Raw genomic sequence first — 72,089 nt, 5'->3', positions numbered from 1 at the left:
GATTTTACATAGCGCAAAGAAAAATAGGTATAAAAAAATACTACATACTAAATATTTTAATTCTTTTGAATGAACAGAATAAGAAAAAATTAGTGTAACTTTTAATTTTGAATTAGATTTTCGTATTTGTTACTTGCAACTCAACATTATTATTCGAGTGAACCTTTTTTTTTTAGATCACATACCTTACACGCTTGAACAGTTTTGGTAAATAAACAGTTACACGTGGTAAGAATCGTTGATTAATAATTCAGGAATTTGTTCATTTATTTCGTTACAGGTAAGTTAATTTATTTATTATCAATGTCTACAAATAGAAATAATACTTTACATATATCTTGTTTGTCTTTATATTGTGTATTTGCGTACAACTAAATGTCAATAAGATGATAATAATATGTTATTTCAGAACTAATTCAGAAAAGAAACAATGGTAACAGTCGTTCTAGTTTTCACATTTGTTACAAGTTATTCAGTCTTAAGATCTTCAACATCTTGAAAGGATTTTATTAAGATTTTGTCCGAGCCGGAATTCTTCTTTGTGAATACTCTACCATCAAAGGTCCAAAACGAGTGAATCTTTTTGGTTTTTTTAAGTTGATTTAGCCTTTTGATGAGTTCCTGTCTGTCTCTAGTTAGATCTTCTGTGATAAATATTTGAGCCGAATTGTTCTTGAGTTTCTTTTTGGACATATAGATGGAGTTTTTAATTTTCCAATTTCGGAACCTACAAATGAGTTGCGCTTTCCCACCTTCAATTTTACCAATGATGTGAGACCTGTTAATGTCATTGACACAGAGAGGTGGTGAAATGCCCAGTTTTAGGTTGGCAATATTAACTATAATATCATCTGTATTTTGAAGGTCTTCTTTACTCAAAGGAACGTTATGAAATCTGAGCGATGTTCTGCGACCGTATTGTTCAAGTTCTTCAATATCGGCATTTAGAGTAGCCACTTCCTCCTTTAGACCCTTGTTTTAAGCCATACTGTTAAAAATTGCAGTGCCCAAATTTCTAAATTTCTCATATCTTTCACTAGCATCGGAAAGTGCTTTGTCAACATGTTCTTTTAGTTGAGTATTTTCAGTTTCTAAGGATGTAATTTTTTGTTGTTGTTGATTAATAATGGCATTTAGTGGTTTGATAGCGTCTTGGATGGCTTCAGTAATAGCTGATTTTAAAGATGTTTTTAATTCTGAAATAAGTTCTGTTTTTATTTCACTGACAATAGATTGAAATACATCAGGTTTCAATAAGGTTGTTTGAACAAGTTTTGCCATATTAAAGCTTTCACCATGAGTTTTGAAGGTAACTGGACTCGATGGGGGACCACTCGACTGTACTTTAGATTGACGTTGAACAGATAAAGATCTTTGACGGGTTGGTGGGGGTTTCATTTGGTCTTCTGATGTTGAAGATAATTGACGTTTTCTCGAGGAACTTCTACCTCTGTTACTACCACCAAGAAGGCTTGAAGACTCAGGAGTTTGACATTTTGATTCACTTGTGGCGGACATTTTGTTTGTTTATAACTAGGGTTGAATCAACAAATCATATATTTTTCCAGTAATTAACGCATATAGTGACATACCAATGAAAGTCTGAATAGTACCATATATTAGGAATACATTCTAGTAAATTTCGTTACCAAAGCACACATAAAAATATCACATTTCGTACAAAATGTGTGTTAGTACTTTTCACGTCCTACTAGTTGCCGCCATTATCTCCAGTTAATTCAAATTTAAATCTATTGTTTTGATGTCCCTTTGCGTAGATATACGATTTGTATTTGCAAATACATATATAGTATTTATATATGAAATTAAGAGCAATTGAATAGTGTGGTAAACACCATTAGTTTCCATATTATATAATATACTTGCACAATGTATGTGTAATAAACACCATTAGTTTCCATATTATATAATATACTTGTACAATGTATGTGTAATAAACACCGTAAGTTTCCATGTCTATTATATAATATACTCGCATTGAGATAAAAGTTCAACTTGAACTTTTGTTTTATCTTCCTGGTGCAACTATTAAAGGTAAATTCATAGTGACGTTTAGAAAGTCATTATAGAAAAGTTTGTCATTTGACTCTTGCCAAAATAAATTTCTTCTGAATTTCAGAAACTGACAATTCTAGGAAAACTGGCATAAAGACAACTTAACATTGTGTGATGGTGAATTGTAAAATATAATGTTTTACCTAACCCTATTTTAAAAATAATAACGTTTATAAATCACCTGATTTTGACAACAGGTTTCAATAATAAAACAACACAATAGTCTGTACGCATGCCATTATTATATCCATGCAGAAGTAAGAAAGTACAAATCAGGGTATATTTTTGTATTTTTGTATTTGGAATCAAGATACATACTTCTGTGACAGGACTCGCGTGTTCCCTACACAGCTACTTTAGTACAAGCAATCGGGTTGTACAGTTCTAAAGATGCATACCAAATGTACAGTTCTAAAGATGCATACCAAATGTACATTTATAAAGCTGTATATAAACTGTACATATGTAAAGCTGTATATAAACTGTACATCTGTAAAGCTGTATATAAACTGTACATCTGTAAAGCTGTATATAAACTGTACATCTGTAAAACTGTATATAAACTGTATATCTGTAAAGCTGTATATAAACTGTACATCTGTAAAACTGTATATAAACTGTACATCTGTGAAACTGTATAAATTGTACATCTGTAAAGCTGTATATAAACTGTACATCTGTAAAGCTTTATATAAACTGTACATCTGTAAAGCTGTATAAACTGTACATCTGTAAAGCTTTATATAAACTGTACATCTGTAAAGCTGTATATAAACTGTACATCTGTAAAGCTGTATAAATTGTACATCTGTAAAGCTTTATATAAACTGTACATCTGTAAAGCTGTATATAAACTGTACATCTGTAAAGCTGTATAAACTGTGCTTTTGTAAAGCTTTATATAAACTGTACATCTGTAAAACTGTGTATAAAATGTACATTTGTAAAGCTGTATAAACTGTACATCTGTAAAGCTTTATATAAACTGTACATCTGTAAAGCTGTATATAAACTGTACATCTGTAAAGCTGTATATAAACTGAACATGTGTAAAACAGTTGATATATAGCTTTACAGAATGATGTACATTTGATATGCATCTTAAGAACTGTACATCAATATTACCTTTACTAAAGGAGCCGTGTAGGGATGTGATTGGCGGGCGTCAACCCTAAATCTCTTTTGACTCATGTCATTTCGTTTCAAGAAGGTGTTAATGGAGACAAGGTAAAAGTGCATTTAACACACTGAATCAACATTGTGGCAGTCTTCCTGGTTTAACAAAGTTTTAATTCGAAAAAGTCGAGGTTAAACAAATCAATTGTGGTATAAATTTATAAACAATTAAAATGTCAATCCGTATATTAAACATGAATTTATTTCATCGGGTGCATATTGCAAAGTGATCATTTTTCTGTGCTTTGCACAAGTTTAAATGTAACTTTGTGTTTTACTGAACTTTATTCACTATTGGCATTAAATTATAACTTAAATAAACATTGATATCATGTCTATGGTAAGTTGTACAGTTGTACATTTGATGCACATTACGTTCTACCAACATTGACCTTCCGTAAACATGTGATTTAATTGCGATTCTGTAACAATGTTCATCAGGTACGATCCTAATCAAAAGTTTGACAAATAAAATTAATTAAAAATGTTTGATTCATCCAAAGCCCCAGAGAAACTTTAACAGAACGGAAAATAGACGTCTAATAATTTGTTTTGTATACTTGTGTTAAATACTTTCAAAAGCTACAACTCGAAAGTAGAGTGTGATGTATTCATCATTTCACCCTACCATTACACATTTGCTTAGTCGGAAGACAGTATGTTGGCATCTTCCTTTGGTTTCTTTTTATGTTGTTTAGTTGCTTTCTAAGTGACGCATTTTAACCTCCTTCAAAATATCTCTTTTATCATTCTGAAAAAAAGTAGAAGGCATCTATGTATCTGTTTTGTTATTTTGTCGTTCTATTGATTTCACTGCAGCATGTAAACCGCCCCGACTAATCTTTATTGTGTTTTTATTTTGAAAAACCAGAGGCGGATTTAGGGGGGGGGGACAGGGGGCCCGGGCCCCCCTTTTTTTGGGGAAAAATGTGGTTGCTTATATAGGGAATCACTGAAGCGTGACTGGAGCGGCCCCCTCTTCGGTCAGTCAGTGGGCCCCCACTTATGAAAAGTTCTGGATCCGCCACTGAAAACAGTATCATATTTTTATTTGTGCTGCCCAGTCTTAAGTTTTCTTTGTTTTGTGTATTGCTGCTCGAGATTGCTGTTTATGTTTATGTTACTCGACAGGCATACAGCTATCGTATCAAGTACCACTCGCCTTGACGAAAGTGATTCAGTACAGCATAAGTAAAAGGCGAAAGATATCAATGGTATATTCAGACTCACTAGTCGAAAACAGGCTACAAATGCATTTTAAAATAAACAACCAAGAAGTTAAAGAAAAAAAGTCAAAATACACGTATTGTACTTGGCAGGCGTTGATCATGGAATTTATATTAAGTTGACAGAGCACAGACAACAACATTTTTTATGGAGTTGTTTTTATCAATGATACAAAAGTATATAAGAAGGAATACCCCGCTACGTCTCAAGTTAAATTTTTTTTAGATATAAGCATTAGTCATTACGTGCTAATGTTTTCATTTTACATAATTTCTGGGAATATTTGTATTTTTTATAACGGGAGTGATTAAAGGGACCTACTACAGGAATGATAATTTCTGCTATTTTGCCAATTAATACGTTAAATTACAGTATAATTATACATCCTCGTCTATTACTACAACGCACTCGGTGACTGTCTGATAACATTATGCACTAGCAAGGTCAAGGTTTATTTGTCTGATTCTCGCCCACTCCCGATATATTTCGATATTTAAGTAGCTCTATAATTAATTCGAGAACATGGAATTTGACATAATAAATTGGTACAAATCCTGAAGGAACCTAGTTATTCGGCCGTCGATATATAAAGGACCCTTTCTAACATGTATATCTGGTGAAAGGGTGGTAACTGAAATACATTAATGCACGAAAACTGTAAGCAATAACAATACACGATCCTTTTGTGAATGACTTTAATAACAACTTGCATTAAAATTATATTTATAAATGAATAGTACTTTTGTTTTTGTTTTATGACGTATAAATCCAAGGATTTTAAGGTACATCTACACATCAAGACTTCAATGTTATGTTGTAACATTTATTTCTAAGAATAATCATATAGAATATATAAAATGTTATTTTATTTTATTTTCCAAGGACTAGGTCGTAAATAAATTTTGTGATGAAATTGATGTTAAAACCACAATTTTTCATAGAAAAATAAATTTCCATCGGAAGGGCATGATGCCTTTTGTAAATTAACAGTTCGTACGAATGTAATAATCTGTCCAGTAAGCAGTGTCCGGCAGGATTTGAACTAAGTTGTCAAATGTAAATCTAGTTTAGATTTATAAAATAATGTAATTCAATTTTAAGTTAGATTTATAAATAGTGCAATAAAATTAACGGTACCAATTTTCTTGCACCAGATGCGCATTTCGACAATACATGTCTCTTCAGTGATGCTCGTGGCCAAAATATTTGAAATCCAAAGCTTATATAAAAGATGAAGAGCTATAATCCAAAAGGTCCAAAAAGTATAGCCAAATCCGTGAAAGAAATCAGAGCTTTGCATGAGGGAGATACATTCCTTAATTTATAATGATTTCTATCATTTTGTAACAGTAAATTTTTATAACACAAAAAAATCCGTTTTTTCATGTCAGGCTACTGGGGTGGTGATACCCTCGGGGACAAATAGTCCACCAGCAGAGGCATCGACCCAGTGGTAGTAATAAAATTAACGGTACCAGTTTTCTTGCACCAGATGCAATTTGATTTTAAAGTAAGATTTATAAATTATTATAGTGCAATTTCGTTTTAAGTTAGATTTATAAATAGTGACAGTAACTCAAAAAAGTTTTTTTTACAGCAGAAATATAAAATACAAGGAAAGCTTCATAAAAAAAGTTTTACAAAACAAGCATAGAGTCGACTTTGTTTATTAAAGGTAGATTCAGGACACATTTTCTCTATAAAACTAGAAACGTTTATCAACCACATGGCTTATAAACCCTTCATACTAGCAGAAAACTGAAGCGGTTAGAAGAGAAGGGAAATTTAGCTTTCTGTAGAGGAACCTTTTATTTTCGAAATCTACAAAATTCCAGTTTATTTACGTACAATGGAGCAAGGTATTAAATAAATACATATGCATCCACAAACATACTCTCCATAATTATAAAAAGTTTTAACACAGTAAACGTGGATCTCACGAGATGAAATAAGGAAAGATAAGCTATAGAGCATGATAGATAGATGCTGCTCACAAGGAAGCTATTAAACTAAAAGTTCCAAATGGTGAAGTTTAAATCATCCCTTTGTAAATTTTACGGACGTCATCACGAGTTGGTTGACCGTTATGGAATAAACGTTTCACAAATGATATCGGATATATGTTCCTTACGTCGTAACTACAAACCCCTTCCCTTTCATGAATGCGACCTACCGAATTATACTATTTACCGGATGTGTTAACACATAAGCAACACGACGGGTGCCACATGTGGAGCAGGATCTGTTTACCCTTCTTGAGCACCTGATATCGCCCCTAGTTTTTGGTGGGGTTCGTGTTGTTTATTCTTTAGTTTTCTATATTGTGTCATGTGTTCTATCGTTTGTCTGTTTGTCTTTTTCATTTTTAGCCATAGTGTTGTCCGTTTATTTTCGATTAATGAGTTTGACTGTTCCTGACATCTTTCGTCCCTCTTCTATAAACGTAGAATTATTTTCACATGAATCAAAATTAACGAGGATAGTGTCTCATTTAGTATGAAACTGTAATACGGCACGTCATATACACCATATCGCACTTTAGCAAAGGGACACGTGTGACCATCTCACTTCAACGAAGGGACACGTGTGACCATCTCACTTCAACGAAGGGACACGTGTGACCATCTCAATTCAGCGAAGGGACACGTGTGACCATCTCACTTCAGCGAAGGGACACGTGTGACCATCTCACTTCAGCGAAGGGACACGTGTGACCATCTCACTCCAACGAAGGGACACGTGTGACCATCTCACTTCAGCGAAGGGACACGTGTGACCATCTCACTTCAACGAAGGGACACGTGTGACCATCTCACTTCAACGAAGGGACATGTGTGACCATCTCACTTCAGCGAAGGGACACGTGTGACCATCTCACTTGAGCGAAGGGACACGTGTGACCATCTCACTTCAACGAAGGGACACGTGTGACCGTCTCACTTCAACGAAGGGACACGTGTGACCATCTCACTTCAGCGAAGGGACACGTGTGACCATCTCACTTTAACGTCAATTCGCATTCCCGAGTCCTACACATATACATCCGGTGCGGGAATTTCTCGCTACATTGAAGACCTGTTGGTGACCTTCTGCTGTTGGTTTTTCTATGGTCGGGTTGTTGTCTTTTTGATACATTCCCCATTTCCATTCTCAATTTTTTGTATTATAACTGCGTTATGAACACTTCAAATATAAACACACACAGACTGATTCGTGATTTACCACCAGACAGAGTCTACGTTAGTACATGTATACACAAAATAATCTTAATATTTTTACATTAGATTATTGAGTCATGAAAGAACGAAAAAAGATGAAGACAAAAAAGGACAAAATATTTGAATAATTGTGTATGTTTTCCAATCAACACAAATTGAACGATATACATGTACGATATGACAAGATATATAGCTTCCCTTTCTTCATCTTATAGGAAATAAATATATATACAACAAACAAACAACGAAAACATGCACTGGCTTCCATAAAAAGTAAGAAATGTAATGGTACTGGACAACAAAAATCACAGGTCGAGGAAAGAATGAGAAAATCTGGACCAAAAATAAAAATAAAACAAAACAAACCGAGGTGAACAGGAACTCTTCGTCTATATATATATACATGACATCTATTCTATAGACCATTGACTTATCACATGAACATTTATCATTTCATAAAATAAAACTTCTACTGGTCTATTAATACATGTAGAACAAATATATCCGTTTATAGTAACATCATATAACACTATTATTATGCCGTTATCTTGTGGAGATAATGTCTTTATAAATTATTTTAAATCAGAAATTAATCTCTTTAATTTTGAACTCAATCTATCGCCAAACTGTAATAAATAAAGTCGACAAGTTCAGAGATTATAGGGGAAAATACCCAACTGAATTGGAAGTGTCACAGTAAAGACGTCGAACTATTTGCATATTGAACCACATTTTGGTACAAAACATTCGATAGTATGATTCAGTGTGTTCAAAAGTGAAATGTGTTTAAAACAAAAATCTACAAAAGTATTTTCATTTCAACAAGGAATAACAGATTAAATGTTTCAGATCTGATCTGCAATGAGATACATCTTTAAACATTTCTGAAACTTTTCAGCACAGAACATTACTTTAAAAACTTAAAAGAACCTTTAAACAACAGTTATGCAATCAAAGAAAACTAGATGCATGTTTTTTTCATTAGTTGTTAGAGTGGGGGCCCATGTTTGCCACATTAAACAGTTGTTTTATAAGCCCAGTTAATATTCAGTAGTAAAACACTTGCAAACATGTGAGGAAAACCGGTGCTTTGCTTTTGCGCCAATTGGCATTTCATTTGCGCCAAAAAAATCCTTCATTTGCGCCACAAACAATATTTCATGTGCGCCAAAATAAAACCTTTCAATTGCGCCAATATTACAGGTAAATACAGGTAAATAGTATAAAACATATATTTGAAAAAAGACTTTTGATACTAAAGTTTGTGTTTGAAAAATTAAATATATTCCTCAGTAATCAGTCGACATTAAACCACACAAGTAATGTTAAAACCTTAACGAAACACAGTTCTGTTATAAATAAGCGTGATCATAACACATGGCGCAAATAATTTGTGTTTGTAATATGTATATTTATATGTATCCATCTGATGAGTGAAGTTTTTTTTCAAACTTTTTTAAAAATTACGTTGCTTTTTTGTCTTTCAGGAAAAAGTTGTAAAACAGAAATATAAAATATAGGGAAAGATTAGAAACAAAAGGGATCTACTAAACAAGCGTGAGGTCAAATTTGTTTATTGAAAGTCGACAATATTACACTACAAAATCCGAAACATCGATCATCCACGGAATTTGAAATATGCATAAGATTAATCGCGCCAATTCCAACCCAAAGGCATTTAAATGAATTTCTGATACATCTTGTTTTAATCGTAATCCATGCCGTATTACAAACACCAGTACCAATTCGTATAGTTTTACGATTTACTTACGATCACAGGTAAAGCAGGTAAACAAGCTAAATGATGCGTTTGTTACATGTACTTGTGTGTCGTTAAGTTATTGTTCATTAACGTTAACCCCATGCACCCTCTTCTTTTATTCATTGACAAATTAGAAATACAAGCAAAACAAACAAAAATGCCAAACACATCATTCAAATAAACGACATTTAATCAGTAGAAGAACGACAACTCGACAACTCTAAAAATGTTGGTTTAATTTAAATATACATATATATACTATATAACTGTAAGAAGATGCGGTATGATTGCCAATGAGACAACTCTACACCAGAAACCAAATGACGTAGTGGTTAACAACTATATGGCACGATACGGCATTTTAAAATAATTGACACAAGTGTAAAAGGGGGGCGAAAGATACCAGAGGGGCAGTCAAACTCATAAATCGAAAATAACTGACAATGCCTGGCTAAAAATGAAAAAGACAAACAGACAAACAAATGAACACATGACACAACATAGAAAACTAAAAAATAAGCAACACGAACCCCACCAAAAACTAGGGGTGATCTAAAGTGCTCCGGAAGGGTAAGCAGATCCTGATCCACATGTGGCACTCGTCGTGTAAACTTTCCACGTTCTAATATTAACCAAGTAGCCTTCTATAACCTCTGGATGTTACTCATATTTAAAGGTCAATAGGTGATTTTTAGTTTTTATTTGTATTTGTTTTGCTGGATTGCTGTCCCATTTGTAAATTTACAACAACTTTATCTTCATACAAAACTTATTGACGTCAGATAAGAGCCTTGTTTCCAACATAATAAAATATACTGTATAGCTATTTTATAATTACAAATACCTCTATTTAGTAAGTTTGAAAAACACATTTGTATTCTAATGTCAAGACATCGAATTCCACAACAAAATATATTTACAAGTGAAAAGAGTATTAAAAAAAGAATATTATATTTATTCATATTTCCTGTTGTTCCACTATTCAATTGACAAAACGTTTAGTTAATTAAGTCGGTAAATGACATGGGTTTGTTTCCGATAAGTATAATTTTTACGTTTCTTGTTTATTATATTGATAAAATATATACATATAAACATTTCGTAGTGAAGAAATATCGTTAAATGTAAGTTTTATTTATCATACCAACTTTCAATGCAACACAAAAAAAAAAAAAACTCTATGTCAACACGAAATATCTCTTTGGCAAAACAACACATTTTTATGGAAAAACTTAACATCTTAATGGTCAAAGAGAACACTCTATGGCAAAAGAAAACACTCTATGGCATAACAAAACACTCTAGAGCAAAACGAAAACAGTCTAGAACAAAACAAAATACTCTAGGGCAAAAAAAATATCTCTATGGCAAAACAACACATCTTTATGGAAAGACAAAAAATCTTAATGGCATAGGAAATCACTCTATGGCAAAACAAAATACTCTAGGGCAGAAGAAAACACTCTAGGCCAAAATGAAATACTCTAGAGCAAAACAAAGTATCTTTATGGAAAAACTAAACATTTTAATGACAAAAGAGAACACTCTAGGGCAAAAGAAAACACTCTAAGGCATAAGAAATCACCCTAGAGCAAACGAAAACACTATAGGACATAAGAAAACACTCTAGGGCAAAACAAAATATCTCTATGGAAAAACAATATATCTCTATGGCAAAACAACACATCTATATGGAAAAACAAAAAATCTTAATGGCATAGGAAATCACTCTTGGGCAAAACAAAATACTCTAGGGCAAAATAAAACACTCTAGGACAAAACAAAACACTCTAGGGCAAAAGAAAACACTCTAGGGAAAAACAAAACACTCTAGGGCAAAATAAAACACTCTAGGACAAAACAAAATACTCTAGGGCAAACGAAAACACTCAAGGGCAAAAGAAAAAACTTTTAATTTAGGGCAAACTCGGTGACTGATAACATTCTGTACTAGCTAGGTCAAGGTTTACTTGTCCGATTCTCGCCCACTCCTGGGAATAAGTACACTACTATTTCGATAGTACAGTAGCCCTATAATTAATCCGAGAACATGGAATTTGAATTTGACATAATTAATAGGTGCAAAACCTATAGAGATCTCGCTATTCGGCCGTCAATATATAAATATAGGATATTTTCTAACAATCATATCTGGTGAAAGGGGGGTAACTGAAAAACATTTACGAAACACAAATGTACAGAGAAAATATAAGTCATCTGTTTTTAGGCGTATTTCTTATTGTTCGCTGGTTGATACACCTTACTGTTCGCTAGCATGAGTCTGGTAAGAAAAAATAACTGTGTTTAATGTAAGCAATAAAAATACACGACCTCTTCGTTAACAACTTAAAAAAAACAAACTTGTATTTGGTTCAAACTAATAACATGAGTACTATTGAATAATATGCATATGATTCGTTTTATTAATTGTTTTATAATGGTCTTTTTTTGTTTGAAGACTTCATAAATCCGAGGATTTTAAGGTACAAGTAAACATTTAAATGTTATTTTGTAACATATATTTCTAAGAATAATCTAATAGAATTATATAATACATTACTTTTCAAACATTTTTCCTGGATGAGGTCGTAAATAAATTTTGTGATGTAATATGTTAATATTCTGTGATAAAATTAAATCATATGTTAAATCCGAGGATTTTAAGGTACAAGTAAACATTTCAATGTTTTTATTTTGTAACATATATTTCTTAGAATAATCTAATAGAATTATATAATACATTACTTTTCAAACATTTTTCCTGGATAAGGTCGTAAATAAATTTTGTGATGTAATATGTTGATATTCTGTGATAAAATTAAATCCTATGTTAAAAACAAAATTTTTCATAGAATAATAAATTTCCATCAGAAGGATACACCTGCTTGTGAATTATCAGTCCGCAAGAACCGGCCCAGTAAGTCGTGTTCGGTACCGGCATGATTTAAACTAGAATTTTTAAAGTAACTTTAATTTAGATTTATTAATAGTGTAATATTATAAAACCAATATTTAAAAATTCTGCCGCCCATAAACTCATCACAGATACCAGGATTAAAATTGTGTAGGCAAGACGTGCGTCTTGTGTACAAAATACTCAGTGATACTCGAATAAAAAAAGTTGAAAAGGTCAAATAATAAAGTATACTATAACCCTCCACAGGTTGGGTAGAATTGAGCGCTCACAAACATGTTAAGCCCCGCCACATTCTTTATGTGCCTGTCCCAAGTCAGGAGCCTGTAGTTCAGTGGTTGTCGTTGATTCATGTCTGGCATATTTGTTTTTCGTAAATTATTTTGTTAGTTTTCTCAATTGAATTGTTTCAATTTTTCATGTCGTGGTCTTTTATAGCCGACTATACGGTATGGGGAACTTTGGTGGATAGTTGTCTCATTGGCAATCATACCACACCTCCTCGTTTTTATACAAAGTTGAAGATCATTGAGGACATAAAATTCCCAGAGGTTTTGCCAAATACAGCCAAGGTAATCTATTCCTGGGCAGAATTGCCTTAGGGGAGGGACTACCATTTGATATTCTGGTGGGGGAGGAGGATTTTGAAAATAAATAGCTCAGCCTTGGTAAACACAAAAATCACAAAAATAAATGGTTTGTTCTGTGGTAGTTTGAAAATAAATTACCTGACTTGCAATGTATTGAAAATAAATAACTCAGCAGGTCTAATCGAAAGTATGAGATGGCACCAGATTCTTCATAAATTCATCTTTTTTCTAAAAAAAAAATAGGGAATCATTTCCCAAATCTTTTAATAATAAAAGTATAACTATTATTTAAATATACTTGAAATGTCTGCAAATTGGTTTCATTTAACTTTTTTCGGGATCAATGTTTCTTATTTATTTGTCTTTTGTTCATTGATTGCCCTTCAGTATTCTGTTAGTGTTGCTTTTGTAATTTAGTAATTTTGTTATTAACTTGATTATGAGTTTAAAAAAAAACAACAGAAGCCACAGACTTAACTATGTGAATTACATTTTTGCTTTATCATGCATATTGGTCTTTTGATGTTGTTCCTAGAAACTTAAATCTTAATCTGAATCTAATTTGTAACACTGATATAATTTTATATTTCGATTTTATTAATGAATTTGGACTTTACCAATTTTGTTTATGTTTATTGTATTGAACTGCCGACTTGTGTGTGAATAAAGAGCTAGTACCCCGCAAATTGTGAATCGTTCCCAAAGACGGAATCCCACTCGAAGCCGTTCTGGCAATATTTATCTGGAAAGATACAAAATCTTTCTTCATATATATTGGGAATATAGAAGATTCATTTCTGCAAAGGATGATGATTAATTCTGATTAAATGGTACATAATGACTTGACTATACATGTATTATTTATAATAAACAAATAATTTAAAAATTGTATGTTTTCGAACATTATAAATATAGTTGTGAAAATAAATAATCAGTCCCTTGCATGAATAAAAATGAAAAATCTTGCTTCAGTAGTGCTGAAAATAGATAACCTGTCCTCCTAGTTTACAAAAATAATAACCGATCCACAACAAATCCTCCTGCCCCCCCCCCCCCCCCCCCCCCGAGAATATGAAATGGTCATCCCCTTAGTATTTCGTAAAAATTCTAAGTTATCAAGTTGACCTTAGACGTGTTTGTCTGCTCTGTTTAGATTCTTTTGATGTTTTTGCTCTTAAAGATGCCTCTCGGGGAAAAAAAATGTTGTAAGGTTTTTATTTTTACAGATAGAGATTCTGGCATACTCTACCACATGTAATTTATTCAATATCCTTTATCAGAGCGAATGTGACTTCGATTGTCATTTATACATACCACACAGTCAACGCCCTATCTCTGTTCCCGTTGGTTTTGGTTAAAGTAGGTGTAAGGACTTAATACTAGATATGAGCTATATCTGACGCAATTTTCTGGGATTTATTGTGTATCAGAATGTGAAGTACATGTATCTGAGTTACCATGCACCCCTTAAAGTAATAACCTAGGTTTTCTATGTACATTAAACAAACAACGAATATTTGCTCTCTTTTCCAAGAAAAGTAGGAAGATACCTTCTGGTGGAAATGAAAAAAAAAAAACAAGTTGAGGAAAGATAGCCAAAGTCATGGCCAAAATAAAACAGAACAAAACAAACCGAGAGTGAACTCGTATGCGACATTGAAAGTATTTCTAAACCTAGTCCACATACATGTATAACATAGACCATCAACTTATCATATGAACATTTATCATTTTGTAAAATAAACTTCTATTGATCTATAAATAAAACTTATGTATCCGTTTATAGTAACACCATCAACACACTATACTGATGTCGATATCTTGGGAAGATAATTTCTGAATAAATTTTTTTCATTCGGAGATTAATCAGTTTAATTTTGGACTCAATATATCACTAAATTGTATTGAAATAAGTCAGAGAAATTCAGAGATTATAATAAAAATACCCTACTGTGTTGAAGGTTTCGTAGCACAAGACGTCGAACTATTTAAACATTGAACCACAGGGAAATAAGACGCTGTTCGGAACATCACTCAGTTTTCATAGCATTCGGTAGGCTGGTTCAATTTGTGAAAAAAAAGTAAAAAAGACGCTTTTAGGGACATCACGCAATTTTCACAGCATTCAACAGGCTGGTTCAATATGTACAAAAGGGAAATCATTTGCACATGTAGTGTTGATACACTAATGCTATATAATTAGCTATCACTTCCACAGAGAAAAACTAAATAAAATATTTCCGATCATTTCTGCAAGCGAGATAGTAGTAAAACATTAAATATGCCACGTTTGAAGCTGTCGATATGCATTTTGTCAAACAAAGCTTCAATGTCTCGCAAACTTTTCAGATCCAGAAACTAATTTTAATAAGTTGAAAGAACCTAAAACGACAAAATATTAAATCGGTTATGCAATCAGAGAAGACTAGACCCAATTTTTGATATTCTGTTAACGTTAAACATAAACATTGAAACAACTTTCAGTAAAAAAAATCTCTTTCAATTTCTAGCTCCAAAGTCACAATCATTCCTAATAGATGTATTTACACTTGTATGGAAATTTTACTGCCGTTACTTTGGGGGAACTTGTCTGCACAATATTGTATCACAAAACACACAAATTGACGTCAAAATTATAAAATGGACTGACCCCAGAAGGTTTTTCGTAGCTTGATCATTGGTCATTCGGAGTACATTCAGCTAAATACCAAAAAGTGTAATAAAGTATATGTGGACAACATTTTTGCAAACTTTGATTAATGTGTACCCGGTTACATTTACGGGATAAACTATTCAGAACATGCACAATAGCAAGTCTGGTTCACATTGCAGTACAACATAGTACGCTTGAATAATGTCCATACATAATTATGGTAAACTTTTCTATATAGTTCTGATGTCGTATATCCCTTTTCGACTGATGATTTTTAACACAACCTTGGTATATCGTTTTTCGAGGGGATACATTAGACACGAAATTATACACGAACTTGGCAAATAAGTCTCAAAAATATGCTCCTGATCCTGAACATGATGCAGCAAACTTAATATATAACCAATAAATATAAAATGTGTATTATATATGCCTCCTTTCGACAGCACGTATTCCGGGGTTTTAACGGCATAATCTTAACAAGGAATGTGTTAACAAAAATATCAAACTCCTAGGTAAATTTAAAAAGGGGGAATGTCCATAAAGCTACCAAGTTTATGATGCCATTGGGAAATTTAGAGATGTGTACAGATTATGTAAATCTTTAATAGTTTTTACATTATGGTCACCCCATGATTTCAAACTACTGTTATAGTGTCTATTTGATATATTTTCCAGGAATTGTACAAAATCAACTTCACAATAAGATAACGGAGACAATTTAATAGAAAAGTGATACTTGATGTACACATAGATACTTGATGTACACATAGATACCTTTTTCTTATAACATTAAAACTACCAATGTTAATGCACCTGATGCGCATTTCGACAAATATTGTCTCTCCGGACATTCACGAAGCCGCAATTTATTTTTACCTTACTTGGTATGATAAACAAAACTACGTATGGCAATATTTATTTGAGCTTGGTACCCCAAAGCAAATACACCCCCCCCCCCAATAACATACATATCCCCACCATATAACAAGCAAGTACATGTAAAAGTAAAAGTCCAAATGCTAGTAATACATGTGTAACAAAAGTCTATAATATGGCTAAAAATAGCAAACATAACACCCTTAGTAATGCTACTGGGAGGGTGGGTGGAAAAGCTAGTATATACCAAACCAAATATATAAAAAACAATCACCTGGCCAGTATCCTAATAACTTGATGTCATTATCCGAGAGTCCTACTTTACTACAGCAACGTAGCTGCCCCTCGACGAAAAGATAGCCGCCATAACTTGACTGATCCATATTCATATGTTGCATTAATATTTATTTTCCATAAATATGTGATAACGATACGATTTGATTGCGATTCTGTAACAACCCACATCAGGTACGATCCTAATCAAAAGTTTGACAAATAAAAAAAAACTAAAATGATTGATTCATCAAAGCTCAAGAGAAGCTTCAACAGAACAGACTAAAGACGTCTAAGAATGTGTATTGTATACGCGTGTTTAATACTTTCAAAATCTAGAAACCGAAAGTAAGATGGAGTGCATATGTAATTTTACCCTACTATCACAATTCTTTTTTGTTGTTATGAAAATGAACAGAGGACAGCATGTTGACATCTTCCTTTTGTTTGTTTTTATGTTGTTATGAAAATGAACAGAAGACAGCATGTTGACATCTTCCTTTGGTTGTTTTTATGTTGTTTTGGTGTTGTTTAGGTGCTGTTTTAGTATCGCATTTTAACCTCCCTTAAAACATATCTTACATCAATTTGAAAGTGGGCAGAAGACAGCAATGTTATCTTTGAATCTGCTTAGTTTTTATGTTGTTTGGTTGCTTTTTAAAACGGGAATGATTATAGGGACCTACCACATGAGTGATTATTTATGCTATTTTGCCAATTAATTAGGTTATTATACGTTAAAGTACAGTACAATACATCCTCGTCTGTTACTATAACGCACTCGGTGACTGATAACATTATGTACTAGCTAAGTCAAGGTTTATTTGTCTGATTCTCGCCCACTCACGAGATATTTCGATAGTTTAGTAGCTCTATAATTAATTCGAGAACATGGAATTTGACATAATAAATAGGTACAAATCCTATGGACACATAGTTATTCGGCCGTCGATATATAAAGGACCCTTTCTAACATTCATATCTGGTGAAAGGGGGGTAACTGAAAAACATAAATGCACGAAAAATTGTAAGCAATAACAATACACGACCCTTTTGTAAATGACTTCAAAAACAACTGGTATTAAATTTATATTAATAAATGAATAGTATTTTTGTTTTTGTTTTTGTTTTTTGACATCAAAATACAAGGATTTTAAGGTACACATCAACATTTCAATGTTATTTTGTAACATATATTTCTAAGAAAAATCAAATAGAATTATATAAAATGTTATTTGATCTTATTTTTCATATTTCCAGGATTAGGTCTTAAATAAATTTTGTGATAAAATCGATGTTAAAAACTCAATTTTTCATAGAAAAAAAAAATTTCCATCGGAAAGGTTAGCCTTTTGTAAATTATCAGTTCGTGAGAATGTACTAACCTGTCCAGTTAGCAGTGTCCGGCATGATGTGAACTAAGTTGTCAAATGTAAATTATAAGTTAGATTTATAAAATAATGTAATTCAGTTTTAAGTTAGATTTATATATAGTGCAATTTGATTTTAAGTAAGATTTATAAATTATTATAGTGCAATTTAGTTTTAAGTTAGATTTATAAATAGTGACACTAACTCAAAAGAGTTTTTTAACAGCAGAAATATAAAATATAAGGGAAGCTTAAAAACAAAAAAAAGGTTTACAAAACATGCGCACGCTTCTATAAAAAGTAAGAAATGTGATGGTACTGGACAACAAAAAAATCACAGGTCGAAGAAAGAAAGACAAAATCAAGGCCAACAAGAATGTGTCCAAAGTACACGGATGCCCCACTCGCATTATCATTTTCCATGTTCAATGGACCGTGAAATTGGGTAAAAAATCTAATATGGCCTTAAAAGTAAAAAGATCAACCAAAAGGGAACATGTGTACTAAGTTTCCAGTTGATTGGACTTCAGCTTCATCAAAAACTACCTTGACCAAAAACTTTAACCTGAAACTCGCACTTTTAATTTCTCTGTTCAGTGGACCATAAAAAAAATGGGGTCAAAAGTTTAATTTTGTTTTAAAATAAGAAAGATCATATCATAAGGAACATGTGTACTAAGTTTCAAGTTGATTGGACTTCAGCTTCATCAAAAACTACCTTGACCAAAAACTTTAACCTGAAGTGGGACGAACGGACGGACGGACGCACAGACGAACGGAGGCACAGACCAGAAAACATAATGCCCCTCTACTATCGTAGGTGGGACATAAAAATAAAAATAAAACAAAACAAACCAAGGTGAACAGTTACTCTTCGTCCACATATGTATAACATAGACCATTGACTTATCACATGAACATTTGCCATTTCTTTAAATAAAATTCTATTGATCTACAAATTGAACAATTATATCCGTTTATAGTAACATTATATAACACTTTTATGATGTCGTTATCGTGTGAAGATAATGTCTTTGTAAATTATTTTAATTCAGAAATTAATCAGTTTAATTTTGAACTCAATCTATCCCCAAACTGTAATAAATAAAAGTCGACAAATTCAGAGATTATGGGAAAAAATACCCTACTGAATTGAAAGTGTCACAGTAAAGACGTCGAACTATTTGCATATTGAACCACATTTTGGTACAAAACATTCGATAGTCTGATTCAATTTGTTCAAAAGTGTATTTGTGTTTAAAACAAAAAGCTACAAAAGTAGTTTCATTTCAACCAGGAATAACTGATTAAATGTTTCAGATCTGTTCTGCAAGTGAGATAGTATTAAAAACATATGCCCCGTTTTAAATACAAACAAAGCTTCAATATCATGCAAAAGTATAAACTTTTTAGATCCATAAAATAAATTTAAAAACTTAATAGAACCTTTAAACAACTAAATATTAAATCGGTTATGCAAAAAGAGAAGACTAGATGCATGGGTTATTTCTTTAGTTGTTATTGACTTCGAACTAGCTGTACGTAACTGCGAGTAATCTCTGAACTGTACTGAGTGTTTTTTGTTGTACTCGGCCACGTCCACGTTTGTTATATGTACGATTCGCTCGTGTATGTAACAACGTATTAGATTTTAGCGAGAGAAATTTATGTATTACTGAAAAATTATTACACCAGGGTTTTCGATATCACAAACTTGTCAAAACATTTACTAAATTTTATCATCGGTATAAGGAAATAATTCGTAAATATAACTCAACATGCAGACATCTTATACGTTCAGGTATTTCACATCCAATCTTTTATGGTAATATTCTTTACAAAGCACAAAAATGTCAGTATTCACCTCAAAAGCTTACAAAACCTTTAAAAAGACTTATTAAGAAGGGATATAGTTCCGATACTGTTGTCAGGTCATTAAAGATTGCATATTTTGGCTTTAATATTGATTCACCTATAGGGTCTTTGCATCGGAACTAAACCATTTTTTTTAAACAGTTGTTGGCATGACACGGGTTATGTTCTTCTCATACATTTTATGATAGTATGATACTAAACCCCTAACGGGAGGGATTGTGCCTGATATTCATATGATGAAGACATAATCTTTCAATCAATTTAATTGAGGTCTGGAGCTGGCATGTCAGTTAACTGCTAGTAGTCTGTTGTTATTTATGTATTATTGTCATTTTATTTATTTTCTTTTGTTACATCTTCTGACATCGGACTCGGACTTCTCTTGAACTGAATTTTAATGTGCGTATTGCTATGCGTTTACGTTTCTACATTGGATAGATGTATAGGGGGAGGGCCGCAATTTTGCGCCTGTCCCAAGTCAGGAGCCTCTGGCCTTTGTTAGTCTTGTATGATTTTTAATTTTAGTTTCTTGTGTATAATTCGGAGTTTAGTATGACGTCCATTATCACTGTACTAGTATACATATATTTAAGGGGCCAGTTTTCTTGCTACATTGAAGACCCATTGGTGGCCTTCGGCTGTTGTCTGCTCTATAGTCGGGTTGTTGTCGCTTAGACACATTCCCCATTTCCTTTCTCAATTTTATTTCTATTTGTATCATCTGATGAGTTAAGCTTTTTTCAACTGATCTTTACTAGTTTTTTTCTTCCTTATTGGATCAAGTTTTGAATAGCAGAAAAAATAAATATAGGGAAAAATAGAATAAAAAAAGATCTAGCGTGAGGTCGAATTTGTCTATTGAAGGTAGAACGTATTCCACTATAAAATCCGAAACATTTTTTATCCACGAATTGTGTAATATGCAAAAGATTATTCACGCCAATTCCAATGCAAAGGCCTTCAAATGAATTTAATTTCTGAAACATCTTGTTTTAATCGTAATCCATGCCGTACTATAAACACCAGTACCAATTCGTATACGATCACACTCCACGGTATAAAATCTGGAAGCAGGTAAACAAGCTAAATAATGCGTTTGTTGCATGTACTTGTGTGTCGTTAGGTTGTTGTTTCATTAACGTAAGCCCTATGCACTCTCGTCTTTTATTCATTAAGAAATTAGAAATACAAGCAAAACAAACAAAAATGCCTAACAAATCATTAAGATAAAATACATTATCCAGTTGAAGAACGACAACTCTAAAAATGTTGGTTTTAATTTGAATATATAAATATAATATATACTATATAACTGTAAGAAGATGTGGTATGAATGCCAATGAGACAACTCTACACCAGAAACCAAATGACGTAGGGGTTAACGACTATATGTCACGATACGGCATTTTAAAATAATTGACACAGGTGTCAAAGAGGGACGAAAGATAACAGAGGGACAGTCAAACTCATAAATTGAAAATAAATGACAACGCCTGGCTAAAAATGAAAAAAGACAAACAGACAAACAATAGGAACACACGACACAACATAGAAAACTGAAGAATAAGCAACACGAACCCCACCAAAAACTAGGGGTGATCTCAAGTGCTCCGGAAGGGTGAGCAGATCCTGCTCCACATGTGGCACCCGTCGTGTAAACTTTTCACGTTCTAATATTAACCAAGTAGCCTTCTATAACCTATGAATGTTACTCATATTTAAAGGCCAATAGGTGATCTTTAGTTTTCATTTGTTTTTGTTATGTTGGATTGCTGTCTCATTTGTAATTATACAACTACCTTATCTTCATACAAAACTTAATGACGTCAGACGAGAGCCTTGTTTTTTAACATATTAAAATATACTGTATATAAAAACACATTTTATTTCAAAATATCGCTTTGGATCAAGATATTTCACTACAAAATATATTAACAAGTGAAGGAAGAATGTTACATTTATTTATATTTCCTGTTGTTCCACGATTAAATTGACAAAACATTTAGTTAACTAAGCCGGCAAATGACATTGTTTTGTTTCCGATAAGTCAATTTTACGTTTCTTGTTTACTTTAATGAATACATACATTTTTGTACATGAAGACATTTCGTAGTGAAGAAATATACGTGTAGTAAGTATTTATTTATTATATTCTGACTTTCTATGAAACACACAACCTCGATGTCAACACACGATATCGCTATAGCTGTGGCAAAACAAAACATCTACATAGCAAAACAACACATCTCTGTGGCAAAACAAAACATATTTAGGGTAAAGCAAAACATCCCAATGGCAAAACAAAACACTGTCGGGCAAAACTAAACATATATATGGCAATTCAAAGCACTAGGGCAAAACCATATGGAACAATATGGCGTACTTTGCTAATTTGCATTGCGGCCATTTTGCCTTATCATGACGGCAGCCATTACAAAAGGATTATACATACCCCTTAAATATGCCAATATACGTATTCTTATTTTGAATCAACAATTTGTCAGAAAATATTTGAATTGTACATACTTTTATGATTCTTCCCGTGTACAAAAATCCATCTGCCTTTTTCAATTGATTTTAAGAGTTCATTCTTATGTTTTACTGTTATACCACTATCCAAAGTTAGGGGGCGGTTTGGATCGCGCTAACATGTTATATCTCGCCACATTTTGTATGATTGTGCCTGTCCCAGACGTGGCTCTGTACTTAAACATCTCGCTTTTGTGTTATTGTTATTTATAGTTTTTGTATTCTGGTCTTTCAGATTTGCTTATGCTTTATGTCCTGTTGTGTTTGTTTTATACATAATGACGTGTCTATTTTATTTTAGAGGAAAAACACAATTATACTATAGACAAGCGGCAGAAGATATGCCTTAAGAACTGAAGACTATATTATTTTCATAATTTGAAGGACATTATTTCATAATTCTACATGTGTGACATTTACATTCTGGAGTCACACGCGCGATTCAACGTTAGAGCCATGTTGTCCCCGTGCTTACGATACTTGTACATTCTGTCATTATTGTTTATATTTTCGTATTCGTGTCGTTCGCCTTGCAAATGTGCTTTGTCTATATGCCTTTTGTTGTTACTTCGAAAATTTGTTTGTTGATCGTCTTTCATTTTTGCTATGTGCTTTTCTATATACCTTTTTAGATTTCTTCGTTACTTATATGACGTGGCTCTGTTCTTATACATGCCGTTATTGTGATATTGTATTATGGTAAATTTGTGTTGTACTAATATGTCATTTTGTGCTTCTTTTATTTATGTTTGTATGTTTTGTTTAGTGATAAGGATTTTAACCAAATGTTGGCTGCTGTATTATTGTTATTTTTGTCTACAATGTCTGTTTGTTTTGAGCGCGCATCGTTGTCAATATAATGGAATTTGATGCGACTGTCGTACAAGTGAGAGGTTTAGCTAACTATAAAACCAGGTTTAATCCACCATTTTCTACATAAGAAAATGCATGTTCAGAAATATGACAGTTGTTATCCATTCGTTTGATGTGTAAGGGCTTTTGATTTTTAAAATTGATCAGGGAGTTTCCGTTTTGAATTTTCCTCGGAGTTCAGTAATTTTGTGATTTTACTTTTTTTCCACAAGTCAGGAGCGTGTATTTCATTAGCTGTCGTTTGTTGGTGTGGTACATATTTAAAATTACATATAAAAAAGATGTGGTTTCATTTCCCATGAGACAACTCTCCACAAGAGACCAAATGACACAGAAATTAACAGCTATAGTTCACCGTACGGCCTTCAGCTATGATCAACGCCCATACTGCATAGTCATCTATATAGTTATCAAAAGTACCAGGATTATAATTTTATACGCCAGACGCGTGTTTCGTCTACATATAAAGACTCATCAGTGACGCTCAAAGGCCCCGAAATGACGATGTAAAACAATTCAAACGAGTTAACTAACGACCTAATTTATGTATAAAAAAGGAATGAAAAACAAATATTATTTTATATTCGATAACGAACAGCATCCATTTCAGAGAGGGATTTTCAATCAATTTTCATCAACGGAAAAAAATCGTATTTGGGAAAAGAGGAATTGACCAGAAGTATTCTGCCAACTGTAAGTGTAGAATCATCCCCTTATGTAACAGACTTGATGTCTACAACGGAGAAACCGTCCTGGGGATTGAACAATTCTACAAGAAGTATTCTGCCAACTACAAGTGTAGAATCTCCATATGTAACAAGCTTGGTTTCTACAACGGAAAAACCATATTGGGGATCGGATAATTCTACTCTGCCAACTGGAAATGTAGCATCTCTTAATGTAACAGACTTACTGGCAACAACAGATAAGCCATACTTGAAATGGGGTAGTTCTTCAACTCTGATAACTGGAAAAGAAGGGTTGCAAAATGTGACAGACTTAATTTCCTCCACAAAGAAACCTTACTTTGGATGGGGTAATTCCTCAGGAGGTATTAACCCTATAAGTCTTCGTAACAAGTTAAATTTGTTAATAAGCTTCTGCTAAAATGTTAATAAACATTTTTTTTAAAGAATTAGAAAATAAAAATGCTTAAAATGAATTAACAGTACATTCACAATCGCTCGTTTCCATTAGATTGAAATGTATGCATCGTTACAACACTAACCCGACTATGTATATTCAATGGATGTAAAAGTTTGCAACAATATTAAGTTTCGTGCTTGCCACGGATAAATTCAAATAATATTGCATTTTTAAAGGGCTTTGGAATTTGTAACCAAAATATTTTGAATATAATTTTTCAACATTTACATATTTTTTCAGCTAGATGTGAGACCATGATTTTAAAAAAATGAGTTTATCACCTTTTTTTTCTTTTTTTTCTCGATCAAACTGATTTCTGAGAAACGGGCAAGCCACAGAATAAACATGTTATGTGAATTGAAAATTATATTATACGAGTTTCTTATACTATATATATATATATGTTCCTAATTTTGTCATTTTTTAAGGGAGACGGATTTATATAAGTTTTTCTTGTTTCCGAATCCCAGTATTTCTATTGTATAATTGTAATACAGGCACTTTTGAAAAAAAAAATATTTTCTAAACTAAAAATCTTGAAATGAAGTAATAATAATAAGTCTACTATACAGGTTTGAGAATGTTTTGAAGACTTTAATTTGATAGACAATATTTATTAACAGTGAAACTTATTATTATTATCATATCTTTGTATTTATTTTTTTTGTCTGTAGAGAATTCAAATGAAAGCAGTTCATCATGCTCCTCTTCAATTAATTTAGTCGGACCTATATTGGGCGTTCTTTTGGTGCTGGTATCTATCATATTTATCGTTATCATTCTAAGGCTTAGAAAAACAGGTACGTATTTCTTTAAATACATATGTATATCTGTTTGCATTGACACCTACCCCCTTTTCAGCAACTGGAACCCGTAATATTCCACTTCTCCAGCAACGTATCGTACACAGTAAATAATCCATGTAGTAACGCATGTTTATAACCAAACAATATACCATTATAAGGCCTATAAAGATAAATAAAATACAAGCAACACAACTATGGCTGATTAATCGAGAAACCTATACCTACTGAAATTTATTCGGTATGCGATTTTTTTAGTATAGAGGGTTCTGCACAAACAATATTATATAAATGTGCAACTGTGTTGATGTAAGATGATGACAAAAAGGTTAAATAAACACAAAAGGGAAATTCAAAAAAGGGAAAAGCTGACAGACTAATCTACCAATAGAACGAACTGGAAACAACTGTTTTATTCCCGACTAAGGGAAATGGTGAGGTAACATGGTTAATAGGTAGTTTAATCTGACACTTGTAAGACATTTGTTTTTTTATAAATATATATGTGTTTCTCAATTTATTTATCTTATATGTCTATCTAAAAATGAGGGTACATTTTATATGGCCTTCTAAATACAGTTTCGATCCCTAACATCACTGAAGAGACATTTATTGTCGAAATCCGGATCTGGTGTACAAAAAATATTAATACCTTATGTTTGTGGCATAACATCGTGGCCACACGTTAATTGTTTTCTGTTTAGTATTAAACCTTTATGAAGATCCATTTTGTTACATCTTGTGATCAATTGTATTTGGCAATCGCCAATGGCAGTCAGCAGGGTTAAAGAACATCAGTTGTTCGACCTGTTAGTCAAATGCGTTTTGTTTAAATATGCTTCTTCACTTTTTTGGTCTTTTTGAAAATGTTGTTTGTGCTGTATTTAGACCCTTCTACAACGAAATTGTTTTACATGCCCACGTATAAAAATTGCGGTTTTGATCCAACGCAATCATAGGTTTTCAATTTAGACTCGTTTATATTTCTATATACCATCAATAAATTGAGAAACACAATAAAAGCGAGCAACCCAAACAAAGACATCAGATGTTTTTATTGTTACATATTATAATTGTACCGATAACTAGGATTCAAAGATATACAACACAACAGTCTAAAAATGTCAAACATACAAATGACTCAAACACTGACGCCAAATCAAAAAGAGTTTGTATAGAAAAAACAAAATCATTCTCCCTTGCATATGAATTAATATTAAAAAAAAATTTCAACATAATTTCCCATCAGTTTATTGGTAATAAAAGTTGAAACAAAGATAAAAAAAAAAAACAATACAATTTGACTAATTTTGTTGTTCCGTTAAAGGTTTAAGGAAGCATCACAGAAATACCAAGGACACAATCAGGTACATTTGTAAACAATTAAACACATTCATTTGAACAATTTATTGTAGCACATACGTCTTGACAGTCGGGGAGTTATCTAGTTAAATAATCAGGTCTAAACCATAATTTACTTGAAAATGCCTAATCTAAGTCGGCAATAGTACAAATGTTTTCCAGTTGTTCCGTTTATAAATTCTCCCGTTTGAATTTACCTTTGAGTTCAGTATTTTAATAAATACACTGTATATTTGTTAATATCAGAATTCCCAATTGATATATGTTTTGCGATGTCAGTTTACAGGAAGGCCTCCCATTAAAACCAAAATTAATTTAAAGGAGGCAATCCAGTAAAATTTGACAGCAGTACATTGTTTAGTATTTTGCAGAACAATATTGCTATTAGCTTCAACCAAACTAACGTATTAATACACGTTTTATCAATGGAGTTGAACATTGAAGAATACAAATTTAATCAGAATTTCTTGAAATGCACTGAAGACAAATATAAACAAAGAAATTGCCTTTATAGATATATAGGGATTTAGTTAAGAAATATAGGATAATGTGAAGTCATTAGAAATACTAAAAACGTAAGACCAATTCTTCATCTTGGTCTGTTTGACATATTCCCTATTTGGAGTCTCTATTATGTATGAAATATTTTCATCCTGATTATCGCTCTTTTACCATACAATCCGAAATTTAAATACAACAGCTCAAATCATCATAATGTTCCATTACCCTTTATAAACTCAATATAGATAGATAGATAAGTCTTAATACGTTTAATCAATGAACTATGTTTCCTCCAGGACATATGAAGACATTGGTTCTATACCAGCAGATCACATTTATACAGCAATGCAACAAAGCTCAGGACGAGACTCATATATCCAACCAAGGTCACCTTATATTAACCATCATACTAATACACTTATAGGCAAGATTGAGGAACATGAGTTCACTGAAGGAGAATCTGAAGACAATCAATACAGTCAAATGCAGGATCAGCATCACTATGTTGATATCATTGCATGAGGCATGCATTAAATTAAATCAGTTAATCTTATATATTAATTTTCTTTCCTCTAAAACAAGTGTATTGCACTATAAGCAGTTATAAAATCAACCTTCTTTAAAATTTTATAACGCATGTCTGTTTGTTGATTTACTGAACAAACAAGACAATTTTCAGACAATAGTAAAATAATTTTAGTTATACATGTACAATTTGTAATTACTGCATAATTTATTTTTGTGTTGGTCAATTATTACATACTATTGATTCCAGGTTGACGTTTTAAAAAAGTCTTATGACTGACTTTTGACAGAACGAAACCAATGCTCTTCACTGGACGCAATCAGGATAATTTCACATTACTAAAATTAAATCACGCAAAAGGTAAACTGGTCTGATATAACCCTCAGGGAATAAAAACTCCACCAACAGTGGCATCGACCAAGTGATTGTAAATAAACTCAAAGATATTGGCATCCTATTTATATTCTCCAATGTCAATAAGCCAAACTTCGGCTCAAATTTTTAGAAAGAGGATGTATTCTGAGATTTCTCCAAGATGTTTGAAACTTGTCCAAAATGTGACTTGGAATTTTTAAAAACAGATAAAAAGGTTGGAATATACGTAACCAGTGAAAAATTCTTGCTAATGATTTCTAATTCTTTTCATTCGGTAAAAACATAATGATTGAAGGTAATTTTTTCTTCGTGATTTAAAAGTTCAACACACACGCGCTTTTTCTTTACCATAGAAGGAAATGTATTCTAAATCCAAACATTATCAAGCAAAATGAATCATTAGGGGTCCTTTTTTAAATATCTTTGGTGTGGGAGACTAGGACACTCGATAATATTTGTTTTGCATTGTGTGATTACTATTTGCTGTTGTTTTTTTTATATCATGATGATGTTTTTTGTTATTGTATTGTCAAGTAGAATTATATTGACTTTATCAAGGGTGCAAGTTGATGAGAAAAAAAAATATCATTAATATATTGTACTTCTGAATTAGTAAATACATTTTTTATACATTGCTTCAAAAACATTTAAACTTTATTAAAAGAATTTCAATTCATTTGTATGTTTATTGTTTGAATATTTTGTAGCTATAATAGTACAAACTTTAAAGTCGTAACTTAAATGATCGGTTAAAAATGTCATGTACAAAGTCAGGCAAATTGCCATTGTTATATTATAGTTCATTTTCGGGGTGTGTTACATTTTACTCTTATTTTTGATGTGTTTCCCACAATTTTAGTTAGTAACCCAGATTTGTTTTTTTCTCAATCCATTTATGAATTTCGAACAGCGGTATAGGTGGCACGGTAGTATTTGCATTCCAGAATTTAGGTTGCTCTTTTGTGTACCCTACTTAGGTAAATGTAACAGTGTGATTGGACAAAAAATACAGTATCAACTGAACATACTTTCCCAAACTGAGGGATGAATCAGGTGTAGAAAAATATGAAATAATTTTACATACAGATGAAAATGAATTTTTGAGAATTTTTTTAAATTTTGTATTCACTGCACCATAAAATACCTAAAAGTACTAGTGGCCTTAGGTTTTTAAAAATAGCAAAAAAAGTAAACGGTCATGATACATATTCAAATTCATTTCTGAATAGTAAAATGAAAGTACTTCAGTTAACTGTGAATGTAGAATTTTTTGCAGTGTTAGAAAGTGGTGAAAATTCTAAAAAGGCTATCATTATCCCTTATGGGCCAGGAAATACTACCGTACCACCTTAATATACTACTATTGCTTTTATTTAAGGAGAGACAACTCAATGAACTAATCATTAAACGTCGTGTATATTCGGAAAGTAAAAATAAAATGCTAAATCGAACCTTTGTTTTATTTCGAAACATAAACAAAACATATTCGAAATAACCAGACATTGATCTCTCTAATGACTGTAATTATTCGAGCTCAAAATAATGGGGACTATCTGTGTTTTCTGTTCCTACCAGAACAGATTCCTGCTGTTCTGCCGGCTGATGTAATGTTAGATCACTAATTTCTTCGTAACTATGAGTAGGATCATCTCTTTCGCTATCCTTTGTGCTGGTATCTGATCCTCTCTCTGTTGTCCGATGTATTGTTGGATAATCAATTACTTCCAAATATTGGTTTCGTAAACCATCATATACGTTTGGAACGTTGTTGATCTGTGGCGCTGCGTGGTATCTTTATGATAATAAAAATAAAATAGTAGATAAAGTTTTAATATTGATGAGAAAAAATCTGGTAAAATGCAATACAATTTCAACCATAAGTACATGCATTTAAAGAGTGTATACCATTTCTTTTTAAACTGCTCGGAATAGATAGCTGTCTAATACACGAACCACCGACATCATTTGTTTCTTAGCATAAAGACCCAGTTAAATATTCGTTTCAGGCGGGAATATTTGAATATTCAACGTTTTAAAATATTATTATACCACCTTCAACAATGACCATAAGCAATACCCATATCTTTTATTGTGGTTTAAATTAAGGAAATTTGATTTGTTGAAATATACAAAGAATATAGATTTTGTTTTCGGTATAGTCGTACGGTGACCTAGAATTGGTTACATACATTTCGTTCCGTCTCTGGTTGACATTTTTCTAATTGCCATAAATACCATATATTGTATCTTTTTATGTTTATAGAATGAAATTCAAAACAGTGTGGCTGTGGCCATTGATTGACACATTAAATTCATCCATTGACTGGGACAATTTAGGTGAACGTTTGTATGTAACGACCACTGATCACTATGTTCTTTTTAAAGACACTTAAACTATGGGGTTACCAAAGGTTCTCAACACCTCAATAAAGTAATTCGAAAAAAAATAATCAGAAATAACACGATGTTTTGATTTATACCAATTATATAAATCAAAACATAACGGTTATTCCTGATTATTTTTTCGAATTACTTTATAATTAAAGGCGTTAAGAAACCTTTGGTGACCCCACAGTTTTAAAAATGTCTATCGTAGGTACGTCGTGAACAGTGGTCGTTACAGACAAACGTTCACGTAAATTGTCCCAGTCAATGGATGAATTTAATGTGTCAATCAATGGCCGCAGCCACACTGTTTTGAATTTCATACTATTTGCTGCGCTTTCATTTGAAGAAATCAGAATAATAACGCTCAACCCTTTAGTTCAACGATCATCATTTAAAGAGGTCATATTAAATCTTAAATGTACAAGTGTTATTGATATATCGACATGATGGAGTTAAGTTACTGTATTTTCTTTTATATATCCTCTTTTTCCACATAAAATGTTCCTTAATATAACATTTTGATATCATACTCCAAAAGAACTACATGTATTCAAGTATGTCATTATCTCTTAGCGTTTGAGTATGGCCTCATTTATAAAATAAAAAAAGAAGATGTAGTATGATTACCAATGAGACAACTCTCCACAATAGAACAATTGACACCGAAATTAACAACTACATGTCACCGTATGGCCTTTAACAATGTGCAACGCCCATACCGCATAGTCAGCTATATATGACCCCTAAATAACAAATTTAAAACAATTCAAACGAGAAGGCCAACGGCCTGATTAATGTAAAAAAATAATGAAAGAAAAAAAAATATGTTACACAGAAACAAACAGCAATCAATGAATAACAGGCTCCCGACTTGGGTAAGGCGCATACAGAATGTGACGAGGTTGAACTCGTTGTTTGAAAGTGCCATCCCTTCCCATACCTGGAACAGTGGATTTAGAAAGAGTAGAAACCAATACATCATTTTGTAAGTGAAAAACATTTGATGTTCACATATAGATCTATTTTTCACTTAATAATTGCTACTTGATACTAATTAAATTATATAAAAAATCTACGTACATTTCCCTTGGGTAGAATCGTCTTTGAACATCTACAAACCAGTATACTTTCTTAGAATTTAAGTAAACAATTTACATTATATTGATATGTAAAATTGAGAAAGGAAACATGTGCTTATTATTTTTATTTATAATGTATGAAAACAGATCTATTTAGCTCGTGAAACAATATTTTCTGCGTTCTACAAACAGGAGACCACATCAAACAAACAACTAAAGCATTTTCAACTATAAAATGTACCTACATTTGCAGATTGTTAATTTGTTACAATGATTTTCAATCACATTGCATTACTCTGATAATGAATATGAAAATCGTTCCATCATTCTAAAATTTGTTAATTGTATGTATGCTTATAATTGTTTTTGTACATACTATAGAGTATTTATCTATTTATTTGTTTGTTTTTATTATTTCGTTTTTTTATGAAAATGTGATATTCCCCAAACAAGATTGGTTGTTTAAGTTCAGCAACACATTTTCGATTTATATTCCGAATAAGAAAACAAGACGAATCGAAACCCTTTAATTGTCTGCATACCAGAAAATCGTAAATATCGAACTTAATTTAGAAAATATCATTGTGATGCAGATATTATTTTCATTTTCTCTTTATTTTCTGATTTAGTGGAATTTTTTCCACGTATTAAACTTAACAAAAGCATCGGTCTTTTTAATAACGTAAACCAAATATATTTTATTCTATATATGCCGTTAATCAAAATCAGTGTGGTTTGTCTTTGAATTGATTCTGATTGATATAAACCTCACATATCTTGATTAAAAAAAGAAATTTTCTTGACACTGTGAGATATATAAATGAAATAATTGATTACATATTGTTAATCAAGGTTCGGTTCTTACTTTTATTTTGTCCTGTTTTAACAATTAGAGTTGTCACTACAGCCGTTACAATGAAAATTGCAGAACCAGTAAGAATCAACATGATAGTCAGAAAACTAAAACCACTGGCATCTAAAAATAACATGCTATTTCATTTGCTGTACATATGTGTCAAAGAAGGAACATTTGAATTAGGAGAAAAAGAACTAGATTGATGAAAAAGGGCATTTATATAACATATATTTGTTGTCAATCTGTATTTATTATATATAAGGTGTTGCTTAGCTTTTTGGGTGTATATATTTTTATCAATGCCGTTGGTGGGGTTCGTGTTGCTTATTATTTAGCCTTCTATGTTGTGTCGTGTGTTCTATTTGGTTTTTTTTTCTTCTTTTTAATCATGGCGTTGTCAGTTTATTTTCGATCTATGAGTTTTACTGTCCCTGTGTTGCCTTAAGAGGCACATTATATTCCCTGTTATTGAAGCGATCATTTCCAATCAATCCGATACCGGTTAAATTTGGCGCTTTGTTTTGTGTATAAACATTTACTTGCCAAAAATATTGATGCGGTGACTCATTATTCATTTTCTTAGAATGAAATGATTACTAAGTATGCGAACAGTCGTTTGTAAGATACCTCGAAAGTTCTTTCCCTATTAATACTCCAAATGGTAGCTGCGTTAGTCCACTTCTTATTTCTATACGATAATCATCAGCCATCAATATTATAATCTTAATGAGATTAAAGGAACATCTACGAAATTGTGGCGTAATCAATTCCATCTAAGATTTGATGGTCAGTTCTTAATCAGTTTAATGATCTTTCATCTTGTTTAATGTGACACTTTATACGATACATTAGTTGCACAGTTGAACTGCAATAGTTTATCCAAATAATCTAAGACCATTAATCAATGCCTTACATAAATTAAGAACATGTTTATAGCTGGATCTTGTGAGAAACTTTATGTATTGGTCAGAGATGTTAGAGTAGTAGCTTGAAGTAACATGTTGTTTTATAGAGCTGGAATTTAGTAACGTTTTGTATTGGAAGTTATAATTGTGAACCATCAAATATATATTATATATACATGTACTTTTATAAATAAGATTAAACATGTGAACATTAAATGGACTTCGTTATATAGACAGTACTAAGTGAGCTTACGGAGAAACTTTACAATAGCTAGTTCCCTATATTAACGGGCAAGATGGAGTTACGATCCCGGATACGTAGATCCGAAATAAATGACAGTTCCTAAAACACACACAGAAAGCCCCGTTATATCATCATCAATGAAATTATCAACCCATTCATATTAGAGCAAAATGTATAAAGTGTATTATTTACCTTTCTTTACAATAAAATGATATGAACAATTTCCAAATTGGTTCTCGATGAAGATAGAGTAACTATTATGAACAGACTCGCCACTCTGGATTAACTGTGCCATATATCCGTTAAGCGTCACTTGTTTGCCGTACATCGGACGTGTGAGCTCGATCTGTGTAATATGCTGAGTATATTGTGAAACATTCGGCAGTAAGACTTTTGAAGTGGACCATTTCACAATTATGGGTTCTGGTACAGAATAGAACTGAACCGTAAGTACGGTGTTCCTTGTAGTGTTTATGTCTGTTTTTATAATTAGAGGTACGCCTTCAATAATAAAATAAAATATAATAACTATTGTTTTTTCGTTGAGATATAAAGGAAATATGTTTGCATCATCGAATTTAAATATTAAAAAACATTGTTAATCAATTATAAACAAGAAATGACATTCTACATTTTTGGCGATTTTTTTTTAAGATTAACTACTAATAAAATAAGAAATGATGTAAAACAAATGTATAGAAATCTATAGAAAAAGGTAAAATAACAAAAAGATCGAACTTCGAAGGAAATTCAAATTGTAAAGTCATATGGCAAAAACAAAAGAAGCCCAAACACATCAAACGAATAGAAAACAATTTCAGGCATTTCCTTAGGTAGAAAACGGGGAATAAACCTTGTTATATGACTAGCGAAACCTCTCACTTCTAGAACACTGAACAATTGTTATTTTATTTAATTAATAAATTGAGTTATATAACATTGATGAGTCATAACGAAGCATCAAACAATGATTCACTTTAGAGGTGTTATCATAAAAAAATATATAATAAATGGTATAGAGTTTAGGATATGTTTTCAATATATTAAACGTTATCGGTTGGGTTCGTGTTGCTGAGTCTGTAGTTTTCTTTGTTGTGTCTTGTGTACTATTATTTGTCTTTTGTCTTTTTTTTTAGCCATGGCGTTGTCCATTTATTTTCGATCTATGACTTAGACTGTCCCTCTAGTATCTTTCGCCCTCTTTCAAGGACACTAAATAGCCGTTTTTAAAACCACCTTTTAATGAAGACTTTTCTCTTTGCTTTGTAAAGTTGCAAATATGTTTGTTTTCATAATCAAAGTTGAACTCCATGTTTGCATTTGGATAAACCAATTCTTCAACACTTAAAAACAACATAAATTGTATCTTCATTGAATCATATCTATATATATAAAGTAAATCTACAATTGTTGAAGAAATGCTACTTACTCAATATGTATCTTGTTGTCAATTTTTTTGTAAATGGATATAATCAATAGTTATTTGGGTTTGGTGAACTATCACACTTACCTTTAGTTAAAAGTTTACTACTATTTGTCCACGTCAGTTGTTCCCTTTTATCCAAAGTGATAACGTTACATGTGTATGTCCCCATATCGTCAAGTTTGCAGGGATCAATAAATAATGTGGATGTGTTCTTTTCTTTGCTGATTAAACCTGAAATATGTCTAATTACCATTCCGTGAGCTGAATGTGTCCATGAACTAAACCCATACCTTTGTAAGAAATCATCCACATGGCAGTCTATTGATATTGGGTTGGATAGATTGCATTCTACCTCACGTTTCAGTTGGAGCACTGGAGCCTCTATTTGTTTACAAAAGTTATTAAAGAATTATCAAACAATACTTGCGCTTCTGTTCGGATATTTAAACGTTGTACACTAATACTGTAAACAACATTTAGGAGAATTAAGTTCCGTAGAAAAGTTAATGTTGATAATGTCATCAGTAATTATTAAAATCACTGGAAGTTTGATTTATACTTTTATAATTGGGTTTTTTTTGTGCATCTTTGTCGATATATTAAATTTGATGCAACTGTCATACAGGTCAGAGGATTAGCTAATTATAAAACCAGGTTCCATCCACCATTCTCTACATAAGAAAATGTCTGTATCAAGCTAGGAATATGACAGTTGTTATCCATTCGTTTGATGTGTTTGAACTCATAATTTTGACTTTCCTTTTTGAATTCTCCACGGAATTCAGTATTTTTATGATTTAACTTTTTTCTATATTAAGATATTATGGTAAATATTGCATTAACTCTTTTTGAATTACATTCATGAAGCTGACATTTCAAGTTTAACAATTTATTGCAAGAAAATAAATCAAAGTATTTAATATTGACATCTCATATTAAACATTTCATTCCGTAAACAAATAACATCCTAATTGAATCCTAACAACACTATATAACTTGACACTTTTTTTGCTCACACGGAATTAAGTTCCAATCATATTTATTCTCAATGCTAGCAATACAATGTATGCATCTGAATTACAACAATAGTACTTCAAATGATACACGACGATATTCATATTCAATTTTATTAAAGCCACTACTCAATATAACCACAGCCCCTGTTCAAGGCTCAATATATATTTTTTTCGTTTCTTCATTCTTTCGCGGAACCATCTATTCGATAACAATTTCTATGTTTGTATTCGGTGTCAGTTATAAAGAATAAATTTAAAGATGGTTTATATAGTTCATTACCCATTACATTTTATAATGCAGCGACCATTCTAATCTGAACCTTCATAAACACACTTAAGGATGTACTTAGGTGAGGTTTTGGAATTCGTGCCAAATGTTCGGACTCCTTGGTCTTTTTCCAAACAATACAAGGTAAACTATTTTGCCCCATAACACCCATTGATTTTTTCATATAACACTTCATAGCTCATGAAAGGTTATTTAACAAAATGTTAGAAGATTCTTGATTTTCTTTGTTTTGTTTTGAGACCCAAATAATACCAATGCAAATATAAGGTAAAAGTCCGAGTATGCCTTTTCCCAACATGTTTTAAGTCTCAAATATCTCGAAAAGGAGGTTCATGACCTATCAATATTTTTAGCATATTTTTATCCTTAACAAATGCTCTATCGGCTTATAGCATCAATTTTAATTTCTTGAATTACTAATTTTCACCTAACTTCACCTTAGTACATCCTTAAAAAGAATCCTTTGATTTGAAACCTCGCTCTGGAAATTTGCATTTATACTGCAATGAAACCAAATGAGAGACGAAGTAACTAAACTGTATGAGTGTTCATTTGAGTTATATGTTTTGCTTCATATAGTGTTATCATAATGAAATAATGTATATTTTGCCGTTATATTATTGTCTATTGATGATGTAATGTAGAACTATGAAAATTGAAGATAATACACGCTTACTTTGTATTTCAAGTGTTAATTCTGCCGTTGATACAAATGCATTTATTCTTGCCGAACAGTTGCATAATTTGCCATTATCGGTTAATGCTGCTTTGTATTCGATCTTAGACATGTACTTATTGCAATGCAGAACAGTGGTTGGTAAAGGTGTTAAATCTAAACAATTCCAAGTCAGTTCAGTATAGACATCTCTTACTGTTGCACTGCATATTATTTCAGTTGTCAAACCATTTATCAATGGGAACACATTTGACGTTGTAATTGAAGGATCTTTGATATCTGTAAAGGTACCATTTCTATTGTATTTATCGCTGTGTCATGATATCAAAAACAATATTTATATAATTCAAATAAAAAAAGGTTTATGAATAATTTCAAATATTTAACTCGTAATTTGTGGCAACTCATCAACTTGTGTTTTCATTTCTTTGTTTTCTGTGTAATATTTGTATTTTTTCAAAGCCATCTTTTGAAAAAAGAAAGTATCAAGATAAAATGAATTAAAAACTATGTAAGCTTCACATAGCATACTAATAGTAACTGACATAAAATGCATTATGGTCATGGACACATTTTGTACGTTGAATGTTATTTTTTTTGGATAATTAAGTGCCCGAATCATTGTATCTGCAATTGTAATTGACTGTAAACAATTACGATATTGACAATTTGAACGAACACCTTTGTATTATTGACGTCTGTGTGTTGCACCTTTAACGCCTATTATAACTTAACGGTTTTGTTTAATGTTATGTATTATTCTTAACTTCGTCTCTAACTCATTACATATAAAAAGGGACAAAAGGTATCGTGTCAGTGATACATAGGAATTTATCGAATTAGATCGTGAATGTTGTTAATACTATAGACACAATAACATCCAATAAGACTTTCAATTAGACACTATCAACGAGATAAGATTTAATGCTTAATTGGACGTCCGATGTCCCATTACACATATAAGTATTCTACCTACCTCTGAATTCCATTTTTGTGATATTCACTACGGCATGTTCATAACTTGTACCATGGCTACAAGTCCATCTACCCTGAATATGTTTATTCGATATGTCATGTACCACCAACCGAGTTTCATTAGTACCTAAATTTATACTTATGCTATCATTTTCTGAATGGGAATGACACAAGGGTTTTGGATAAGACAGAAGACAGAATCCTTTTTCTTCATCTAAATTATCATGAAATATTATCTTAAGTTGTAAATCATCCGTCTTGCATGTCAGATGTAAATCTTGTCGATTAATACTCCATGTTAGGCACAGATGGCAACCACATGATGTAAGGCCTAAATAAAAGTAAATAGAAAGAGTGACGTATTATAAATGATTTGAAATAGCGTCTGAATATAGAAACAAAATGTATTTTTTGCAGTTCAATTTTTCAAAATCAGATTCTCATGAATAATTTTGACATGTTTATTAACTTAAGGAAGTATTAGTTGTTGGATTTTCAGATCTTATAAAATATATTGGTAAGATATAAATCAAGATGACAAACTGAAATTTGGAAATCGCATTTAAATTTAAGTGGATGAGACCAGATACGGCGACACAGTTCGTGTTTCCTACTATGTGTCCATGTCGAAATTCTTTTAATGACATTGAAACGCCAATTACGCTTTATTTTTTAGGTCCATGCTATCTTTGGGCTTAAAAAGACAAAATTATTGCAACCAGATGAAAAATCTTGAAAATTTGTTTCATAAAATAGATATAATAACGGTTTTTGTTTATCCTATTTACTTACCGTAACATATTTGCTAATGCGCTTTGTGCTATATACCTTCTTGTTTTTCTTTGTTGACATATTTGTTTGTTTTGTAGTGTTTAACTGTTTACAAAATTTGGAATTTTTCGAAAAACTAAGGATTTTCTTATCCCAGGCACAAATTACCTTAGCTGTATTTGGCACAACTTTTTGGAATTTTGGATCCTCAATTCTCTTCAACTTTGTACTTGTTCGGCTTCATAAATATTTTGATATGAGCATCACTGATGAGTCTTATGTAGACGAAACGCGCGTCTGGCGTAATAAATAACAATCCTGGTACCTTCGATAACTATTTACACCACTGGGTCGATGCCACTGCTGGTGGACGTTTCGTCCCCGAGGGTATCACCAGCCCAGAAGTCAACACTTCGGTGTTGACATGAATATCATTAATGTGGTAATTTTTTTTTTTATAAAGTTCCAGTTTACAAAAGTTTGAATTTTTCGAAAAACCAAGGATAACATCTTTGTTCGCTTTGGAGATTCCGTATATCGTCAAGTCATTGGAATTCCAATGGAGACTAAATGTGCACCACTTATTGCGGACCTGTTTTTGTGTTCTTATGAGTTACAATTTATGTCTAAAATTAGCAAAGACCCATCGAAACAACATTTGATACAAAAAGTTAACAATACTTTTAGACACTTGGATGATATATAGGCTCTCAATAATGACGACCTCAGTATGTATCACTACACGAAATCCCGGATTTGAAGAGGTATGCAAATGTTATGTAAATGTATTCAGAGACCGACATTTACATATATTTATAAACCGCTGCATTTAGTTTATCTTGTCTTTACATGTTGTAAATATTAATATTTCTTGTGCTATACCCTCCTATGGGCGGTTATGAGAGACCGCGGTTTATAAAATATATTAACACCTAATCAAACCATTTTGCAGTTAAGAATTTATATATATTTATGACCGTCGCAAAACTTTTGCAAACTTATGTATTTGTATACCTCTGCAAATGGAAACCTTTGGCATGTATTTTTCTATGATGTAAATTTATCCGCAAATGTGTTTCTTTGTCTAGGTAGCAAAGCATCATCATTCAAATGATTTTATATGGGTTATAAAGTGTAAGGTGCATCTACATTTTCCTGGTATGTAAACCAATTCAAAACGAGAACTTTATAGGGGGGTGTAAAGCATCATTTCCTTTAATCTACAGAGACCTGTCAAATGTATTATAAAGGAATAATTTTGTTAGTCTTTATTGTCGGCTGAAATGTATGTCAAATCAGAACATATCAAAAGCCTTTGAACATATTTTGAAATGTATGGTAAATACATGGATTTGCAGACAATTTGTTTAACTGAGAAATGTGGTCAAATGATAATATCAATGACATGTGTAAATATATTGGGCATATGTAACTTTAAATACATATGCAAAGAAATGATAAAGAAAGATATTTCAGACAGCTAAAAATGTATGTGTAAATATATTGGGCATATGTAACTTTAAATTCATATGCAAACAAATGATAAAGAAAGACATTTCAGACAGCTAGAAATGTTTGGTAAATAGATATATTTGCTTTTAATTTGCTACTATATTTGAAAGGTGCAGAATATATTGACAAATATTTCCATAGCTTTAGTGGTCAAGCTATGATATGACAAATATAGCTGCTTTGGGATTGGTTTTGGCATTTTGGTAATATCATTTATTATACATGTATTTTAATAATTTCGTTTTAATAAAAAAAAAAAAAAAAAAAGTCGGTTCTACATAATCGGTTATTGATCTCTTCTCGAGCTCTGTTTGGTGTACTGCGTAAATTTCTTTATCCATCAAAATCTTGTTTCTCGGTAAGTTATGAAGGTTCATTCACATAAAACGATCGTTTCCTTCGAGTATCGCTTTGAAACTTCTGGAATTGCACGAGTCATAATTCACTCTCTTTATAAAACATATAATTTTTTTAAAGAGACATATACTACAATATGTATTATATATGTTACTGCAGAGACATATATACTATATATATATAAGTACGTCTGAAATTGCGAAAGCAAATTTACAGATCTAACAATGTTGGGTTGATGTTTAAGACGAGTTGTACTATATGTATATATATATATACAACTCGTCTAAACATCAACCCAACAATGTTAGATCTGTAAATTTGCTTTCGCAAATTTTTGGTTCTTCCCTCGCCGGGATTCGAATCCATGCTACTGTGATATCGTGACACCAAATCTCCTGCACTGCAGCCGTCCCGCTAGACCACACGACCACCTGGGCTCTCTAAAAAGAGCTTTCGGTGGGCATGTGTTACCTTTCCACGTCAGTTTTAATCTAGCGGCGTACTACAGTACATGATATATAAGGCATGAAGATGTTATTGTTACAGATCAGCTAATGTGTCTCTGGTTACTGGTAGTTATAATACATATGTGTCTCTGGTTACTGGTAGTTATAATACATATATACAAATTAAGCCTGAACAATTTTAGATATGCGGCCTCATCCTAAATTTAAATCGGTACCATTCGGAAGGTTATCGATCGATTTATCAAGTTTTTATAAAAAGTCCAAGTTTCTGAAATAGAAATATTCCTTCATCGGTAGATTAGTTGTCACATAATACTTGACACAAAACACATCTTGAGAGAATGTTTTTTTAAAAATCGGCAAGTTTGCACACATACTTAAACGTTAAATCTATTGACGAATATTTCAGTTTTGTAATATTAGTTTTCCTTATCCGTTAAGTCCAGTCACGAGATGTTGAACTCCGTGTGCTTCATGAAGCTCTCTCTGCAAAAACTTTCTTGTGTGTGAGAATGAAAGTTAAACACTACAAACAAAGAACCAGTGAGTCACGTTGAAGGCCGTACGGTGACCTATATAGTTGTTAATTTCTGTGTTATGTTGGTCTCTTGTGGAGAGTTAATTGTCTCATCGGCAATCATACCACATCTTCTGCGGGACCCCAATTGCGGCTTCAGTTTTTCCCGACAACTGTGGGTATGGTTGCCTTATACTTCAAATGAAATTATTTATGCAGTCTTTGTAAGAACCAACCAAATAGTTTTCACAAGAATAACATGACAGGTACCTAATTGTCAATTAAGCATCGTCCAAAGATGAAAATAACTTGATACTAGAGACTTTTAGTATTAGGAACGATTTTAAAGATATTGTGTCACGATCTATACTCTCATCATATCTAAATATTTGGCGCTTACAATACAGTAACTTAGTGTCGTTCAAATGTTTCCCGCAATACTTAAAAAGATCTGCCGCAGATTGTATTATTTCGTTCCCCCGAAAAAAAAAAATCTATGTCTACTTGATTCTTTAAAAAGCCCCCGGCTGCGTCCTAAGGTTCCATTCACGAAAATTTCATATCCGCGTTTGAAACAAATGTCGGTTTACTAACATTCAAAAACAATTTCGTGACTTATACTGAACCGATAATATAAAGTGATAATACATGAAATATCCGGCAAACTTTCTACTCCGTCTACCTCTATGTCGAAAAATAACGGACACAAAAATACCTCGGTGCGCTGAAAATAAGTTTGTTGAAGTTCAAACTTTTCTTTACAAGTTTTTTTTGTAGTTTTCACTGTAATATATTCGTTCATTAATGAATTGGCAGCATCATCCGAAACATATTTTGTCCGTAAATTTTAAAGAAGCCTCTTTAGTGCTATAAGATAGAAAAGCAAAAGAAATGCTGGTACAATTACGCTCCCAAGTTTTACTCGTTTTAAAACCTTTGCAAGTTCTGCACTTAATTTAAAATTTGCGAGTAGAAATAAAACATGCAATCTGTTCCGGGTTGAGAGCAATACTTATCAATATCACGGAATAACAAAAAGAATCCAAAAAAATCAGTAACATATATATATATATATAGATAAATCAAATCGTAGTTTTAAAAGTCTCTCTATATATATGTAGTTGAACAATACATGCACCGACAATCGACTAGTTATGCGCTTGTTCTGTGTGTTTTTATGGTACTGCGTTTCTGGTTGTTTTGGCTATTCGAAACAACGTCAGGTTTCCGCCGTAAGAAATTTGATGCGTGCGACATCTTTTTCACCAATCAACATGTGATTTTATAATTTGATAGATTTCATACTTGCAATACTAAATATACTTATTATCTTTCATTTTCAAGAGACCAACGAATCTTTACTAAAAATATACTGTAACAGATTAGCAGTAAAATATACTTTATGTTGTTGTCCATCCTGCATTAGTCACGTGTTATCTATATGTCTTTGGTTTTGATTGTCGTTAATTGGCCGGTTGCTGTGTATATCCCACATTTCTATTTATGTAAATAAAGAAATAGCAACCCTTTTGATTTACATAAACACTTGTATACTTGTAAGAAAACTCCTTATAAGAGATTGTGAATACTCTCTTGCTTTTTCTGACGCCTATGTGACCAAAATTCCTCCCACAAAAAGGCAACATTGCTAATCGTCTGTGACTCGTTTTGCCTCCCCATTTTGTGAAAAGGTGCGTTTTTAACCAGCTGTGCCAGGCCTGTTCATTATGTCTAACTCAAAACACCAAAAACACACACATCCCCGAAGACCAAAGTACAAATTAATATGAATCTAAATTCAAAATGATTTTAAGATGTCGTTGGATTTTTGTCACCCACGCGACGCGTCGATGGGAACATAGAAATACAGGGTGTCCGTCCTTCCGTCCAGTCTTGTTATATCAGCAGGCGCGGATCCAGCCATTTAAAAAAAGGGGGTCCCAACTATATTGCTCCCATTCAAATGCATTGATCGGCAAAAAAAGTTGGGTTCCAAACCCCGGACCCCCCCACCCCCCCCCCCCCCCTCTTTGGATCCGCCACTGATCAGTGGCGACACACTTCTGATGACATTGAGTAAAAACAAAAAGAGACTCAAAGACAAACACCAGTTTTAAAACAAGTATACTACATATACATGAGGATGACAGTAAACCGGATGTATTTTACCTTTATTTATGACTTGCTATTTTTTTTTTTTGGGATTTCCAGTCCCGTTATTGATTTATTGATGTACTGCGGACGAGCGGGCGGGCTGCTTCAATCGTTTCCGTTCGATAATCTACGAACCTTTTATTCAAAGGTTTTCAAATTTTAATATGTTGTTACTTATGACAAAATGGAGGTAGATTTCGATATTGGCGATTAACATTTACATCATTCAGCAACAACATTATATAAGTTTGAAATAATTAAATGTTAATCTTGATAAGAACATGTTTTAAAAATTTGAAGCCTTCGATTGGAACAAATACATGTACTACATGGGAATATTTCTTGAGATCATTATATCTTTAAATAGGATAAAGTCAATTGGAAAACAAAAAGGACAAAGATTTTCTATATCTATTCTGAATTGAATAAATATTTTCATATATAACTGTATAATCAGATTAATATAATAGAAGGAAGTTTATGGAAATTGATGTATTTTTTTTTCCATTAATGTTGGTCATTTTTATTCTTGTTGAAACACGAAATACAGAGATTATATTCAATTTAAAGGTTAAATTATTTGCTTTGCATCGAATTTATTAAATCTGCTATATATGAGAAGCGAGGAAACAAGAATGCTTGTTTTTATATACAAAAGATAATTGTTTTAAAATACTTTTACTGTATATAATTTCAACATATTTCTATATAATAAGCTTGTAAACGTGTACATTCTACTTTTAAATATGAAATGGTGTTTATCCTCAACAGCATTCAGATCGGTGCATTACGTTTGCGCGCATTACCATTACATTTGCGCGCAAAAATCATTACGTTTGCGCGCATTTTTTTGACAGGTAAACTCAGGTAAAATACAGGTAACAATACTTATTTATTTATAATTTGCTAAATCATTTACAAGTATAAGTACTAATTCCGTTAGTCTTATTCCCAAGCGCACCAACGATGACGTGGAAGTGGGATTTTGAGCAATATAAGTCCGTTTTATTATGCATAAGGACTAAATCCTAGAAATATATATAGATAAAAATGAAAATGAAAAAAAATATATATAGTCAATTATAATCTAATTCAATTTTTATTTATCTTTTTATCTGAGTTTACCTGTAAAATGAATGCGCGCAAATGTAATCAAAAGCTGCGCGCAAACGTAAAACATTTTAATCCCCAAATGCGCGCAAACGTAGTGCGCCCATTCAGATACAATGCTACTGTTCTAATTTCTTCTTTAATTTTTTAGGATGTAAACTTTTAAATTATTTGCCTTTTTCAAAGTATTAACACATTTTCATGAATACAAACTGCATGTTTAATTATAAAAATAATCCCGATGTCTTTATCTGCCATATTCTTGGCTTGCGTATAATTGGCATGATTTGTACATGTTTATATTATTAATCTCTTTAGAACGTCTGGATTTTATTATACCCAATTAGCGTTATTAGATCAATTTTGGTAATTAGCACATACGGTTTTCCTTTTAAGGAACCCTGTAGTGCTAAAAGATGAACCATTTCACAGTCGGAAAATCTATTCATTTACATACAAGTGACATATTTACCACCTATTGAGGGATACTTGATTAATGCTCTTTCTTTTTTTATTGTATTATTAGGCATTTTCAATTGTTATCATAATCATTCAGATAAAATACATGTACATGTATGTGCATACTCGTGTATTTTCAAATTATACGATCATGCAAAACATTGAAATAACACGCCTTGTCTTAAGTTATATTGAAGAAAAAAAATATTCAATTATTCTCTTGATTAAAATGAGAAAAGATCACAAATAAGCAGAAATTAAACTAACTTTTTCCACACCAATATTGGTACTTTACCTTGGGTTGAGAAAACGTACCGCTTTTATCGATTTGATCATTTATTCTGGTTTAGAGTTTATTCTAATAATTATAATGTCATTGAATTACGTCGTCTTTTTTTCATATTTGAAGTACAAAAAGTAATAAAGTAATGCTGCTTATAATGTAGTACAGTGTTATTATATTAGTGCATTTCTCCCTACACCTGAGATTCGTGTAGCATTTGCAGCTGGACGTTTTCACAAATCAATCCATCAACCCATTCATTATGTGTCTTTAAGCTATAAAAAAGTATCAATTTACTATTACAATTCGTCGTATGAGTTAAAGTTTCCGTTCTGATACAACAAGCATATCGAATTGTAAACCCTGATGTAAGGAAAGATAAATACATTTTAAAGCATTTGTGTTTTTATACCAGCAAGATCTTAAAAAATCCTCACTCAAGTTTTAAATAGTTTCCTTGGTTCTGGATAAAAGCTTTGAAGATTTTCTTAACCATCCAAATAGAAAAAAATATCATCGGTCCGACATTTAAAAAGCACCCTGCCATTTTTAATATCATAACTTCAAAAAGTTCTGGTTTTGATTCGGGAAGAACAATATCTACTTAATCAATTCAAATATTTTCACGTTCTCTGAAACCATCAATACGTAAAATTTCTTATAATATATAAGACACTTTCTAATTTTTTGGGAGTTGATAAAATACATTTCTTTACATATATGAACGATATCAACAAACGTTTGCAAATATTACACAAACATTTGACAGCATTTACATTGGTTGTAAATGTTTTATAAACCATGGTCTCTCAAAACTTTGCATACGTCTGTAAAGATGTGTTGCAAATATTAATATTTATCAAAATAACTATAATACTGGAAAGTATTAGTAAATAAAATACATTTCGTTACATACGTGAACGATATCGACAAACGTTTGCAAATATTACACAAACATTTGACAGCATTTACATTGGTTGTAAATGTTTTATAAACCGCGGTCTCTCAAAACTTTAAATTCGTCTGTAAAGATATGATGCAAATATCAATATTTAACAAAATAACTTTAATACTGGAAAGTATTAGTAAATAAAATACATTTCTTTACATACATGAACGATATCGACAAACGTTTGCAAATACTACACAAACATTTGACAGCATTTACATTGGTTGTAAATGTTTTATAAACCGCGGTCTCTCAAAACTTTGCGTACGTCTGTAAAGATATGTTGCAAATATCAATATTTATCAAAATAACTATAATACTGGAAAGTATTAGTAAATAAAATACATTTCTTTACATACGTGAACGATATCGACAAACGTTTGCAAATATTACACAAACATTTGACAGCATTTACATTGGTTGTAAATGTTTTATAAACCGCGGTCTCTCAAAACTTTGCGTACGTCTGTAAAGATTTGTTGCAAATATCAATATTTATCTAAATAACTATAATACTGGAAAGTATTAGTAAATAAAATACATTTCTTTACATACGTGAACAATATCGACAAACGTTTGCAAATATTACACAAACATTTGACAGCATTTACATTAGTTGTAAATGTTTTATAAACCGCGGTCTCTCAAAACTTTGCATACGTCTGTAAAGATATGTTGCAAATAACAATATTTATCCAAATAACTATAATACTGGAAAGTATTAGTAAATAAAATACATTTCTTTACATACATGAACGATATCGACAAACGTTTGCAAATATAACACAAACATTTGTCAGCATTTACATTGGTCGTAAATGTTTTATAAACCGCGGTCTCTCAAAACTGCCCACACCTCTGTAAATCAGTCATGCAAATTTTAAACTTTGCATATATCTCCTATCTTGGAAAGTGCATGCAAATCTATGGCATTTCTTTACATATCTTTGAAGAATGACTAAAGCTATGGAAATAAAATAATTATCTTTAGCATATCTTTGACGACCTCCTAAATAATGTCAAAGGAATAATTCATTTACATACACATTAGCAGGTCTGCAAATTTATCTTGCAGAAAAGTAGTTACATTTGTCAAACATTTACATGACTGTCCAAATTGTTGTAAATCTGACTTTTCGTGTAGTGTATACTCAAAAAATTTATCCTGTTGAACTTACTTTAAAAGAAGCTCATACTAACAATGACCACTGCCCTTTCCTCGATCTTGATATCTTTATCATTAACGGGAAGCTTAATACAAAAATTTATGAGAAAAGATATGATTTTTCATTTCCTATCGTTAATTATCAATTTTTAGATGGTGACGGTCCCTTGTCACCATCTTATGGTGTTTATATATCTCAATTTGTACGATTCGCTCGTGTAAGTACCAACGTATTAGATCTTAGCGAGAAATTTATGTTATGTTCTTCTCATATATTTTATGATAGTATGATACTAAACCCCTAACGGGAGGGATTGATCCTGATATTCATATGATGAAGACATAACCTTTCTATCAGTTTAATTGAGGTCTGGAGCTGGCATATCAGTTAACTGCTAGTAGTCTATTGTTATTTATGTATTATTGTTATTTTGTTTTTTGTTAGGTACCGTTATTAGAAGAAAAGCAATTAAATAAGATGATTTTTTATTTTTTTATAGGCTATGCAAGTGTTCTGACGCCTAATGTAGAACTGTATTATTTTCTTTAAAATACTGATGGTAGTTTATTACAATTTCCCTTCATACATCGATTCTTGATTGGTCTGCTCGAGGTGATAAAATTGAAAAAAAACTCCCCCCGCTGAGCCATTGGATAGAGTAATTCATCTCCTTTATATTAGCAAATCTGGCATCTTTACGTGAAGAAAAACAATTAAAATTGTATATTATTACAACCGTGGATTTTGTTGTCAAACTTATTTATTGTTCTTTCCTAATGAATGATTTGATGTTAATCAACCGTCTCTTAGTCTATATGATCATTTGTTGTCTCTCTGAAGTAGAATTCTTCTCAAAATGAACACCAGAGAGAAATGTTTTTTTATTTTATAAGATACGTTATGTTTAACTGTGAGAGGCTTTCAATTATACAAATGTAATTAAATTTAAACATGATAACATGCTTTATCGTTACATGTTGTACCAGAACGAAACGTTTCACAAAAGTAAAATTTTGATGATATCGAAGATTTTTTGGTTGTCCTTTACTGTCTATTTTCTTCTTTTATTTATTGTTTGTACCCGGATTTGTGTTTGTTTTCTCAATCGATTTATGAATTTCGAACAGCAGTATACTACTGTTGCCTTTCTTGTAAGACTGAGTTCATCTTTCACTTTTCTATAAATAATTCTCAATTTGTCGCATACCAAAAAATAATTCGTACTCTTCTTGCATATATAAAGGCAACAAAAGTATACCTCTGTTTATAGTAATAATTCGTTTAAGCAAAACAAATCCGAGTTTGTTGTGACAAACGCGATCATTTTGTCAAAATTGCTTGAAGATTGTTCTGTTGGTTCCGTAATTTTTGTTCTTAAATCGGTGGTTTTCATATTCGTAACAAATATACATCTTTTTGTGCACTTCTGGTTAAGTATCCGTTAATGGCAATTTCAGCGTATGGGTTTCAATAAACCTTGAAGTGCATATCAGATATACTTGTTGTTTATACAGTTTATTTAATATACTTTTATAAAACTGCTTAAATAGACACACAAACACACAACATTTTGCATAATTAATTTTGTTCATGATGACCTCTTCCCTTCCATAAGCATAACGTATCATCATTGACGCTTTGAGAAAATGCATGAATTTTACAATGTAAAATATAATTATCGTTAGGATGTAGACCCCTTATTGCAACAATGTTACATTCTCAAAATACCCTGAGGTACTCCGGCACACCATGAGCTAAAAAGAAGGATCTACAGGGAACTAAGAGTTGTTAAGAATAATTACCATATTCACGCATATGAACGTATAAAAAATTAAATATCGGTCAAGTCCAACTTGAACAACTTTTAGTAAAAATTCGGGCAAACATATTATGTAAAATTACCGCGTTTTTATATATCTAAAAAACTGTTATGGAAATTTGAAAATTTGAGAAACAAATATATCAAATTTGGTGATTGAAGTCACCTATAATACATGAAATAAAGATATATTACCATTCATTTACGACAGGTAACAAAACATTTTTTTAATTAGTGCAAAAAATCGGCATATGAAAAGAAATGTTCGTGGATTAAATATTGTTTTACAGAGAACAATAATAATTTAAAGAACAAAATTTTGCATGGGAACAACAACGAAAAATTAGGAAACAATAAACTGTCACCGTCCTTTTTTGGATCGAGGAGTCCATGCGATTAGGATTAGGTATGCATTTGTTTTTCATGTTTGTGTTGCTAGGTCCAATGCAACAACCATGAAACACTGGCGTTTATGGAATAGTACAAAAGTTGCAAAACTCGGTACGTTTTTGTGGCAAGCAACAGACCTGTGCCCGGCCACGTGTACTTGTATTTTTTTCCATCTGATGAGTTAAGCCTTTTTCAACTGATTTTTATAGTTCGTTTTTATGTTGTACTGTAATACCACTGTCCCAGGTTAGGGGAGGGTTGGGATCCCGCTTACATGTTTAATCCCGCCACATTATTTCATGTATTTATGTATGTGCCTGTCCCAAATCAGGAGCCTGTAATTAAGTGGTTTTCGTTTGTATATGTGTTACATATTTGTTTTTCGTTAACTTTTTTATATTAATAAGGCCTTTAGTTTTCCCGTTTGAATTATTTTACATTGTCATATTCGGGCCTTTTATATCTGACTATGCGGTATGGGCTTTACGCATTGTTGAAGGTCATACGGTGTTTCTTGTGGACAGTTGTCTCATTGGCAATCCAATCACATCTTCTTTTTTACAGATGATTTGAACATAAACACATTACCTGCTTTCAGTGAATATAGCTGCATTCTAATGTTAGTGTAGACTTGTGTTACGCAACAAAGTTTACTTAATGTATCCATTATTCCTGGGTGTCAGGACCCACGACAGTATTACTATATCAAATATCAAAATCATCATAAATGGACCCAAGCGGTATGTTGCATTGTGGATTGAGTTAAGGAATAAATATGTACTTCTAAAAAGATGTCACGAAACAAGCCGGTTTCTCTAGTATAGTTTTTGTGACATTTTTCTAATCATTTAAGCGATGAGTCTTGGTGAGATCAAGTTGTCTTTTAATGTAATATATATATAGAGTAGACCGTTGATTTTCCCGTTTGAATGATTTTACAATAGTTTTTTTGGGGCCCTTTATAGCTTGCTGTTCTGTTTGAGTCAAGTCTCCGCGTTGATGTCCGTACATTCACCTATAATGGTTTACTTTTATAAATTGTTACTTGGATGGATAGTTGTCTCATTGGCATTCATACCACATCTTTCTATACTAGTATCTATTTAGATTTTAGCGAGATAAATTTGTGTATTACTGAACAAATATCACACCAGGGTTTCTGATTTCACAAACTAGTCAAAACATATACTAAATTTCATCATCGGTAAAAGGACATCATTCGTAAATATAATTCAACATATGCAGCAATTTTATAAGTTCAGGTATTTCACATCCAATTTGTCATAGTAATATTTTTTCCCAAAGCACAAAAATGTCGGCATTCACCTCAAAAGCTAACTTTACTTTTAAACATGGTTATTAAGAAAGGATATAGTTACGATACTGTTGTCAGATCATTAAAAACTGCATATGTTGGCTTTAATATTGATTTATTTATAGGGTTTATTCATTTGAAATAAACACATTTATTCTAAACCAGTTGTTGGCATGATATACGGATCATGTTCTTCTGATATATTTAATGATGGTAAAAAACTTAAACCTAACGAATGGGATTGTGTTTGATATTCATATGATGAAGCAATAATCTTTCAATCAGTCTAATTCAGGTCTGGAGCCTCCATGTCAGTACTTGCTAGTAGTCATTTGTTAATTTATTGATCATTGTCATTTTGTTTAGTTTTCTTTTGTTATCTATTCTGACATCTATTCTGACATCGGACTCGAACTTCTTTTAAACTGAGTTGTACTGTACGTATTGTTATGTGCTTTTTTTTCTGGCTGGAGGTATAGAGGAGGGTTGAGATATATAAAAAAAACTTGTTTAAACACGCCGCATTTTTGCGCCTGTCTTAAGTCAGGAGCCTGTGGCCTTTGTTAGTCTTGTATGGAATTTAATTTTAGTTTCCTTTATCTATTTCGGAGTTTAATACGACATCCATTATCATTGAACTATTATACATTTTTGTTTAGGGGCCAGCTGAAGCACGCCTCCGTGCGCGGGATTTTCGCGCCCAAATTAAAAACCATTGGTGGCCTTCGGCTGTTGTCTGCTCTTTGGTCGGGTTGTTGTCTATTTGACACATTCCCCATTCATATTCTCACGTTTATTTGTATCTGGGTTTTTTTTGGGTCTGTGTTTCGTAATAAAATTGTTTTGCTTCATCTTGTCCATATTGTTTTTTTTATCTATGTCGGAAGTCATACATCATGATTTCTAATTTCACGTTATGTAATAATCCAGTCTGGTAACATGGGTGTATTGATACTGACGAAATTTATCCTCTAAGTTTCCGTAATGATCGAATAGTGTTGTATGGCAACATTTCTATATGTTTTATTACCTGTCAAGGGTTGTCACTTATTTGATTAGATTTATTAAAGTAATATAGCTTTATAACGGCAATGGACATTTGAGCGCATTGACAGGACATTTGAGCGAGAAAAAAAAGGACGTTTGAGCGCCAAAGTATAGGACATTTGAGCGCCTAAATTTTAGGACATTTGAGCGAAAATAAGAATAAGCGTAGGACATTTGAGCGAAAACAAGTCTTGGATAGAGAATTGTCTTATTGGCAATCATACCACATTTTCTTACGAATATAGTTCATTAAATGAGGAGTTTACCAACAAAAAGATTAAAACATATTTTAATTGTAAAAAACAAAGCACTAAAAACAAAGCACAGTCATAAAACAGGAGTTTACCAACAAAAAGATTAAAACATCTTTTAATTGTAAACAAAGCACTAAAAACAAAGCACTGTCATAAAACATAAAACTCGGCAACGGCATTATTTACAAGTCTGTTCGGGCTTGGAACTTATATCCCAGGCTTCTGACATAAAAATCCCTCGTAATTTCCTGCTGGCAGTATTTCGAATGCAAATCCCGGAGATTCTGTTCCTTCTCCTTTTCTGTTCGGCTCTGCGGTGCATCAATGTTCAAACTCCGAATTTTTATGTAAGTCACAGATTGCAATTTGATAATAGTGTCAAGGAAAATATAAATTGATGGATGACTGTGATAGAACTGCTCGTTATAATGGGCATGAAATGATTCGGGCCCATTGTTAGTACGTTTTAACGAGGATGGAACTTCGGCCCAGAGATGAGGGGGAAAGAACGATTCATCTGTTATATAAGTATCAGTCAGGTAATCTGCAAATTCTATACAAGGCTTGTCGTTAGGTACAACGGCCATAAAATCTTCTACGAAACAGTCGGCTACTTCGTCTGGAGCTAAAAAGGCTATCCCAAAAATCCCTTTAAGCCATTTACTAATGTCTGAATCAAGCTCTTTGTATTGTTGACTAAGTCCAACTTTCTGGATTTTTCGCCACCAGGCTTGGCCTAAGTGAAACCTACAGCATTTGATCTCTATAGACGGGAAAAAATCCTTCATAACTTTCATTACCCGTTCTTCAAAATCGACGTGTACTGCTTTCGGTTGAAGTGTGTGACCTTGATCGGAACATAGCTTGACAATTGAGGAAAAGCAATTCACGTAAATTTCTTCAGACTTTCCAGGAAGTAAGCAGAATACAAGAGGGACATAATTTCCTTTGTTATATAGCCATGAATAGTATATAACTGTTTAAAGAACTTTGGGCAATATTTGTAAGTACCATCCATAAAAATTTCCGGCACACTGCATAAACATTCAAGATTGGTTGGACACGTAAGAATAATTATACCAGTTTGTTCATCATTAAACTGCACAAAATTTTCAAATTTATTTGACTGAATATTAATCTTCTTTAATGATTGGTGTGTTTCCTCTCTAGATTTAGGAAGTGCAGGGTGAGATTTACGCCTCTTTCTATATATAGCCTTTGAAACGCTGCCAATGTCTTCAGACTTTAGATTTGCTTCATCCATGTTCTGTAACTCTGTACGGATAATTTTTGAAGGACGTTGAGCAATATCATCATCCGCTTTTCTTTTTGATCGTACCCGCAGCAAGTGACGTTCATTGTCACGATCACTGGTATCATGGTTATGAGTATTTTTCTGTTGAATTATAACGGTTCCGGTACAATCCGTCCTCAGTCTTGCTTTGCAACCTTTTGCCTGAAAAATATTGAAAGGACAAATACAATTGAAGTGTTTAAATGCTTTTTCATTTGCTATTGCAAGACATAAAAATAAGATGTAGTATGAAATGAAATGAAATGAAATTCATAACATGTTTAGAATGGGAACACCACAGACATTTATGTGTTTAGCTTCTAAACATTTTCCTAAACATGTTTAGGCTCTAAGCACAATTTTTACAGTGTATTGTATGAATATTGTAAAGTGCCTAGAAAATCAACCTAACAATGTTATATAGGTTACAGTACGACCTTCAACATGGAGCCTTGATACCTAACCCTATATGTGGTAGCTTATATTCAAATGTGTTAAAAAATTAATCTAAAGGAGGTATAAGATAGACATATAATGATATAGATATAAATCAAAATTAAAAGAAGTTATGGAAGTTGAAGCGTAACAGACGAACAAGTAGTTTACATTAACATTAAATTTGTAAAAAAAAGGTACTTACTGTACATCTCCAGGATATTTCTTCTCCTTTTAGTGTTTTGTCCACTCTATATCGGAAACTGTCACAAACAAGGCTTCTTTTTCCCTTATTAGTCTCGGTCAAAATAATATCCATTTTAACACGTACATGTATTATTAGTATTAAGATTTCAAGTGCCAAGGGACATTTCACTTAATAGATATATATATAAGAATTTTAGAACAAAGAAAATTTGCATAGCCAATGAATTATAGTAGAATTGATTGGTAAATAGAGATCAACTTAGGATTTCACTTACATAAACCAGCCAGAACCGGTCGAATTACTCGGGTGTGAAATAAAATAAAAAATATTTATAACTAAATCTTACTTTTTTTTCTTACTTTTAAAAAAAAATCTTAATTCGTGTAAAATTATCAGGGAAAATTTCGCTCAAATGTCCTGTCTGAAAACTCAGGTAAGGTTAATATCCCGGCGCTCAAATGTCCTATGAAGTCGGCGCTCAAATGACCCTATGTGCTTTTTTCTTTTTCGCTCAAATGTCCTATGCCCCTTTATAATGTATAAGTCCTTTCAAGAGCATTTATGTATCGATTTATATAAGTTTTTCAGGTCACCATTATGTCCACCAGGACTTAACTGTTAAAAAACGTTTTTCGGAGATACTTTTGCAGTTGATAACGCAATGTGTTAAGACCTTTTGTCCGACGTGAAAAAAATAGCAAAATGTATTTGTGTTAACATCGTTTAACTAGCCTATCGAATTAAACATATAATCTAAGTATAAATACATTTTGAATTATTGGTGGTAATTAATTGATTGAATGAATGCTGATTTCTTAACATGGCTAAAAAAGATTTTTTTGGAAAGCCAATACATTAAGGTAACTTTTTTGCCCGGTCGTAGACATTTCATGCAGTGCAGTTTTTTATAATATGGAAAGAAAAAAAACATTTGGAAAAATTTGAATTTGGTTACTTTTTTTTCGTCTTTTGACATATAACTTTGCATTTTATACAGAGTTTAATTGTTTATTAATGATATAAAATTATAATTCCTTATTTTTTTTCTTACTTTTGTCCGTTTTCACTCAGTTTAGCGAAAGCACACTCTGTATTATTTTAACAAAGTGGTTACAACATTTGTAAGTCTAGATTACATTGATAATTTCATGATTTTCCGAATTAAAATGTCTGAAACTTCCTATTGTAAAATTTTGAATCAATTTCAAGTCAGTATTTCTTATAAACTAACTTTAATGAGGATTTTTAACTTTGCATTATAGTACAATGAATATGATATGGACCTCCTCCTTATTCATCAATTTGCGTTCAGACGAAAATCGTTAAATAATATTGAACCAAATGTATGTCACAGTTCATTTGCTGAAACACCCAAAAGCTGACAATATTGCACAGTTTTTTTTCTAATTATAAAGAACTATATTGCCATTGATTGTATAATTCAGAATACATTCTAAGACTTGTAAAATATCATAAACCTACGCATGTTGGGATATGTTTCTTCGTGCAGTTGAGATATTGTTACAGAATATTAGGGCTGAACGGAATAGTTAGTGGCTTTTACATTTCAAAATGGTAGCTGCAATGTCGCGATGCTTTTTCATTACCAATCGAACGAACTATGCAAGGATGACACCAACCTACATATTGGATATGTAAAATCTGTCTTTATGTCAGGTGAGTTTTCAATCAGACAACAACATGAAGCCTTAAATAGTATCTGGAGTGATATGGCTACAAAGAAAAGTATTATTAAAGATTCTAAAGGATGTAGAGGCATTATAGGACTGACAAGAAAAACCCGCTGTACTTCGATTGATGCTTACTAGACACATCCTTGCGCAAATTAGTTCATTAATGAGATCAAGATCGGGATTAGTCACAGATGCAGAAATAGACGTATTTACACTTGTATGCAAATTTGTCCGCCATTACGTAAAATCACACAGGTTCCCGTAAACTTTGACATCATAATTTAAAATATTTGACGTCACAATTTAAAAGTGATTGTTTCTTGACGTGAAAAGGTGATTCGGAGTAGATCTAAGGTCATTCGGAGGCAAGATTCAGCTAAATACCAAAAGTGTAAATACGTTCATTTAACACGACGAAAAAAAACCAACGTCAATGACACGAAAAGAGAAGAATGTCTCTGATTAGATAGGGTGTATCCATTAAAATATGACCAATCTTTGTAACGTTGCCGATCATCCTTAACCATTGATAAATACTAGTATTTCTACAGAAAAGAAACCCTCAATAAATGTTCATGATTCTATTCTTAAATCTCTTGAACGTGGCAACCAGATGGTTAAATCATTTTTGGAAGGCTGTTATAATGAGTCTGAAACCCATGTCTTCTACAGTCTTATGTCGAGGTCTCCTCTTAATTATTTCGATGATATGACCAAGACCTCAAACTCAAGTGTAAATCAGTTGACTTTGTAAAAAGTAAAATCACAAAAACACCGAACTCAGAGAAAAATCAAATCGGAAGTCCCTAATCATGTCAAAATCAAATGACAAAACACATCAAAAAACGAATGGACAACAACTGTCATATTCCTGACATGGTACAGGCATTTTTAAATGTAGAACGTGTAATGTGTAATGTTAAAGGCACATATAAATGTAAAGGCGCATATAAATCCAGTAAAATAGTTCGTCGTGCTTTAGTTCTTACTAATACTTGTGAGAATGAGACTATATTCAAGATTTTTGCATATCCTATTGGTCCCATACCTGCAGTTCTGTTCCATTATGGCGATACTATGCGGAAATGTTGTAAATTCATCTCCTTGAAGAGGAAATTTGCTCTTCTTTCAATCTTCCAAGTTACGATAATATTTATCAAAGGTACCAGGCTTATACTTTGATACGCCAGACGCGCGTTTCGTCTACATAAGACTCATCGGTGACGCTCAGATCAAAATAGTTAGAAAGCCAAACAAATATAAAGTTAAAGAGCATTGAGGACAATAATTCCAAAATGTTGTGCCAAATCCGATAGGTTTTCAAACTGGAGATTAGGCATTGCTGTTAACATTGGAAGTGCATTTATCTTTTCATTGTATGATCCGAAGGGAACGTTAGTGATCATACTTTCCAAAGACTCTGGTTGGTAAGAGGGGTAAAAACGGTTTGCTCTCGGTTTTCTTTGAGGGACCTATGTCAGTAGATTTCCTTCAAGACCTTGTTTGTACGTATACGAACAAAGGCAAACAGTTTGCAATAAAAACTGTGTATGCAACCAACAGAAATCCGCATGCACGCATATTTGTTCATGTGAAGGGTCTGATGGTTGTAGAAATTATTTAACTTACCGAGCAATATTAAAAGAAGACTACGATGAAAACGAGGTTTTTGAAAGTTGTCATGCCCTTTGTTTGTTAAAATACCCCATTCAACAACTCTTTCTAAAGTGTCAATGTGTGCTTTTGTAAGGCAAAGGCACATAAAACCTAAAAAGTTCAAAAAGCTAGAATATACTGAAACTTTACTCCATCATAAAACTCATTTGATTTAATTGCCTTGTGAAATATTTGTGACTGGCATTAAATATACATCAACGTAAAAACCAATTTGACTTAGATTGTTTTTATAAATGCCGTTATATTCAGATATATCTTTAGAAGTTCATTGCGATGTTAAAAAAATTGAGATTCGGTTGTTCCTATTTTGTTTGTCTGAATTCCCTTTAAAATGTGCATTTGGTGGTTTCATTATTTTCAAATTAGGTTGAAAATTAAGTGTCACGGTATATTTCATTATGAATTTCTTGTTTAGTAACAATTCAGATATTTTTTTTGAGACTTTTTATAACCTCTTGTGAAATAAATTGACAATAGTGACAAACTCAATCACTAACCTTTGACCTTTAAAAAAAATGCACCATATTTCGATTCTACGACCAGGCAAAATTAAAGAATAAACATTTCTCTTTCCAAAAAAGTCATAATTTAGCCTGCAGGTAGGGTGGTCCATTAAAGTTGAAAAATTGTTGGCTTGGTCACTCCACTAACCCAAGCACATCTTTAAAAGTTGATGCAAAGGTTTGTAATGTTTGAATAGATTAATAATATTTGATTTTCGCTAAGCAACAGTCTCAACTGAAATTTTAACAAAGCAGAAGTAAATCTGTAGTTTGTGTAATATAATACAAGAACCATATCGGACTATTTTTTTTTAATTACTTAAACTATTCCTAATGTACATTGATCGTAATATTATGTGATTCGATAACAATGACCGCCGGTACATGGGGATACAACATGAATGTACATTTTGTATACAAAAGTACAGTTAAAAATAGTTTGTTGATTTTCTGCTTATTTTTGTTAAAATGTTTACTTACCATAAAGAAAAGTGATACAAATAAGTTTAGTTTGGTAGTTAAAAAATTCTATGAACTTCCTCGTCATTTTGAATTATGATTTCTAGTTTATTTTTATACAATTCATATTTTGATATACGATTGACACTAATTGATACAGGAAGCAAGAAAAAAGGAAACAGGAAATAAATGTTTTTGAATTACCATCAGAGTAACAATATTTGTTTTCTCTTTACTTAGGTAGGAGCATGAAAACAACACTAAAAGTAATGAATTAAGGTGAGAGTGAAACAAAAAGATAAAAAAGTGTTATGTCTCCCTATATTACGATTAATTACTTTCTGCCTATTTCATACCAGACTTGGGGTAATTGTAATTGTAATCGTTAATCAGCTGTAATTGATTACAATTTTTCAAGTAATCAGTGTAATCATTAATCAGCCAAAAATATGATTACAGTATAGTTTTACATTTACTATTCACCAAGAAAAAAAGGATCAGGAAGGCAATTTTATAATTCTAAATATGACCATTCAAGATTATCGACTTTTTCTTGTTGCAATACACAGCAAAAAGTGCCACGCATGTTTTACACATGTTTTACATATGTAAAACATATGTTTGGTAACGCATGGGAAACGTCTTTTTCCTACCACGCATGTAAAACGCATGTTTTAAACATGCGTTATTCATGCGTTTTACGCATGAAAAATACATGCTATGTAAAACGCATGTTTTAAACATGCGTTATTCATGTGTTTAACGCATGAAAAATACATGTTATGTAAAACGCATGTTTAAAACATGCGTTATTCGTGCGTTTTACACATGAAAAATATATGTGCTGAAAAACGCATGTTTCAAAATCATGCGTTAAACATGTGTTGTAAGAAACATGTGTATAATATGCGTTTTAAATGATGCGTTTAGCATGTGTGTAACAAACATGCGTATAATGCATATTTCAAACAAATTATAAGATATTATTCCAAATCATCCATAAAACCTTTGTCAAGTTTACTAGTTCACATTCCATATGTTCCACACAGCCAAGACGACTTATGTTTACCTTTGAAGGTTGTTTCCTGGACATATAATTGCTTTAATCAGTTTAATTTGGACTCTGTTGGATAGTTGTCCAATTGGCAATCATACAACATCTCTTCATGTTATTTTGACCACAAATCTCCTTTTGACATGTTTGACAAGCAACATCAGAATCATATATTGCAGACCAGACTTCACTTTTCATCAATCTTTAAAATTTTCCTGTTTGAATACACCAATACACAAAAGAAATATCTGTAACATGATTTTCATGTTTCTAAAACCTTGATCAGGTACATTTGCAGCTGTACATTTGACACTAAGATGATTGAAAAGACAATGATATGAAATATTTCATGGAATATAAACCGACAATCTTTTGTCTCTGTAGTTTCATTGGCAGTTATACCACAACTCTTTTAAAGAGAGGTCAAAATTGTCTTCAAAGGATTTTGTGGAATGTTGTACATGTACTTGACAATTTTTGTTAAAATGTTACTTATGGTTAAACTTTGACACATTTGTTGACTTATGCATGTAATATGAAAAGGAAAACCTTAAATGAAAAATTCAATAAATCCACTTTAAAGAATTTCATTCCTATTTTTTCTCTCTGTTGTCTATTTGTTGCAGAATATAAATTTTTAAAAAAACTTCCAAAAATTTGTTCACTCTACTTTTATTTTATACAGCAATCTCAAAACGTTACACAACTTTTTATGTTTTTTTGTTGTTGACATAATAACAATATCAATAGAATGTTCTATCTTCTAAATGTCACTCTTCTTGAAGTTGTCTTCATCTGAAAAAAAAAAAAATACATTCATACATTTAAAAACTTAATTTGATTTATTCCCATATACTGTAAGTTGTTACTTTTAAAAATAATGACATATCCTCAGTGACTTTTAAACATGCTTTTCTGTCTCATTTTGGTCTCTTGTGGAGAGTTGTCGCATTGGCAATACATGTAATACCACATCTACTTTTTTATATTTGTCTTGTTTTGATATAACAACATATTTGAATAAAACTGGAAAGTGTTTTATAAATATAAATATTTATTTTGCTATCAGTAAATTAAAACCAAACTAAACATTATTGTTATACACATATGTATATTGACCAGTTTTACAAACTGTTGATACCTATATTTTGGCATTGTACAAGATCATGTCCTTATCCATAATGATTAATGGCAGTCTATTCTCTAAATCAATTAGATGTTTACTGATTGATATTTAAGTCTTAGACACATGATGTTTGGTTTTACATTTGGCATGAGTTTTGCTAATTTTTAAATTCTTCTTCAATGGTCTCTGGTGGAGAGTAATGACTCATTGGCAATCATACCACATCTTCTTATTTTTATATTAAACTTTAATATATGTGGCTAAAAATTGGAGGCAATTAATATTTGTAATAAAAACAATCTTGCACTACAAAATGTAACCGCAACTGATCTTTTTACTTACAAAATTGAGCAGTTTTTAAAGTGTTATAACCATAAGAATTAAGTTGAAACTTTTCATTCATTATTTATAGGTAACCTATGAAACTTTAACAACTGCAATGTGTTTGGAAGAGCAAGGATTAAAACATTTTTTTTTTTAAATCTCTCTCCAAATATTACATAAATATAAATACATTTTATATATTTATACACATACCTACTTTTTTTGCCTACAGAAGTCCTTTCTATGAAAATATCCTTTGGTTTTGCTTGGCTTTCCAGAAACTCCTGTAACAAATTAAATAAAATTAAGTTTTGAATAAATTCTTTATTAGATGTCATTTTGTACTAATTATGAACCTGGTAAAGGTACAAATAGTTTTAATTCACTCTCAATGACAGTGTTTTTCCATACAGGGTTACAGCTAATTTCCTAATGCACGTAGAGCAAAACTATGGTTAGCTTGCTTGCTTTGTTTGTATATTGTACAATCATATTAGGATAACACCCAATTGAATTCAAATATAATATATATACAGGTTTAACTATGCCTGTATATATATATTGTTTAAAGATGTCAATCTTATTCACAAAGCTTGTATAAACAATTATACAAACAAAGCAAGCAAGCCAACTTTTGCAAGCATAAGGAAATCAGCTGTAATACATGCCGGATCATCATGTTCCATCCTTTTAGACATCTCTAAATAAAACACTAGATTCACTATAAATATTTGGTTTATCAAAATGTCAGATTGTCCATTTTCATAATTTAGTTTTTTTTATCTCCATGGGACACAGATGATGCCCCCTCTTGCATAGGTATAATGTTATAATAAGGGAAATAACTCCAGAACAGTAAACGTGACCTACCCAAATGTGTACTTGATCTGCATTTAGTGGATATTATCAGGGTGTGTAAGTTTCATAATATTTGGTTAAACAATTTTACCCCATGTCAGATTTGCTCTAAATGCTTTGTTTTCAGAGATATACATTTTTTGTAAGCCAAAATCTATATTTTACCCCAATGTTCAATTTTCCATACAAGGGGGTTAAAATTGCCATAGCTGTATTTTGACCTGATGGTCAATTTTCCATGAGGTTGAAAAAACCATATAGGGGCCATCTTGCAATTGTATGTGTTTCTTTTTTTTTCGCTGTGTATTTACTAATGTTGATTCATTGATATATACCATGTATAGTATACCCCTTATAAGTTATCAGTTGTTTCTCTATTGCATTATATCTTTCTTAATAAATTCTCCTTACTATTTGTAACAGCAGTGAATCCAAAACTCTGTCTCACCAACAAGTCTCAGACAAAAAGCAAATCAGACAGAAAGAACTTTAAAGATGTTTTAGTTGAATGTATAGTAGAAAAGTTCAAATTTCAGTTTGGCAAAGACTGTAACAGCAAAGTTACCTTAATATATAGTAATAAAGTTTCAAGATAAATAATGTATTGAAATTAAGTTGTCTTACAAAGTACATATATATTCAATACAGTAAGTCTTACAAAGAGCTAAAAACAACAGAAGGTCACGAATTGTTTTCAACACAGCAAAAAAATCTTGCACCATACAAAAAATATACTTACCATTGCTGAATTGTACTTGAAACATTTACTAGGCGTCTTCCCTTGCCATTTTCTTCACCATTTGTGGAATTTTTTAAACATCCATGTACATGTACCTTCCTGACATAGGGGAGGTCAAATTTGATAACTAGCCTATAGGATAAAAAGAAATCCATTTAAAAAAAATTTTTTTTACAGAAACTATTTTCATATTACTTTACAATCTGTGTTCATGTGAAAGCCAAAATTAAGATGATAGATAAGAAGATGTGGTATGAGTGCCAATGAGACAACTCTTCATCCAAGTCACAATTTATAAAACATTTAAAAGTAAACCATTAAAGGTCAAAGTACAGTCTTCAACATAGAGCTTTGGCTCATAATGCACAGCAAGCTATAAAGGGCCCAAAAAATTACTACTAGAGTAAAACCATCCAATGAGAATTGCTGCAAGCATTTTTGAGTTATTGTCCAAAACTGGAAAATCCCCTTTATTTAATGAATAAAACCCCATGCCATAACTCTGAAATGTAAAATGTAAAATTTTAAAATTCTAAAGGGAGCTTCCATCAAAAGATATAAACAATTCACAAAAGTTTCACGAGAACAGCTGCTGAAAGTATTTTTGAGTTATTGTCCCCATCTTTTTATGACATGTATGAATAAAAATCCGGTAACTCAAAAACCCAATATATCTAAAATTATAAAAATTGTAAGGGATCTCATGTCAAAAGATATAAACAATTCACCAAAATTTCTTGCAAGAAAAAAAAAAACATTCTGGAGATATTGACTGAAAACTGGAAAATCACCCTTTTTTTATGAATATAAAACCTGGTAACTCAGAAATTTAAAATTTATAAAAATTGAAAGGGCGTTCATGTCAATAGATATAAAAAATACACCAAAATTTCTTGCAAGTAGGAGAAAACATTCTTGAGTTATTGACTAAAAACTTGAAAATCACCTTTTTTTATGAACAACCCTGTTACTCAGAAATTTAAAATCTAAACTTTATAAAAAAAATGAAAGGCAGCTCATGTCAATAGATATAAACGATTCACCAAAGTTTAATGCAAAATGGTTAAAGCATTTATGAGTTAATGTCCAACATGTTGACCATGGACAGACAGACAACGGTATACCATATTACATATGTACTCACATAAATGGACGTATAAAAAGAAGAAACGCGAAAAACTTATGAACTTAGTTACTACATCAACAAACGAAAACTACTATAAAACATCAGATTCCTGACTAAGGACAGGTGACACACAATTGCAGGGGGTTTAAACTTTTAAATGGTACCAAACCTTCACCCTTATCTGAAACAATAGTGTAACATCACAACATAGAAAGACACACTATAAAATATTAATTGAAATGGCTGCATTCGTGTTCATCCTCAACTTTTATATATGTATTGTTATGTGTTATCATCACTTTTCGATATTTTTAAGAATGGACACCAATGCAGCCACTTTCATTTAAGACAAAAAAACGTCTAAAATTTAACTAAAATTCTAAAATTGTGAAGATTTCAGTAATTTAGCATGACTTATGATGCTAGTACCCGATTAGCTGCGGTATCGTAGCTCTTTAGGTCCTTTTGTTATTTTTTGACTATTTGCGGACTATGGTCCGCAAATAGTCAAAAAATAACAAAAGGACCTAAAGAGCTACGATACCGCAGCTAGTACCCGATATATGTGCGTTGTATTGTTGAAAACAGCCCACATTTATGTAGCAGTAGCATTCTACTTTCTGATGAATAACTAGAAGTTTACAGTTAAACAATTTTGTAAAACTGCTATATTTTGGGGCCAAAAAGGGGTCTTACTGGACCTAATCCTTTGCATGAGGCAATTGCAAACTAAAGTTAACACAAGGGAACAAAAATTGAATCATCATCCAATGTAATACTGAAAGATGGACCAACAGTCCCTTAAATTTTAAATGCCTACATAAGGCAGTCTGCATTTTGTCTCAGTGGCAAATATTTCAGATATCAGTATAAACAATTCATGTCAGTCAAATAATAAAACTAAGAAGTGTATATTATACTGAACTCACTATATTGGTTGAGGGAATATGCTATATTTTGAACAGCTGTATTAATATTTTATATACATTTTTGTATTAAAACAAACCATAGTATAATGATAACCAGATGCTCCGCAGGGCACAGCTTTATAAGACCGCAGAGGTTGAACCCTGAACGGTTGGGGCAAGTATGGACAGATTATTCATGCTGGATTCAGCTCTAAATTTGGATTGTGATTAAATAGTTGACACAGCATAGGTTTCTGACACAGAAGGAATGTGGTCTAATGAACTTAAAATTTTTGTTTTGCCTTTGAGCAATTCACTATGCTGTTGAATATTAATCCTCTCGAAAAAATGTTTGAAAAAATTTTCTTTTTATTTATGAAATCTGAAATGAGAAAAATTGACCCCCCCCCCCCCAATTTTTTTTTCCACATCCCCCTTTCCCTTATTCCAAAACTGATCTCAATTCAAATTTCTAATGGAGTTTGCAACAATAACTACTCATTTAAATACAACATAAAATATTAAAATGTAAAAAAAGTGCTTGTTATCACTGAATGGTAAAGATTGTTTTAATTTATCAGTTGGTAGTAAAAGTGAATATACATTGTATATTGTATAAAACAATGATTTAAGTTGATTCAACTACTATTCTGGACAAAGAAAGATTTCTTGAAAATTTCTTGCTATTGCGCAATATTGTGCAATTAGTTATTTCTTGCTATTGCACAATACTGTGCAATTGAAAATACTTGCTATTGCACAATAGAAGATTTCTTGCTATTGCGCAATACTGTGCAATTGAAAATTTCTTGCTATTGCACAATACTGTGCAAAATCAATCCCAACCTTCCTTTTATAGTCAATCATAAACCTTGTGTCAAAATTTCATTGATTTCTATTTACTTATACTAAAGTTATTGTGCGAAAACCAAGAATAATGCTTATAAATTTGGGCCCTTTTTTGGCCCCTAGTTCCTAAACTGTTGGAAACAAAACTCCCAAAATCAATTCCAACCTTCCTTTTAGAGTCATAAACCTTGTGTTTAAATTTCATTGATTTCTATTTACTTATACTAAAGTTATTGTGCGAAAACCAAGAATAATGCTTATTTGGGCCCTTTTTTGGTCCCTAATTCCTAAACTGTTGGAACCAAAACTCCCAAAATCAATCCCAACCTTCCTTTTGTGGTCATAAACCTTGTGTTAAAATTTCATAGATTTCCATTCACTTTTACTAAAGTTAGAGTGCGAAAACTAAAAGTATTCGGACGACAACGACGACGCAAACGTGATACCAATATACGACCAAATTTTTTTTAATTTTTGCGGTAGTTTAAAAAGTGATTGTATCAAGTGCTACAATATTATATATTCTTGCAGTGAGGTTAAAATCCCTGTCATTTATTCATCATCCACACAGTTACTTATTGGAGAATTTTTTTTTCTATCATACTGGTATACATGTATATGTTATGATATTTTTCTAAGACCATCCACCAGAACTTGCAGTCGTCCTATAAAAATAGGAGATGTGATATGATTGCCAATGACACAGAAATTAACAACCATAGCCATCATACAGCGTTCAACAATGAGCATTGTCCACTCTGGACCAACTATATTTCTTTTAGTTTATATATATATAAGCTACATGTATTCTTATCTATTATTGAGTATTTTTAAAAAGAGTTTTCCACACAACTTCCTATCGTGATGCTTCTTAAAATTTGATGGGTAATCTTTTAGGTCCGATTTTATTTAATGGAACAATATTAATCCTTTAGCCCATATTTTAGGAAATTTTCCTGTTGTTAATACATTGTTAAATATCTTTACAAAACATTTAAGCAGATATGATTGGCTGCGCTGTAGCATCTCATTTATTATGGAGTCAAAGCTGCTTAATTTATTGGTTTTTAGTGGTTTACAGGGCTTGTTTAGTAGGCCAGACGAGCTTTTACTGTCAATAGTGATTTAATAAAAAAATGACAAAATGTCATTGAATTTCTTGAATTCCAAATTTTTAAAAAGTTTAAAAAAGAAAATTTGAACTGCACAATATTGCGCAATAGATTTGTAAGATCTTGACATTTGCTTAGTGTCAGAAACTCATATTACATGTATGTCAAAAATTTGATCAGAATCCAAATTCAGAGCTGTATCAAGTTTGAATGTTGTGTCAATACTCATGATACTAGCCCCAAATATTCTGGGTTCACCCTCAGCGGGTCGTAGAAAGCTGCCCCCCTGCAGAGCACCTGCAGCTGGTTCTGTAATTTTATAATCCAATTCTCTGAAAATTTTAATTTGATATGACATTCTTAAATAAGATTCCTTAAAGCCCATGATTTATGCATGTGTTCTGACCAGTCACCCCAGATTGAGAAACCAGACCAGGATATTCATTTTATGCCAGGTCACTTGTTTTCACAGTCCTCTAGTCTGGTGTTATGTATTGTTACATGTAGCAATGCTGCATACCTGCCAACTGTCACTATTTGTGGGGGATTTCCCCCATGAAGGCTCAAAAAAATAATTTTGAAAGATCAATTTTGTCCATAATTTTTAACAAAACAATTAATTTTAAAAAAAGTAAGGAGAAGCCAAAAAAAATTTTAAAATGTTTTTTTAAGGCCCCATTGAAGGTTTTGTAGGACTACATTGTTTTACATTATAGCCATCTTGCACGTAAAATCTCCATGGGCATTTTGAAAAGTTGGCAGGTATGTCTTAGGCCTAAATTAAAATATTGTTTGTTTCCCCAATCCCGACCCTGCCAAGCCAGGTGTGGGTAGGTAGGTAGGGAAATAATTTTATTTTTCCAAAAAGCTTGACCATCGGACGATCCGACAAGCCTGAAAATCCAAAATGAATAAAATGATATTTCACTTAGTTTTGACAATAAAATTTTATGAGTAGCACCAATTTTGCAGGGTCGGTCGGGATTGGGGAAACAAACAATATTTTATTTTAGGCCTTAGTACAAATGTATTACTTATAGTTCCGTAACTCTTTCTCCCGAAACTGCCACCTGCCATGTTATTATTCTTGTCAGGACTTTGATCTGCCAGACTTCCAAACCCTATTGGACTCTTTGTTCCTAGCTAGGAACTATAAGTATGATGTCACTCATTGGGTTCAGGAAAGTTTACTAATAGGATTTGAATTGAGAGGACGCTCATCCTATGGCTTCCACTTTAGGTACTGTTACAATAACATTAACAAGTAGACTAGCGGCAGCCTCACTGTATATTTATGGTATTGTATATAACTTATATTCAACCATATATATAATTTTTTTTTATGTCTTTTTAAATAAACATCTTATTGTTTGTACGTGCTTTGATAGTTTATCTCAGAACTTGGGAAGACAACAGGAATATTACGAAGCCAGTCTTAACTTCAGTCCGGTTTCACTCGCTACCAAAAAATGTATAGTTATCAAAGAGACATATACATTTCAATGGTTATAAACAGATAAAAGAGGGACGAAAGATACCAGAGGGACAGTCAAACTCATAAATCGAAAATAAACTGACAACGCCATGGCTAAAAATGAACAGAACAAACAATAGTTCCCAAGACACAACATAGGAAACTAAAGAATAAACAACACGAACCCCACCAAAAACAAGGGGTGATCTCGGGTGCTCCGGAAGTGTAAGCATAAATGGTCATCTGGTTCTACTTTACGGTCTTAAGTTCGTGCATGTCTTTATAATTTACTCAAACTGGATAAATCACAGAAGATAGATTCGAGTGAAGTTTTACTGTGATATTCAAGTTTGGTATATGTTTACCCCGTTATTGATAGGATTTCAAACTCCTGAGTCCTGTGGATAAATAAATCAGTTTTGGAAATGGCATTTAAGGTTCATGTGGACCCTATGGCTAAAATGGCCGTATTTTCACCTCAAAATTTACTCTGAGTACAGACAAACCTGCGCATCTGTAAAAAAATTCTGACATAGCATGCCCTAGATAAATAAATTTCAAATATGTTTTATGTTTAAGAAAAATAAAAACTTACCAGGATTTTGCCGTGCACTTTTTTTCATTCCTCCAGAAGGTGCCAAAATAAACTAAGTTGGGAAACAGGTTTGAGAACTTCCCCACAGGTAATAATTGAACTGAGCTGTATTGCTTGACATGGACATGAGATGGACAATAGATACCTGACAATAATTGGTTATTTAAACTGTGTACTACCTGAGTTGACCATATCAAGGTAAACTCAACTGTTTTTAATTTTATCATCTTCTGCAGGGACGAAAAAAGTGTACGGCAAAATCCAGTTAAGTTATGAATTTTCTAAATCATACAATGCATTTGAATTCTATTTATCTAGGGCATGCTATGCCTTAAAACTTTTCCAGATGCACAGGTTTGCCGGTACTCAGAGTAAATTTTGAGGTGAAAATACAGGGTTACACTAAAGACCTGAAAGTGGACCTGAAAAGACCTGAAAAGACCTGAAAATATACGACTAAAATTATTCAAATTGCAATAACTTTTTTATTATTGGATGGAATTTCTTCAAGTTGGAATTTTATGCATTGTTAATATTCATATTTCATTAAAATTTAAATGTTTTAAATTAAAAACAATTTTTTGATGCCAAAAGTTGGACCTGAACGGAGAAATGAAAAGACCTGAAGGGACCTGAAAATCTATGTCGGACTAATTCTAACTACAATAACTTTTTTAATATTCAATGGATATCTTTCAACTTTTGATTTTGTAAATAAAAAAAGTTCAATATAATGATAATATAAAAAAAGAAAGGCATCACAACAGCTGAATGTTCTCAAGAGAATTGGATCATTTTTAAACAGATTAAATAAACTTACAATTTTTCATACTTTTATTTTGAGTAATTTTAATTTTTGCCCTTTGGCTTGGCATTTTTGTACAGAGAAAAATTCTAAAAAACTTGAAAAAATACAAGAGAGAGCATTACGATTTGTATACGACGACTATTTATCATCCTCTGAAACTCTTCTTGAGAACGCAAAGGTTTCAACCCTACAAGTAAGACGCATCAGGACAATGGCACTTGAGACTTATAAAATTTTAAATAATTTGGCTCCTGTATGTTTACAAAATTTAATAAAAATTAAACACACTAAATATTCTTTTAGATACAGCAATATTTTGGATGTACCACAGGTAAGAACTACCTCATATGGAAAAAAATCTTTTAGTTTTGCTGCTGCTACTTTATGGAATAGCTTACCTGACCACTTCAGGACTGTTAACAGTTTCCCACATTTTAAGAGTCTTGTACAGTCCTGGAGTGGAACAGAATGTTTTTGCTCTGCCTGTAGATAACTTTGTGTTACAATATTTATGCTTTTTATGTTGCATTAACAGCCTGCGTTGCAACTGAAATTTTTGTTTTTTACCTTTTAAAATTTGAAATATTTGAAATTTTTACTTTATAAATCATAAATTAGTTAAAAATTAATTTTTAAACAGAAATTTTTAAAAATTTTAGTGCTTCATATATATGTTTTGGTATTTTGCAAGATACATGTATAGGCTATTTGCTTAGAGTTAATTTTTGGTACTGCTTCTTATTATTTATTGCATGCTGCATGCCTTGTTTTATTTGTTATTGCATATGTTTTTATATTCGGTGAAAAGCTCATTAGAGCTTATGTTTGTATTGTTTGTCAATATGCCGAATCCAAATAAAGTTTTACTTACTTACTTACTTACTTAACAAGATGTAGTGATAATCCAATTAAAAGATTAAAATGAAATGTTTATTTAGACTAATTATCACCTAATATCAACACAAGGTGTGAATTACAACCGGCACACGTTCATGTAATTAAAACATTCCAATCGACGAACTCTTTAAATTACATATGATTTCTGGGGAAGCAATACTAATACTTTTATTTTATAAATAAAACAGTTTACGACCTGCTTTAATATATTTTAATGTAGTTTAAGCAAGTTGTATTAGTTTGAATAATTTCAACGGACAATCTTCCTTTTTTTTTTATTAGGTTCAGGATTCATCAATAACAATGTACTTTGTTTTCAAATATGTTCCTGTATAAATATAAAGTCATTCGTCCTCTTCAATAGACTTTTGTCTAAAATAGAAACAAATTATAAGAAAACAATGTTTTGCGAGTTTAAATACAACTACCCCTAAAATCCATTCATGTCTTTTGTTTCACCGACAAGGTCCGAATTTTGTAACTCAACCATCATATATTTTCGATAAAATTCTTTATAATTTCAATGATATATTATACCTTTCCTATAACAAAATTCATATTTCAAGGAGAATGATTGAAAACAGTTAAAGATATTGAATAAATCTGACCGCAGTCTTAATTTTCAAGCAAATTTATGTTACTAGTAATTTTCCGTTCAGTTCCGAGTTTTCACACCCAAATGGTATTTTTCATATATTTTTTTTTTATTTTATCATTATAACTAACTTTTAGTTTCACAAAATCTAAAGTTGAAAGATATCCATTGGTTTTTAAAGTAATGGTAGTTAGAATGTTAGTCCGACATAGATTTTCAGGTCCCTTCATTTCTCCGTTCAGGTCCAACTTTTGGCATCAAAAAATTGTTTTTAATTTAAAACATTTAAATTTTAATGAAATATGAATATTAACAATTAATAAAATTCCAACTTGAAGAAATTCCATCCAATAGTAAAAAAGTTATTGCAATTTGAATAAATTTAGTCGTATATTTTCAGGTCTTTTCAGGTCTTTTCAGGTCCACTTTCAGGTCTTTAGTGTAACCCGAAAATACAGCCATTTTAGCCATAGGGTCCACATGAACCTTAAAAATCCTTCGTGAAATGTTAATCGAATAAAATATTAAAGTTGAATTCTTACCCATCTTGTCTTTAGTGTCCTAGATTGAAAATATCCTAGCTGCATCTCATATCTTCCATAAAATTTGCGTTTTGCTTCACGAATCATGATGTCAATATCAGTGTCGTCTGTCTGAACGCTCGTTTCCGGGTGAACCGTACGGGCTAATATTAAACCAAAGGCGAAGCATTAAAAATTCCATTTAAACGGCATTAAATGATTGAAATCCATGCGTAGATTTATAAGTAATAAAAACAAGTAAACATGATTAATAATTGTAT

General features: G+C 31.9%; 1 protein-coding gene and 2 long non-coding RNA genes across 3 annotated transcripts; 1 reads left to right on the top strand and 2 right to left on the bottom strand.

Annotated features, from left to right (window-relative positions):
- The first annotated feature begins 22,033 nt into the window (after window positions 1-22,033).
- Window positions 22,034-28,470, top strand: LOC143082126 (uncharacterized). The gene is made up of 5 exons (XM_076257682.1): window positions 22,034-22,144; window positions 24,026-24,466; window positions 25,236-25,361; window positions 26,692-26,731; window positions 27,524-28,470. The coding sequence occupies exons 2-5, from the start codon at window positions 24,145-24,147 to the stop codon at window positions 27,747-27,749; spliced, it is 714 nt and encodes a 237-aa protein (XP_076113797.1). The 5' UTR covers window positions 22,034-22,144; window positions 24,026-24,144; the 3' UTR covers window positions 27,750-28,470.
- A 1,224-nt stretch (window positions 28,471-29,694) lies between these two features.
- Window positions 29,695-33,956, bottom strand: LOC143082127 (uncharacterized). Its single transcript, XR_012980287.1, has 4 exons — window positions 33,793-33,956; window positions 32,461-32,571; window positions 31,597-31,627; window positions 29,695-29,920 (listed from the first exon to the last, which is right to left on the bottom strand). It is a non-coding gene; the product is annotated as an uncharacterized LOC143082127 (long non-coding RNA).
- Window positions 33,957-52,440: 18,484 nt separating this feature from the next.
- On the bottom strand, window positions 52,441-55,021 carry LOC143082125 (uncharacterized). The gene is made up of 2 exons (XR_012980286.1): window positions 54,487-55,021; window positions 52,441-54,008 (listed from the first exon to the last, which is right to left on the bottom strand). It is a non-coding gene; the product is annotated as an uncharacterized LOC143082125 (long non-coding RNA).
- Window positions 55,022-72,089: the final 17,068 nt, after the last annotated feature.

Source organism: Mytilus galloprovincialis, chromosome 7, assembly GCF_965363235.1.
Source record: "Mytilus galloprovincialis chromosome 7, xbMytGall1.hap1.1, whole genome shotgun sequence".
Lineage (NCBI taxonomy): Eukaryota > Metazoa > Mollusca > Bivalvia > Mytilida > Mytilidae > Mytilus > Mytilus galloprovincialis.
The sequence above is the reverse complement of the archived record's forward strand: the minus strand, read 5'-3'. Positions and strand labels throughout refer to the sequence as shown.

What these genes read in the sequence shown, in the direction of transcription:
- LOC143082126 (XM_076257682.1), top strand. Translation starts at nt 24,145, where the DNA reads ATGTCTACAACGGAGAAACCGTCCTGGGGATTGAACAATTCTACAAGA. An exon ending in TCTAAGGCTTAGAAAAACAG is followed by an intron (nt 25,362 to 26,691) that starts GTACGTATTTCT and finishes GTTCCGTTAAAG; the next exon opens with GTTTAAGGAAGCATCACAGA. An exon ending in AATACCAAGGACACAATCAG is followed by an intron (nt 26,732 to 27,523) that starts GTACATTTGTAA and finishes TGTTTCCTCCAG; the next exon opens with GACATATGAAGACATTGGTT.